At 33.8% G+C, this 72,089-nt stretch overlaps 1 protein-coding gene, 1 long non-coding RNA gene and 3 pseudogenes across 2 annotated transcripts; 2 read left to right on the top strand and 3 right to left on the bottom strand.

Moving 5' to 3' along the window:
* Positions 1–12,305: 12,305 nt before the first annotated feature.
* LOC120158280 (FCS-Like Zinc finger 8-like) lies at positions 12,306–16,529 on the bottom strand. The gene is made up of 4 exons (XM_039169157.1): positions 16,454–16,529; positions 15,830–15,919; positions 12,596–13,361; positions 12,306–12,507 (listed from the first exon to the last, which is right to left on the bottom strand). The coding sequence occupies exons 1-4, from the start codon at positions 16,527–16,529 to the stop codon at positions 12,414–12,416; spliced, it is 1,026 nt and encodes a 341-aa protein (XP_039025088.1). The 3' UTR covers positions 12,306–12,413.
* Positions 16,530–19,691: 3,162 nt separating this feature from the next.
* On the bottom strand, positions 19,692–30,500 carry LOC120158279 (annotated as a pseudogene).
* A 4,745-nt stretch (positions 30,501–35,245) lies between these two features.
* LOC120158272 lies at positions 35,246–36,203 on the top strand. Its single transcript, XR_005519214.1, has 3 exons — positions 35,246–35,515; positions 35,851–35,909; positions 36,022–36,203. It is a non-coding gene; the product is annotated as an uncharacterized LOC120158272 (long non-coding RNA).
* A 6-nt stretch (positions 36,204–36,209) lies between these two features.
* Positions 36,210–42,353, top strand: LOC120158278 (annotated as a pseudogene).
* A 365-nt stretch (positions 42,354–42,718) lies between these two features.
* LOC120158271 lies at positions 42,719–47,353 on the bottom strand (annotated as a pseudogene).
* Between the last annotated feature and the right edge of the window lie 24,736 nt (positions 47,354–72,089).

Raw genomic sequence — 72,089 nt, 5'->3', positions numbered from 1 at the left:
TTCTGATTCATCTGAACTTATTTGGAGTTGAACAGCATGCTCCCCCATCTTTTGTTGTAGCTTGTCTCCAAATTCTCTCGAATCTGGCAACACCTCATTCTCTGAGGACCACCAAGAAGATGCTTCATCAAATACCACATTTTGTGACGTGTAGCATCTTCCACTAATTGGATCACAACATTTCTACCTCTTTCTCTGGCTGTCATATCCCACAAAGATACATCTAACAGCTTTCTTGTCAAATTTGCTCCGTAAATGATCAGGAACAAACACATAACATACACAGCCAAATACTCGAAAGTAGCTAACTGTAGGTTTTATGTTCCATAGTTTCTCAAAGGGTGAAACAAATTCTAACCTTGGTTGAGGAATTCTGTTGATCACAAAGGCTGCAGTCATCATTGCTTCAGCCCAAAACCTTCCAGGTACATTCTTTGCATGTAGCATACTTCGACAAATTTCTGCAAGATGCCTGTTTTTCTTTCCGCTACACCATTCTGTTGTGGCGTGTTGGCACAAGTGTACTGATGACGTATTCGGCATTCCCTTAGGTATTGAGAGAACTCGTTTGATCTATATTCTCCTCCGTTGTCTGTGCGCAAGCAACATATCTTCTTTCCCACTTCTCCTTCAGCGGTGTCTCTGAACTCTTTAAACTTTGAGAAAGTATCAGATTTTTCTTTCATAAAGAAAACCCACACATACCTGGAGAAGTCATCAATGAATGTTACCATGTACCGCATACCGCTAATTGATTGTTGCTTAACCGGTCTAAACACATCAGAGTGAACCAACTCCAACGGTTCTTTTGCTTTAAACTTCGACTCGTCATATTGTAATTGGTGTGCTTTACCATATTGGCATCCCGCACAGACCGTGTCTGTTCTCACGTCTAGTTGAGGAAGCCCCTTAAGCATCGACTTTTTCACCATCACACTTAGCTTGGAATAGCTAACGTGACCTAACCGCATGTGCCATAGATCTGATGTCTCATTTTTCCTTGTCCTATCTACATATGCAGACTCTGTTGACATCACGTAAATTGATTCCAAACATCGTCCCTCCATTGTTGGTGTTTCTGAGATTTTGACGTCACGATAAACCTTCACGTCTTGGGGACCAAATAAGACATAATGGCCCGATGATGTTAGTTGAGCCACAGATAGCAAATTTTTCTTCATTCCTGGGACATGGTAAACATCTTGGAGTTACACCTGGTTAGTATTATATCGAGGCGTAACTATTGTCTTATCGATGTGAGTTATCGGTAACCTTGAGTTGTCAGCTGTCACCACCACACGACCTCCATTATACTCAGACAGGTTTTGCAACTTTTGTTTGTCACCCGTCATATGATTTGAGTAGCCAGAATCTACAATCCAATCATTCTTGTAGTCAATCCGTTCTGGTGTTGTTACCGTGAGAGCTAATTCTTCTTCCTCCGTAGCAAATAACGCTTCAGCATCCCAACCATCTTCACTATTCACCTTCGAACAAGAAGTAGCAGTATTACTTTCAACAGGCTTTTTCTTGGTCCAACAGTCTTTTGCCATGTGACCCATCTTCCCGCAGTTATAACACTTGCCATCAAACTTTCTACTATTACCGCGATTCTTGGATGCTCCCCCTGAATGAGGGCCTCCCTTTCCTTGGTAATTTTTCACCTTGTCACCATCCTTTTTAGATCCACTGCCAGTATACCGCTGAAAAGTGCCTCTGCTTTTGCTGGTGTAGAGCGCTTCCTCTTCACCCTTCAACGAGACTCTTCCCATTTGCTTGGCCATGGCTTCTTGACCTTCAAGCAAATTTTCGAACTCAACAAGCGATGGCTGTGTCGGCTCTAATTCTGGCTTCCCCAATAGCAGCTGTCAGATCTAATTCTGAAATTTCGCGACATATCGACTTCACCTTGTGAAAGTATTGGACAACCGCAATGTCGCGTTGCGCCATTGATAGAAGTTCATTCTCGAGAAGTTTCAATTTTGTATCGTTCCTCTTCGAAAAGAGTGTAACAAAAGTGTCCCATGTTTCCTTTGGTGTTTTAGCATCCCGAATGTGCTCCAATATTTCTTCTTCAATTGTGGTCTTTAAAGCAAACATTGCTTTGCCTACTTTAATTTTCCACTTCCGCAATATTCCATTGGCATCTTCTGTCGCCGGTTGTGTAACTTCACCACCACCGACAACCTCCCAAAGGTCTTGACCTTGTAAGTATGACTCCATACATGTTGCCCACGTGTTGTAGTTTTTGTTGTTGAGCTTCTTGATCCCTCCAACTACTTGAAGATCACCCATCTTAACGGCAAGGCTTTGACTACACCGAACAAGCTTGAGTAACAAACGTGCAGAGTACTAAATTACTCTAAACACACAGAAGCTCCACAAGGTTTGTAATAACCCCGACAATAACTCAAGAAATATTTTCTGATGTGGAAGATCAGTTAAAAACTGCAGCCACAGAGCATACTCAGAATTTCAAGAGACCTTAAAAACGTGGCTCGGATATCAATTGTTGAATCAAAATAGAGTAAAAACTCTAATTGATCGAGAAGAAGAAAAAACTCTTTAGAATAATCTCACAAAAATTGCAAAAGGGAAGAACTCTTAAGAAAGCTTTCAAATGCTTATAATTAAGCTTTGATTGTTGGATGATAAAACTCAAATACAAGTAGGGTATTTATAGGTTACAAGAAACAATCTAAACCACTCTTTAAAATAAGCAATAAATAATCTAAACCATTGAAATTAAAACATGAGAAAAAACTTAATTTCAACCAAACTAAATTGATGTAAGCAATGACATCAAAACTAAATTGATGTAAGCAATGACATCAAATTAATTTAGGTGTGAACTTATTTAGGCTAATATTGAATTTTCAACAGGTGGTACATTGAAATCAATAAAACTCAGGACAGAAGTCTTCGCATCCTTTGTCCACCGACTAAGAATCAATGACATCATCAGAGATGCATATCCTTGTTCTTTAGGATGTGCAGTTGATGTTGACATAGAATCCCAAATGTTTCAAATCTTCGACAGGAGCATGTTAGGCTTTCTGAAATATGGTCAAAACAAACTTGAACAATCTTCTTATTGTCCTTGTACTTTGACAATACAAAAGTCTCAGATTCATCTAATATTTTAACAGTGTCCCAAAGCCAGTACAATGTCCTATGTTATAGTTCTTCTTGGAAAAGAAGAAACGATGCTCGTGTATAAATTTCGACAGTATAGGTTTCTAGGTCAATGAGTTTAGTCATTTGGAAAGGTTTCGTCTATGAACATAAGAAATCCACATGTAACTCATTCATCCTCGTTTGGTTGATTCCTTCATCAATTTCACGAACAACATCTACATGTCTTCTTATTAGCTAACATTTTTGCGAACGAAGAATTCATCGACTCGCACCTTTGTGTCGACCAAATTCTGGCAAAGAAATGACCTTTTAGGTATGCATGTGCCCATAACTCACGAATATTTCCCTTCTCAATCACATATGGATGCTTTTCCACAATGAATTGAGAAACAAGTGATTATCATTCTATATTAAATTCAATAGTTGTCCACCAAGAAGATATACACTTGGAAAATGCAACTGTAAATTTCTTGTCACCTATGTTTGCTTGTGCATCCCAAGATATATGTCATTAATATAATTTGTGCTTAGCATAAGGGAGAACATATCTGATTGCCCTTTGCATGGCCCAATCTCCATCAGTGACAACCAAAACAAGTGTTTTATTTAACATGGCCTGATCAAAATTACTTAGAACCCATTCAAAAGTTTGAGTTGTTACATCGATGATGATAGCAGTAGTGAAAACTACTGTGGCATGATGATGATTTACACCGACAATAGACATTATTGGTCAACCATATAAATTATCCTTTTAAGTTATGTCGAAAGCAATTACGTCACCAAAGCAGGTATAGTCTAATCTTGATGTTGAATCAAACCAGATTATATTGTACAATACGCCCGATCCATCGACTGAGTAGGTCATAAAAAACCCAGGATCATCTTGCCTTTTGAAATCGAAGTAAGAGATCAGTGCGTTGACATCTCAATTGATAATTTCCTTCGCTTATCTCTTTCAAGTTCATTGTACATGTCTTTTTGTGTGAAGCCAACATTGTGATAACCCCTGCCTGATACGTGAAATAATTCATGACCTGTGATGTCCCCACATTAACGTCTTTCAAAGTTGTTACCTCATCCAAATCAGCTTTAGTGACAGCTCTATTTAAGCATAGAAAATGTGACATAATGTGTGGGCACAATTCGTGATTATGTTCGTCATTAGCCTTGCCCACTACCCATTGATCTTCATTTTCAGTTGAATACACTACTAACCTAGCATTGCATCCCATTCTTGTAACAGTCCGATGATCGCATTGGTGATCAACATTATTTATTTTAGATTTTTTAATCCCTTGTTTTGAACAAGAAAATTTGTGACTTCACGTTGCCATCCATATCCAGCCGTGTTGTTCTGCGATGTGCACTAAAATCACGTTTCTTTGCGAAAGCCCTATAAAATTCCCAAGCGTGATCACGGGATGAAAATACAACCCCTACCAACTTTTCAGAAATATCTCGATAGACTGGTTCACCACATTCTCTGTTAACTAAAACTATGTGCGATGCAGCGACTTCCATTTAACAATGGAAAAGTTAACCCAGAAAAGAACATCAGATTTTGAAAGTATTCACTTTAGGATACAACAGTCAGTGGTTCCTGTTAACCTAAACCACAAGGTGTGCTCCTGAATTTGGTAAAGGTATTAATGCGAGGTTGTTGAAGTTGAATTACAACATTTATTTCTGCGTACAATGTTAGGTGTGTCTGTGCATTTAATGGGACATACAGTAATGTTGTCCATAATGTATCGATAAAATTTCATAAAATATCGATACTAACAGTTGCTTAATCAAACCTTATGAAAATAATTTGATATTTTTTTATTTGGACTATCATTGCAATGTACGGGTGTCGATACTTTCCTACAGGGAGTCTGAAACCAGTATAACATGATACATCAAGTTATGAAGTATTCCACATTTCATATCGGAACTTACGTTAGAAGTATCGATTTTCTTAATATCGAAACTATTATTGGTAATTTAAATATTTTAAGGGCATCGATATTATTGTTTAAAGATCGAAGGTATTGTTAAATTACTTACACTAAAATAAATTAGTATCAAAATTATTCTCATGAGTATCGATTATTTTTATTTTTAATCATTAAATAAGTATGCGTAATTTCTTAGATATCGATACTTGTGGCATAAAGTCTGAAATTGTAACTGGCAGTGCAAATCTTACTGTCCGATATGTACTGAATCTAGTAAAGTCCGTCTTGATATTTTTCATTTCGAAATATTTTTGCAATGGGAGTTAAAGTGAAAAATCGAAACTTTACTGAAATAGACCGATATATTAAGCGTGGATTGTTTATTTTTTTTAATAATGTCCTATACATGTATCGATGATGTTGGTAGTGTGTTTCGATAATTTTAAATTCGAAAAGGAATCCGAAGAAAATTAACTCGAAATACTCATTCATTATATATAAGTTCCGATGAAAATTTGTATTTCTACGTAAAAATGTATATCCATGTTGAACGCACTTCACAAAAAAATCGTGGTCAACTGTAATGTTGACCAGATCTGGCTATAAACGAAGACTGGAGTTTTGAAACATTGCTGAACCACACAACTAAAATGGAAGAAATTAAAGTAATAACCCAAAATACTATCTCGTTCTTAGTTCGTCTATCGTTAACCTTGATTCTTTTCAGTAGCCCATTAATAACAATTTTTTAACGTGGAGTTACGGGCTCATCGTACCAAGAAAAATACATGCAATAACGACAAAACGAGCTCTCATTGTTCTTGCATCCAAAAAAACCTTCTTCTTGGATTGTCAGTTAACCACAATGAATACAAATCCATAGGATATCCACAAGCACAGACCGAAAATGATGTTGTTTGATCCATGAAAACGTTGTTGGTTTAGGGGTTTTTCATCTCAGATTTGGGAGGTGAATGATGAAGCTATGGCCACTGATTATTTTCTTTAAGAAGTTATAGTAAACCTTGTTACACAATAACAATATAGGTACCTCTGTCCTTAATTGTCTTTCTTTTTCCTGTATTATAATTATAAAACAGATTGTATTATAGTAAGATAATAGTAATACAATATCTGATGTAAGCGTATTAGGTTATGAAGTTATTTCATTATCAACCGTTAAGATTATATGATCCCAACCTATTTTAACATTAACATTATCATGTAAAATGCTTATATGAATTGTTGAGTATGCATCATGGTGTGGCTGAAGGTTTTGCATCTCGGAGCACACACCTCTCTAGCCTTCTTAAAATACCTCCGGGTATCTGGGATGAGATCTGAAACTGCATCAAAAACGTACAAGCTATCAACTTACTCCATCGAGTCTAGGGGCATCGACGCTTAGGTTGCTATTGAAGTTCCTTGGCACTGACTATGATATCCAACTGAGGCAATCATATTATGCTAAAGAAACTTAGTTGTCCTGGTTATTTTTTGAGCATCAAACAAGGCTAGTTTCATGTAATCCTAGTTGTTATTGTTTCTATGTATATTGCATTATTTACTATTCTCATTTTTAGTTTTATATGTTAGCATTATGTTGTCATTGGGCCCATCAAATACCACTTAACGATTGGATATATATCCAGCACTATAGCAAAACAGGTTTATAGCAGCGCATGTAGCGGCAGCAACCATCACTAATTTTATACATATCGCGAAGAATGCCACAAAATTGCAATATTCGCGACATTTTTACTAAATACGCCGGTATATTCTGTTATATTGTGACATTTTTTTAGGAAAAAAGCCGCTATAAACATGTACTTTAGTGATGTTTGTGTAACAAACACCACATTATGTTTCATATATAGTGGCGTTTTGATATATATATCGCGATTGTATAGTACTTTAATGGCGTTTGTTATAACAAATGCCACAATTGTTCAGTTCCAAAAACATTTAACCCCTTTTCATCTATTCTGCCCTTACCCATTTTTCTCAAAGGTTTCTTTCCCTTTCACGAAGATGTAGTAGGCTGCCACCATTTGACACTATCGTGGCCTTCACCGTCATGCCCATCAAAATCTCCACATTGTTTCGAGTCAGCCCAACCATTACCGTCATAGTTTCTATGATTCAAGGGTAAAAACATTCGATCTCCTTTTTTTAATTTTTCTACCATCCCCATCGAGGTAAATGTTCTAATTCTTCCTTTGCTTCTCGGAGTTGTTCCTTTTGCTTCAAATTTTCTTCTGGATATATAATTTTTCACACTTATTTTTAAGAAAAGAACACTTAGATTTCTTATTTTTATTAAAAAATAACACTTTTAGATTGATGAGGGTTTTATTTGGTTAATATTTTATTATTAATTAATCCATGTTACCTCCTTTTATATTGCTAATTTGGGATGTTTTATTCGAATATGTGCATGACTCTATTTTTCGAGAAATAACAATTGAAAGGAAAATTAAACATATTTTCCTATTTATTTGGGAAAAGTCGGCGCCAATCAAATTCAAAAATCGAACCAAGTACAAACTCTAATTAAATAATCCAAGTAGCAATATCAAAGGAGGAAAGCAAGGAAAATCATAATTCTTTAGGAATTAAAAACTTGTAATTAAATTCAAACATCTTAGATTTTATTATTTATTTTATTAGGAATTTATTTTTCTTAGAATTTTAGTTTACTATTGTTAGAATTTTTAATATTTATTAATTAGTATTTTTAGTTTGTTAGAAATTGAGAGTTTGAATATTTTAAGAGTTAGTATTTTATTTTCATTAGGTTAACTCAAGACTATAAATACCCTAGAGGTGAAGCTTGAGAGATGTACAAGTACACATTTAGAATTTAGTATATAACTGGTTCTGGCTTTTATTTTTGTTTCAGTTTATTTTAATAAAATTATTTTTCTTCTTCATCTTCTTTCTTTCTACTCGCCAAGCATGATCTCTACTATGCTTGGTTAAACTTTTCGTTAGCTGATAATTGAACGACCACTCAATCCAATCTTGTGAGAATCGAAAAGGTATGTAACATCTTAAGATTTCTTTCTTGATTTTTCTACAAACAAAGAGAGGCAATCTACCCTTCAACATATCAATATCTTCAATCCAATGAGTGTATAGAGCACGTTGGTTTAATCGACGTTTAGATCTACAGTTGGGAAGGAGAATCGACTTGTAGCAAGTTCAATTCCCTAAGAACAAACTTAGCGGTGGTCTGCTAAGGGAAATCAAGATCAGGTTTGATTCTCATTGAGACACCATAATCCGAGCATAGGTTTTTCCAGTTCCAAACCAATATTGGTGTTAATATCGATAGCCGATATTAGTCCAAACAAGGGTTAATTTTCAAAGATTGGCTTTGAAAATCAATTACCAAGAGAGAAGAGCAAGTTACAAGGATTGGGCCTTATAGACTGTAACTGGTAAGTATCCAAAGTAAAATCTATTTCAGTGATCGAGATGGATTGAGGCGAAGCGAAGCACGATGATATTTCTCATCTTTATTATTCCTTTTACAATTTACTTTTCTTAATTTTTGTTGTTGCTTGCATCTTAGTTTTACTTTAATTTTATTTTATTTACTTGATTATTCAAAAAAATCCTATCTTTTTAATTTTATCTTTTTACAAATTTATTGGTTAAAGACGAATTCAGATTGATATTAGAAATTTTCGAATCCATGTGGACTGACACCCTTATTCTCTACACTACGTTCTTAGCATGATTATCTGAGAAAAATGATTAATTATTTGACAATTACGACGTTTGTCGTAGATTTGTTCAAAATATTTGCCTTTCTTTACGCTATCCCCATATATTCAAAAGTTAATGGCTTCTATGCCTATCGAAACTAAGAGTAAAAAAAGAAGAAAAGCATAACACTCCCCAGGCTTTAGCAAAGAGAAATGGGTTGCGCTTCAAAACTAGAGGAAGAAAAAGAGGTGTGGATTTTTAGAGAAAGGAAACGACTTATAAAGTTAGCTTCAAAAAACTTATGTAATATTTTTGTAGGTAGAGCATGTTGTCAAAAGAATGGAAGAAAAGAAACAAGACGATCTTGAAGTTTTTTAAGTGGTTTAAAGTGCAAGTTATTGAGTCCAAGTTGGAACCTAAAATCTATTTCAAGAACTTGTGAATAGTCAAAGTATTTTTGTATGTTCATAGAGAAAAGTTAATCATGTACTTCTTTTATCATTTGATTTTGTTGTAGATATTCTAGAACTAATTAGCACATTTCCTTTTGTAGGTTGCTAATTTACATTCCCCAATTTAATACTCGAACTCAATGGAGTATTAATCAACTGAATTTGCAGATTAATGCTCAGAATTGCCACTAGAAGAATTTTTATTTATTTTAGTGAATATTTTTTTTAATTGAAAGAGAAATAACCTAGACTAATTCTAGTGAACATTGTTAAACTACATTACATTTAAATTTAATGTTAATAAATTTTAATTTATTTTGTTGTTAAATACTTTTTACATAATTTGTGTCCTAATTAAATTTTAGTCTTATTGTTAATTACATAATGGTACATGATGTTATATTTAGGTAATACATAGTAGAAAACAATATATGCAACCAGAACTTTCTTTTGTGGCATTTTTTAAAGAAACGCCATTAAAAATGTACAAATTTGCGACCTTTTTTCCCCAAAAATGTTGCTATTTATATCATAACATATAACGAAGCTTGAGAAAACAAAAACCACTACAGACAAGGTAATTAACGGCGTTTGTTTCCAAAACGCCGCTATAGATCTTGACCTTTTGCGACATTTCTGTTCACAAACGCCGCTAACTGTTGTGGCATTTAATTTACAGTCGCCTTTTGTGGTGATTTTACTAGTTTCGGGAAAATTTTTAGCGGCGCTTAAAAATGCCCTATAGATCTAAAAAAATGCCGTTAAAAACCTATTTTGTTATAGTGCAAAAATGTCCATTGGTAACGATACTAAACCCTTCAGTATCGATATTAACCCTAAAGTATCAATACCCACCCTTTGGTATCGATATCTAATGATTGATACATGCTGATAGGAGAAGGTAGTATCGATAGTTCTAGATCAAGTATCGATACTTTGGTGTTAGGGTATCGATAGTGTCCCGAGTATCGATACTAAAATATGTTTAGATGTTTTAAAAAATACCTCAGTATCGATACCCCTACTGGGAGTATCGATACCAATTGGTTACTGGAATCTTCTAAATGCACTGGTATCAATACCACCCAACGAGTATCAAGATTGGACTAACAGTATCGATACTCCATGAATGAGTATCCATACTCCCTTCCCGAAAATCCCTTATTTTATACTAGCTTATGAACAATATCGATATTATTTTACCAATACCGATACTCATGCCCAAAAATACCCTATTTTGGACACGAAAAGTGCTTTTTACCCCAATGAACCTAATGAGGTTCCCAACTATTATTAAAGTCTTATGAAGATTAAAATGGGTCATAATAGGTCTTTTAACATGCGGAAAAACATCAAAAGATGCAACTACCATAGACGTGCTTCATAAGTCATTCAACATAACAAAAACTTATCTAATGACCTACATGTGGTAGAGTTGAGTTAGAAGCGTGTTTCCTTGATCTAGTTTCTGAAAATAACACCTCAATGTCACTCAAGCACAAGCTTCTCCTTGTTCTTGCCCTTGGAGCTTTCTCCTACTTCTCTCACTAAACAAAGAATCAACCACAAGAGTTACTAGCTTGCTTAGGTTTTAGGAAGAGATTATAAAATATTTCTAAGGTTTGAATCCATTGAAAACGGGCTAAGACACTTTGGGTTCCTAAACCCTCCCCCACTAAACCCATATTTGGTTATTATGGTGAAATGAAGAGATTGAGGATTCAATTTGAAGCTATGGAGATAGAGGTTATGAAACTTACCTTTAGGATCCCAAACTACGATTGCAAGGCCACCAAGTTATCACCTTTTGTCAGTTGAGAGAAAAATAAGAGGGGTGGAGGAGGAAGATGACAAAGTGAATGGGGAAAAAAGCGGAGAGCAGGACGAGATATCATCAACCATTAAAGGATTTTAGCTTTTGAATTTTGTAATGGTATAGTCACTCTTTTAGTCCATTTTTCATCCTAACATTAAAAATGCTTCCTTTTAGTATCCAGTGGGCCTCAAACCAAGCCCAACTAAAATTCCAAATGGACCAAGCTCTCCTACAAGATAATTAAATGGACTCACCTAAACTCTTTCAGGTTAACCCAAACTACTAACCCGAGATTTTTGATGTTACACGACTACACAACCTTAGAAAGATGCCAGATCTCGCGTATAATGAGCTGAGAGATAAAAGATTTAACAACAACAATCTTTTACATCAGAAGCAAATATATATGGGTACGGTTGGCGATACAATAGTGAACCTGAAACAAGAATTAAGCCAACGACAAACTATCAGAGTTAATTCTAGAAGGGCATTAAAAACTATTCGAAAATTATATGACACTCACAACTGGTGTGACAATATTAGAAATGAGGCTGGACCACAGATCAAGAAACATTTTGGGATATCCATCAATGGGCACATGAAACTCAGGGAGTGCATCTTATTAATTAGTTTATTTATGTTTTTAGAGATTTATATTTCTTGTGATTCTTTTTATTTGATGTAGTCATATTTTTATTATCTTAGACTGAACTACTTACTCTAAGCTATTTATCATTGTTTATTTGATATGTTTCAGGTGCTAAAGATTTCCCAACAGAAGTAAGAAGATGGTGTGGAAATGCAGTTGTATTGAATCCACTTATTTTTCTTGGTAATCGTTTTCTTAGTTTAGAAGGCCAAAAATCAAATCTTTATGTTGTGAAAATTTTCTGATAGTGAGCACTGTAAACTAGAGTTTTGGTCAATTTTATATTATCAAAACTAGATAGATGATTAAGATACACTTTTTGAACTAAGAATTAAGATACTTTAAGATCGTATAAACATAAAGGCTCTACTCATGAAGTTTTTATATATGTTTCTCAACCAAGATAAGCATAGTTGGGTTGTGGTATAATCACCTGAAAGTGATGAGTAAAGTAATTGACTTTTAAATTATATATGATGATTGATGTGATTGTGGGGAAATAGAAAAGGAAAAACGAAGGCAGAGTTTAATTTTCAATCATGCATCATTACGTATTGAACAAAAATTAATCTAAAGTCTAATATTATCTCATCCTCTCGTATGTCTTATCTGCAGGGAAAGGGTAAAACAAAAGCAAAAGAGAAACAAAACGAGATACCACAATATTTGGTTTACATAATCAATGACTTTGGTTGCAATATTCAGAAATAATTTCTTGAAGCAGTAGTGAACTCTTCTCCATCCAGGAGCATCTCTTGATATCGACACTCCGAACTGCAAAAAGCCTTCTCACCTCTGCATTACAAACACATTTATCAGATCATACATTAAGCCTAATGGAATGGAGTTATTAGTTTATGTAAAAGAAATTTGGGGTTTTCACCTGTAAATGTAAATGTCAATTTTCTGTTCAAGATTCTTCTTGCATGTGTGACAAAAGCTAAGGAAACTCTCGGATGTTGTCTTCACTTTATTATCTGGCACTGGCACACTGCAGTAGTTTTCGACCACGCAGTTATCGAATATATCTGTGGTTCTGGGATTCCGACCGTGAGATATCACGCATGTATAATCCTCAGACAGCTCCATTTCAGTAACCGGAATGCAAGGAGAATCCTTCGTATGGATACCTGATGAATTCCTGGTCTTTGTTCCAAAATGAGTATGTGGGAGTGGTGGAATCTGAACTCTGAGCTCCGTCCCGAGCAAGACCTTTTTCTTGTTATTAGACTCGCGACAACTGTTATCTTCACCTCGGTTATCATTGATGGATGTATCGAGTATAGCAAGCCCGATGCCTTTCGGTTCTGAATTTTCAGGTGAGAAAACTTCTGGGGATTTTGGTAGGTTTAACGCAAAGGGATTACAAAATGGAAATAGTAGTTTGTTGTCGAGGATTGAAGCAGGGCTCTTGATAGCTTCAGTTTCAGGGATGGCTTTTGAAGTGAAAGCTTTGAATCTTGGAGAACCAAAGAAGGATGGGATTGGTTTAGCGTAATTCTGGGCAGCTGGGGATTTTTTGGAGCTTTGATCAGCCATTAAAGCTTGCTTGCCGCTCACTGCCCTGGTCCTTTTCCTCAGCGAAACTAAGAACAAGAAACTGAAAGGAAAGAGATATGAAGAAGAAGAAAAAGAAAGCTTGAACTCACCTGGAAATGATTAATGCACACAACCATGAGCAGTAAAAAAAGCTTTTTATTTTTAATAAAGGGTAAAGTACACCATTCTTCAATTCATTTTATTCTCTCTACTATTTTATTCATTGTACTTTCAATCTTTCTAATTTATTCATTGAATTTTTGAATTGCTTTTATTTTAATCCCTCTGAATTATTTTATTATTATTTTTGTATGATGTACTATTTTTTATTATTTAATATTTTTTATTATTTATTTTAAATTATTTTTATATTAAATAAAAATTATCACATCATAAAAAATAAAAAATAATAATTAAAAATTATCATAATAAAAATAATTTGAAAGTTTAATAAGTAAATTAAAAAATTAAAAATACAATTAATAAAATAAGAGAGAATAAAATTTAATGAGAAAATATATATTTTACCCTTTTTAATAATTATTTAAAGATTCTGGGAACACATAATATGAGAAATTGGAATGCTTTCTAAATCTTTGTAGCCTCCATGACAGAACACTTTGTTTCCCTAATTCTGCTGTTTTTTTCTTCTCATTTTCTTCTATTCGACTGCCTCAACAAGTACAAGACTCGATACCCATCATAATAACTCGCATGCAAAGCACATGATCAAGACCAGTCAGAAACAACAACTGCTCTGCCATTTCAGACAAATATGGTATAAATTTTTGCTACTCCCGAAACATCATCACTCCTCTCAAAGTAACATGAAATATTGGAAGTCGAAAGATAAAAGCTTTGAGTACTCTTTTCTCTCTCTCTGATGTGAGACTTTCACTTTCTGACAGTGGTGATTTTAACTAAACCACTGTCAATCTCTTAAAAATCAAGTTTTTTTTGTCAGTAAAAGCATTCACAAACGTACACCAATAATTTCGTTTTTTTCATTTACTTTTTTTTCTTCAAAAAAGAGTGTTGATGTGAGTTTTGTCGCATTGTGGAATGAATTTGGAGGTGAAGATTTTAATGGTAATTTGTCCAGGCTTTGTTGTAGTGTTGTCAGTCACTCACTGCTGTCTCATTCAGAAATAAACGCTGGAACTCTTAAGGGAATCATCACTATATTACAACTGACCACAAAATAGCTTTGCTGTCTTCAGCATTTACAGGCTTTCCCCACCTATTCTTTCACTCTCTAATACTAATTTTGGATTTGATTTGGTTTTAATTTTCAAATTGTTATTGTTAGTAGCTGTGTCAAGTTTAATCTCTGATTTTGTCGCTTCTACCTCGACTTTCTCTCATCCAAAATTGTCCTCTTTGTCCAATTAAAACTGAGCAGTGTTACTGCGGAAGAACATGAAATGGGACCTACTGTAAATGAGTGACGTCTAGTAAAAGTTAAAATTTGAGTTTTACTCAATTCAAAAGTTTGTGTGTAACCCTAGATCCGACATAGACTCATTTAGGCGATCACATATTATATATAAAGATTACTTCATATTCGAAACACACTTGAAACCTATTCCGGTAAATAAAATATGAATAACGATGAAATACGAATAACGATAAAATACGAAAATACATAACTATAAATAAATATACATATCATTAGAAGTCTGTATGGAAACATGTTCAGATCAAAATATCGGTATACAGATACATACTGATGACACTAAAAACATGTGTTACCAAAATATAACAAAGATGGGCGAAAGAAAATATACAATAGTACAAAATGGAGTATAGTCGGTCCTCCTGATGTCAAGTCTGCTAGCCTACTGTCGGATAGTATCTGAAAAGTTAAAAAAATAAAGAATGGGCTAAAAAGCTCATTGTGCTCCTTACGGTGTATAAAATATTCGGAAAAAAACTTCAGTAAAATTTATTTTATAAAAACATATTCTTTAAAACATGAACACTGGATCCATCCGAACTCTCGAATGTATAGGTTTCCCTGAACCATACACCTTATTGTACACCCGGTAAAGACTTTAAAGTGATATCATAAGGGCCTGTGGTAAGGTCTTAGCCAATGCACAAAGCAGAGGAGTATGCGTTAAGGTCTTACAAGTCAGAGACTATGCCTAATATACTTTCTCCAATCATACCCCCGATGATAGTAATATGTATGAGTTTGACTGAAAACAACAATTTAGTTTAATAAAACATTAAAACGTCATTTTTCATAATCAGATATAGAAATACGGTAATCAGAGATCATGCTAGAATATACGATAAATCATATATCATAAATCAGAGTATGCAGTAAAACATATGTCGTGTTGTCATAATATTTATATTTCCAAAATAATTCAGACATATAGTTTCAAACAGTATTGTAACACCAATAGGAACACACATGTACCGATATGAGAAGTCTGGGACGGTATCATATTATTGAGTCTGCCTATCACGATCCGCGGCAGGACTAGATCATACGAATCAGAAAAAGTATCTCAAAATACTAATGGAAAATAAATAATAAGCTTTAATTAACCAATTTACGAAAACCTACGAGTAACACTCGAAGAACGTGCAACGTGCTGATCTGTCGGATGAGAAGTATCAGATATGGTCGACCCTCGGTTAGGTGAATCATGAGCACCTTCACAAAAATACAATACTAGATAAATTTCATAATCAAATCCCAAATAAATAAGCAAAAATGCTAAAAATACTAAGAATTTTTTAGTTAACAAGCTCAATTAAGGGCTTTCGGGTCATAATTTGATGAAACGAACCATAAAATAGGACTCAGGACGTCAAAAAACCACAGGTTAGGTGGTCCCGAAAAAAGTCAATGGTCGATCCATGGTCAACAATGACGATCACTGATGGCAGTCAGTAGCGGTCAGTGCGGTGCAGCTCGACCAGTTCAAGTTGACACGGTTTGGCTCCGCATGACCGGTTCGGGTGGGTCAGTTTGACTGGGTTGGTTCGGTATTTGGGTCGTTCAACAGGTCGATTTGACCCGTTTCTAGAAACCCACCAAGCGGTGAACTTGCAGTGTCTTCGGGCGTCGGAAAAATTAAAAAATTAAAATATTCTAAAGTGTTTTGAATGACTTACAAGGTTCGATTCACCTCGATTAACGGTGGATAAGTCGATTACACTTTGTCAGAAAGTTGATGATGCTCACCCATCCACACGATGACAATGACAATAGCAAGAAGACCGCCACTGGACTCAAGATGATGCAATGATTCTGATGGCATGAGCGATGTCGATAACAGAGAATGGTTGGAGGTGAAACAACGATTGAAGATCCTCGGCTTAAATTTTTTAAAAAGGGAAAGTAGAAAAAGAGAGAGAAAGTGTTGGTTTCCTGAAATGGAAAATCTGGAGAGAAATTAGGTTTTAAACCATCCAGACAAAGAAAATGAGTAAATTACGCATAGAGTCTCTAGGCTTTTAAAATTTTCTGATTTGGGTACAATTTAACTAAAATTTCATTTTGGTCCTTAAAATTTTCCAATATTTTAATTTAGTCCTCAAAATAAAATTAAGAAAATTTAACCCCAAAATTAGGGTTTGACATTACGAGATTAAATTTTCAAGTTCAACTTGAATTTGAAATAAAACATTGAAGATTGAATTAAGCTCGAAAAAATTTGAATTCGAAATATTCTCAGATTTAGTTCAACAAAAATTCGAGCTTGATTCAAGGTTGAACACTAACTCAAACTTGAACCTTTAATACATGCAAACCATATACTATGTTTTAAAAAATAACATATAAATATAAATATTAATATTATTAATAATTTAATTTTAAAAAATATAATATATTATTTTACGAGTTTCTCGTGAGCTTTTCAAGTCGGATATCAAGTAGCTAGTTTTGACTCGTTAAGAGCTCGAGTCAAGTTACAACTTGAGTCGACTCTGTTTGGTTCAAGTATTGATCAAATTGAATTTGAATAACTCGCAATCTGCCTCGTCTCATTTACAACCCTACAATCTACATGTAATATTTGTTATGTAAAAAAACATATGTCAGTTGAACTTATTGAGTGAGATCGTAAAAGGAAATATAGTTATTTCTAAAAGTTTCAATTTTAAACAATTATATTTGTAGAATATATATTATTAATATGTACTATTAATGATTAATTTTTTTAAAACAAATATAATCGTAATCCTCTCGTATTATATATATATATATATATATATTAATATGAGAAAACTTTTTTTATTACCAATCAACAAAGTTGGGTCCACGCTTATGTATGTTCTTAGTCTCATTGTGTGTTGTTCGACAAGAAATTTTAAGATTTTTTTTCAAATATTAGCATTTAGTTCAATAAGTTATGATAGTTTGTTAATAAAATCTATTATTTTGATTAACATTAAATTTCAGACTTGCTCAATAATGATTCGTCTCTTCCCCTTACTAAAGATATATATTAGTATTTGCTATTATTTTTTTTCAGTTAATTTTTATAAAATATATATTAGAATTTTATGAATTAAAAATCAATTACTAACAAATGATAATAACTTTTGAAATATATATATATCTTTAATATTATAAAAATATTAAAATAAAATTTTAAAATTTTAAAATTTTAATTTTAATAAGACCATATATATATATATATTAGATGAAATATATTGTGAGGTATAAAGGAAAAAATAATATTTTTAAATAAAATTTGAAGAACTTTGAGTTACATAAAATTTATAATAAATTTCGTAATGACAGAAAATATTCTATCTTAATGTTTAATTAAATGGTTATTTTAGTTTTATTCTTTTTTTGAAATATTTTAATCTTAACATTTTATTTTTTTGCAAAAATATTCATCCGTAAAATAAACCGTTAGTTAACAAACAAACAATACTCTCAAATATGAGCTTTTACTCCAAATAAATTATTAGAGGTAAAAATACTCCCAAAAGTATAAAATAAAAATTAAAATAGTTATTTAATCAAATTCCATAGACTTCTTTACCCTAACATGAAATCTTATGGACAAAACGTTCAAAATTAGATTGATAAAAATAACTATTTAATCAAATGTAATGGGATTTTTTAATACAATGTATATTTTTAAATGCCTTGATAATAATTTGATCAAGTCAATCAATTGAATAGAAAAGTGGGCCCTATCTCGCGAATGCTGACTCAGACTGTGGGCCAATTATTTGTGGGTTAATAATAGAAGAAGTCATCCAAGAAAATGATGAGCAGATGGGTATAGCCCAATAACTATCCTTTTCACCATATTAATAATCAAAGCAAGCAATTACGTACACAATTGTTTATCTAAGTTAGAATTGCGTACGTAATCATTTCCATAAAGAATGATATAATAGGTAATACTAGTTACGTTCACATATAATTCATTATTAAACACCTTTTTTAGCATAAATTATGCCTAATATTGACAAACTTATATCATAGTTATCAAAATTTGTAAAATATTTTCAAAGTTTAACAGTATATTTTGTGTTGTCAAAATTATATATATAAGAATTACTAAAATTATTCAAATGATATAAAATACACAAAAAGTTGGAAAAAGGTTATATCAAAAGCTACCTGACTGTTTAAAGGATTTGACAAATTATAGAGAAAAAAGAAAAAGGAAAAAAGGTGTCATTATATTTGATTTATATAAAATAAAATTTAAATAACACAGCTATTATATGACAAGACATGGGTTACTATCATGTGTTAGGTATCATGCATTAATGTAAACTTCATCAACTTGTGACAGTACTCACCCATGGGTAAAATGATATAACTAAAGCTAATTTACCGTTCTAAAACTGTAAAATATACAAAGACACTTGTAATTTATACTTACTATTAAAATTGTTCCAAAATTAAATGTGGTTGCAGAAATTTATATTTGCAAGATTATTATTATATAAAGTGAAAACAAAATTGTTAGAAGCTTCAATAATTTATCAAGTGTGGTTAAAAGTTTGGGATAAATTTGAAAGATTCTTATATGAAATGAAAATTTGATATTAAGCTTCATTTTATTTAATATATCTTAATATTAATATAAATATTGCTTAATAATTTAATCAAATTTCTCAAAAGCATAACAATGAACATATTCTAGTTATACTAAAAAAAATCCGAAATCGTTTCAGGCTTGGATCATCAACTAATGCATTATGGTAATTAAGATTAATTAGCAAGGTGCAGCCGCAGTTCAGCTCATCGTCTCACGGCCTTGAGTCAAAAGATACGTATTTTAAAGGGTAAGGACATTGATATTAATACAAACACTTTTCAGTTTCCTAATTTTCTTCATATTGTATATATATATATATTCTACGGTTGGCTTCGTGTCACCAGGAAAACCTAGTACATGTCCCTTTCAATACAGACATAGGTGGCATGACGAAGGAGAGTAAGATTAGAGCCAGGACTGAGCAAGATTCTAGTTCAAGGGGTAAAATAAAATTAACAATAAAAATTGAGAGACAAAATCAAAATAAATTAAAACTTGAAGGTCTAAATAGTTATTTTTACATATATATTTTTAATAATAAAAAAGTTTTTTTTGGGGGGGGGGGGGGTGGGGGTGGGTGCAGTGACCCAATTACAGCGATCAGGGCCAATTACCCCTCCAATCACGTAAATTTCATCTCTTAGTCCTGTCATTGCAAATCCGATTCTCCTACGGAACTCTGAAGAAGATGTCACGACCTTTCTCACTTCCTTTACCTGCTTGAAAATAAGTCCATGACTCATGACGTAGAGTGCTCCCTGTACAACTGCCATCGAACCCTGGAGCCAACCGTAATCCTCCACCATCCATCCAGAGCCAACATTGTCCAGAACTTGAACTTTAGATAACCCCTTGTGCAAGACATGCACCTTTCCTGCTATAACTAACCCTGTGCATGCTGAATTGTGGGTACGGTGGAGATCGGGTATTGGAATCCAGACGTCCTTCTCAGGATCATACATTTCTGCTTGAGATATAGATTTTCTGCAGCTGGTGAAACCTCCAGCCACAATGATCTTTCCCTTAAAAACGCAACATGCAAACATAGCTCGGGGTAAGATCATGGATGCACGTTGAGCCCACCGGCGGACTACAGGGTCGTAGGACCAGACTTCATCGGTTGCAAAACTCCCATCTTGATCACCGGTTAATGGGTCAACGTCATCGCTTCCACCAACAAGCACATACAGCTTCCCACCAGTAGAGACCACACCAAAGTAAGCAAGGTTCCTGACCTTTGAGGGAAGCACAGGAAGAGTAATCCAAAGGCCACGTAAAGGATCATACATCTGCCATAAGTTCTCTGGATCAAAGGCACACACACACACACACACAGAAGCTCCTCCGCTGAGCCAATTTCCTGTCTAGCTTTAAACAGCTTAGGGCTACGAATGGCAGCTCTCCAGTAATGGGAAACAAGCTCCAACTTAGGATAAAGGTAGAAGGGAACCCGTGCTAGGCACCTTAGGGCAACGGCATCTGAAGACTTTCAATTATTAATCCAGACATACTAACCAAGGTTTCATTGATTCAATGACTCTTCACCAACAAACTGTTGCTATGTCAATCACAGCAGTGGAACATGCAATCTGAAAAAGAAGGTTTGCATTTGTAGGTAAGAACCGAATCAACAGTTATAAAATTTTCAAACCAACATAGCTCACAAACAAAACATTGAACTGCTTTCCTTATGTTAAATAAAAAACCTAGCTCCATTCAATTTTTTTCTTTATAGCAATGAAAACTAATTTTCAAGGGGGCATTGGAAACAGCATGGCTAGGGATGGTTTATCGGTAAAAATTTTCTATCAAGAGTTCAATCGCAAGAAATCATCTCATTAACAATTTTCAAGTTCCTGAAGAAGCAAAAAGACTTCGTGGTTTAAGACGGGAAGGACAAACCAACTGATAAACCAAAACACAAATGAGCCTTAATGTCAACCATGAGCAAATAACCTAGTTATTTATAAGGTTAAAAATCTAATTAGCTTCTAGTTCTTCAGTTGAGACTTTGCAACATGTTTGGAAATAAGAAATAAACATGAAACACAAATGGGCTATGATGGTAATTATCTGCACACAAACTAGTTACTTACTAATACGACAAAATAGAATGTAATAAACTTCTAAGATTCCATTTTCCATGTTTGAGACTGCTGCATTTGCAACATGCAAATAAGAAAAAAATAGGTTCAAAAGATGTTCTAGTTATCATGCTTTCAATCAAACAAAACAAATACGAAAGGACAGTAAGATACCATCAATGAAGTTAGTTTATGGGGAAAAACTGGAGCTCTATTAATTCAGAAGATTGATTTAAACAATCTACACAGATCTAAAATTTCATACAACAGTTTTGAATTAAATTATTATTTATTGACCTACCTACAGACAAATTTCCTGACTCTGCCCTGAATAACAAGCACATTTACAAGCAAACGTGACAGCAAAATATACTTCATTGCCCCGAATCGATTGAATTTCAACATCAAAGACACACTTGGTTCCCTTCATCAACTTGTTAATCCAAAACCCAGAAAAAAATTGATGAATCGGAGAGATTGGTGAAATTGAGAACAGAACCCTAAAATTTCAGCACAAGAAAATTAATAGTTTTCTTGAAAACAACCACCGTTCATTCAGTTTCACATCAAACAAAGACTTTATTTGGCAGGGAAAAAATTAAATTAATAGTTCATGTCTCCATGATGTATACTAAATAAAATAATTATGTATTGTAGTAAAATTTTAAAGTTTATATTTATTTAATTTAATTTAACAATATATCATTAAATAATTTGTCGACTAATATATAATATGTTAAAAAATATCTTTGTTTCCCAATTAGTGGATATTTTAAAATCTAAAACAAGTGGGAAAGTGCGGCGGATATTCCACGCAGGATGCTGTTTAATTTACTCCACTCTTCCCTGACACGTAAACTGAGGGTTATAGTTATATTATTAAATAAAGTTGAAATTTCCTAGAGAGAGTAAAATTAGGGGAAGTAAAATAAATAGTTGGGCATGACGTCATTAAATTTACGACAATGCCACATTTACTGTTTGATGTACATTTTACAATACTCAGGGATGTACCACCAATGACTACTTAGGTATAGGTATCAACTTTCCAATGACAATGCCATATTTATTTTAAAATTAATTTAAATAAATATTTTAAATTTATATTTAATTAACTTTATAAACATTAGGTATAGATATATTTAATTAAAATAATGTTAATATAAGTCTCAATTAAGACAAATTTACGACGTATAAATATGTATTTACAATCACAAGTGTTGATTTACTTTTTTTCCCCCAATTATCTTAAGTAAGGTCGCAAGTATTAGCATAACCAAGATTTATATGTTTGATGAGATTGTTAGAACACTTAATATTATTTCTTCTTCCGTGTTAGGTAATGACACTACTAGTAAAAATGTCTTAATTGAGTCAAACAAAAAAATTGTATTAAACAAAAGAATCATAGACATTACGATTTTGAAGTGCAGAAAAGAATTCAATTTATGATCATAACAAATCTAAAAGAATAGGAGAGTCTAATTCGCCAAAAAGAAAAATAACAAAAAAGATAAAATTATCATTGATGATCGAGATCGCGTTATACATAATATTATTAGTAGTGATATAGTTGTTAGCAAAATTGATCTTACAATAGATGAGCTTAAGATGTGAAGGTGAGTTATTACATACATCTAAACTTGAGTATATTTTAGATTCAATTGACAATCATTGTTAATTAATATTTTTTAAAATAATTTTGTATAAAATGTATAAAAAAAAAATCATTCGTCAAAATAAAGAAATTAATTAATTGTTGAATTCGAATTTTTAATCAAATTTAAAATTTCATCTTGGATTCTTTTGCGCTTCAAAATTTCGTATCAATGTAGAACTTATTAAAGTGGAAAACTCACCTTCAGAAGATTTTTAACAACGCAAGTTTTTAGTAATAAAATATTCTTCGCATAGATATAGAGATTAGAGTTAGAGAATAAATAAAGTTAAACAAAACAGTAATACTCTTGTATTCTTTTTAATTTCGAGACTAATAAAAACATTTTTTTCATTTGTTTTATTTTCTTGCTTATATAACAAATACTTAAAGTATTTAAATATCTAAAATATTTTTATCAAAAGAAATATTTAAAGTTATATCTTTTAGTTAAAATAAGTAATTAAAGTATTCATTTTTTTAATTTAAGTACGTAAAACATTCTTTAATTAATGTCAATGTCAACTTTTTAGAATTTAGATGAAAATGTTTGAATAGTTTAGGAACCTAGTTTGACACGAAATATTTTAGATACCTATTTTGACCAAAAAGATAATTTTATGTATTTATTTTGACCAAAAAATACTTTAGGTACTTAAATGAAAAAATATATATACTTTAGGTACTTATTTGTGATATAAACATATTTTTTATTAAATTTTTTAAATAAAAATCTTAATATTCAATTTTTGTGTGAAATCATTATACTTCTAGGTATATTATACCATTTTGGAACACATACCATAATTTTATTCCTGTCACATGCACATCAAATTTGTTACAAATATTGTTGCCTTGAATTTGAAGTTCTTCCTCGGATTCGGTCTAAAAGCAAGGAATAGTAGTTGTTTTGACTTTGTCTTAAAATTGGGTAATGTAAAGTCTAAATTAACCCTCTAAACTATTAGTTTTAATGTTTTAATATTTAATTTTTTAAAATCATACCTAATATTTAGTTTTTGTTTCATTTTAGTACATCATTGTTAAAAACTTAACGGATAATTTGCACGTGACACTTTTTTTATGGGTAAATTGTATCATTCATCACTCAACTATCTTGTCACTCCTATCTTGGTCACTAATGTTTATTTTTTTAATTTAATTACTAAATTTTCAAATTACTCCTAATTTAATATATCTGATTTTTAATTTTTAATTTTTAATTATATATTAATAAACAATAATAAAAATGTCATGTCATAAAAATTATTAATAAAATAAATCAGAGTAAAATATTAGCAATTTGAAAGTTGAGTAGTTAAATTAAAAAAAATTAAACTTTAGTATCAAAATAAGAGTGAGAAGATAGGTGAGTGATAAATGATACAATTTATCCATAAAAAAATACAATGCCACTATGTTTTTAACAATGTTTTTAACAGTGAAGTACTAAAATGAAACAAATACTAAATGTTAGACATGATTTTAAAAAAAGGAAGTTTATATACTAAAAGGGATCAAAACTTATAGTTAGGTACTAAACACATAATTTACCTAAAAACATTTTGAATGTCAACAATCGACGTGCTCTGAAATCCATGTTCCAAGTTATTTTATGTTATTTCAGTCGTTTATCAGCGTTAGCATACGAACATACTTTAGCATGAACTAAAATAATTTTAATAGTAAAGGAATTGTTGTTATTTCTTGAAGATCTAGGTTCGAGCATCATAAATGTCTGGAGTGTGAGCGATCAATGTCGAAAGGTTGATAGATATCTTTAAACAAAAATTATCATGTACTTACTTCAGATTATATAAAAAAAATTACATACATACTTTAAGGGGACGTTTGGTTAAGCAAATTAAATTTATAACTTTTTTAATTATCAGGAAGGTTTTTAAAGTTATTGCATTTGCTTTGGCTGTTGCATCAGATGAGAGCTTTAGTTAAGCAAATAGTTTGAAATAACCGAAGGTTCCTCAAATAATTTATAATTAAATAAATATCATTCCAATAAACTAATATAATAAACACTCCCACTGAAAACAAATTCTATAAAAAATAAGTAAAAATAATCATTATAACCTTATAACGGACAACGATTTTACCACTAAAATTCCTTAACATACGGATCACAACGTAAAATAAATGATGTGTGCATCTATAAATATCTAGTTACATTTGACACATTTCATAAAAAAAGGGTAAAAGATACATAGATAAATTGAAGGAGAAGAAGAAAGAGAAATGAGCAACAAATTTGTGGTAATATTTTTGGTGGTGAGCATTGTAGTGGGAGTGACAATGCGTGTGAGAGCCGGGAAAGAAGAAGAACAAGGGAAAGGAGAAGAAGAAGGACTATTCGACAAATGCACCAAGAAGTGCAAGGAGGAATGCGAGGATGATGGGGGAAATGAGACAATTTGCGATATGAAGTGCGATGCCAAGTGCGGGGCCAAGGCAGTTCAATACGCCTTCAGAATCTAACTCATATCTCACGCTATTACGTGTCCTATTTACTTTTGTCATATGGTCATCTAAATAAATAATAATAATCTTTCCCAATTCATTCTTGTATTATCGTCTTTAAATTTGAGGTACATGTATACCCTTTTTTTGTGATAAAACATTGTTTTTTAATTTTATTAAGATTTGTATCCCTAATATGACGTTGAAAAGAAATCAGAAAAATATATAAGAGATTTTTTAAGGAAAAAACACAATCTAATAGTTTGCGAAGTCAACCACAGTCAAGGATGATTTTACTTTTAATTTAAGATAAATTTACGCGTACAATACCTAACTATCAGTTTTGATCCGTTTTTATAACACCCCAAATCACAATTTAGAAGTTTCAGACTAATATGAGAGAGTCTTAGATTAGATTAATAAATTTGTGAGAAGGCATGTTCCAAGTTGGGCTTGGTTTGAGCCCAATATGAGATAATGAGATGAAAAGACCATTTTTAATCCTAGGATAAAAGAGTACTTGTAACTTTTTTTTTGAAACAAAAGTTTAAAACACATTAATTTGAGTGATCTCATGTCCGAAACAAACCCCATTTTCTCACACTCCATTTTGTCTTTTTCCTTTCTTCTTCATCTCTTCCTCTCCTCCCCAAGAATTTAGCAAATGTCAAAACTTTGTGGTTCTACAAGCCTTGACCGGATTTACAAAGGTAAGAGTTGCCACCCATCTTTAAATCTTCAATTTAAGCCCTCAAATATAAGTTTTGAGCCACGGTAGCCATAGATGGGTTATAGTGGGGATTTAGAGACCCAACGACGTAGTAATTTATTTCCTTGATTTGTGTATAGTGAAAGAAGTAAGAGAAAACTCAAAGGCTAGAGGAAAGGAAATTTGGTTATTGATTGACTTGAGGACATTTCCAACAGCTAGGAATATAAAGTAACACATTCACAACTCATTCATACCATTTGTGAGTCATTAGAATGCACATAGCTAGTGAGCATTGAGTTTATGAAGCATAAATGAGCATCTATGGTAGATTAAGCATTTGGTGTTTTTCAACATGTTTAAAGACCTATTATGACCCCTTCTATCATACATAAAACTTTAATAACGTTTGGAAACCTCAACAGTGCACTTGGGTAGTATGGGAAGACATTTTCATGCGTAAACAATGCATTTTTATGTTTGAGTATCAGTACTGGAAGAACAATATTGATACCATTCATCTGATGGTCAAAATAAGGGGGTTTGGGCTAGAAGTATCGATACTCATTCATTGAGTATCAGTACTACGGGTTGGGTATCGATACTCGCAGGATGGGTATCGAAACCGAGTGCACTTAAGACATTCCATTTTTTATATCGGTACTCATAAGAGTATCGATACTGATGATAGAGTATGTATCTATACCCCTAGTAGAAGTGTCGATATTGGGGTATTTTTAAAAATATCGAAGTAAAATTTGGTATCGATACCCTAGTTCAGGAGTATTAATAATTCTCTTTTTTTAGCATAAAAACAATCTTATAGTATCGATACCCAAGGGTGAATATCGATAGTCATGGGTAAGTTCTGATGCTAATGGACTCGGTATCGGTACTATCGTACATCTTTGGACAAGAAACCCAAAGGATTTAGAATTAATATTAAGGGGCCAAGAATCTTAAAAATCAACATATGAAACTTAATATATGAGATGTTAATTATTTAATATAAAATCTAGTGGGCCTTAAATATATTTTAGGCTTGTTGGATATTTGGGTAAGTAACTTGGCACTTTGTGATTGGGACATTAAATAGTCAAGTGCCATATCTTTTCCCCTTTCAAGGAAATGAATGCATGTGGCTAAGAAATGCAGCATCAAACAGGGGTTTAGTTAGAATTACGTTATGTATGTAATCATGCAGTGAGTGAAGGGAAATTTGCCAAGGTGGCCCCCATTCAACCTTATTTCATTAAAAACTTTTTGCAACTCCAATATCATTTCCCCATGATGTTAACATAGAGGACACTAAAATATACAATCGGAAAAAGTTGCTGTCAAAACATAAAAGTCTATTTCGGGACTCGACTTCCGGCCATGCGGAGGAAGCTTCACCTTTCGTGCACTCCACCAACTTTTCTATAAAATTCTTGTTCATCTGAATATTATGTAATTATTTCGATTTGGGGTTAAGATTTTGTACTGTACCAGTATCTTTGGTATTTTATTTTTTCGACTAAAATTAATTTATTGATGAACGTACAATATGTAATTTTAATCATTTCGACTAAAAATAGGGTTTAAAATTTTAATTTTTTTTAAATAATGGTCATGCAAAATTTTTATTTTTTTTCTTTTTTCCTTAATACGTTAAGTTAAATTTAATCATTTTCTTAAAATAATGGGATGCACTTGACACCTACCGGAGCTTAGTGCATCCGCCCTTAATTCCAACCCAAATTTCCAAGGGTTCTTATCTTCGGCTTCAAACCTGTTTTAAAGTCTATATAATCAGGGATGAAGTCATGATTAAATATTAGAAGGGAAAGATATTTAATTTCAAAGTAATAAGTACTTATTATGTATTTAATCTAAAAATTGAGGGGTAAAAGTTTAATTTTACTTAAATTTAAACCGATAAGGACTTAAAAAATGCTATTAAACCAAAAAATTTGGGAGGTGCAAGAACCCTCCCACTCCCTATTAGAAATTATTTCATGGACCCGACTTACTACGTTATCTGTGATCCCAATGAATAATAACTACAAATTTTCAAATAATTTTCAAATAACTACTTATTTTTTATTTACATGTAGAAAAGCGGTGAAGATTCACATCAGAAAAAAAAATAACGTGAACAAATAGTCTTGATTGAAACCATCTAATAATTTCTTCACTCCCTATTTAGTTTGGTCCGTGCATAGAATCATAATTATAACCTCCCCGTAATTAGACTTTAGAAAGCAATGATCATAGAATTCAAATTATTTGATTGATCACTCCTCCCATAAAAATTAAAATAAACCCCAAACTCATTGATTTCTAACATACATTTCTTTCCCAAAAAATAAAATTTGATTTCGTATTTCTTGAATCATTTGACAATGGCTTTAGCATTATTTCTTCTCTCCTACGTTACTAAACGAATAGTCTTAACGTTATTAAAATCGACAAGGCCGCTGGAGCCTGTTGTTTGACGTAATTGGATGAGTTTGAGCAAACTTCATAATTCCCTGCACTTCTTGACCCTTTCGTAAATCCCAGTGATCATTCCCAATCTCCATCTCCAAGGGTCAAGCTCAAAGGTTCTGCTTCCATCCAATTGTTTGCACAGCTGGAATTTCTCAAACCACCCATTCGTTCCTGCAATTTTCTTTTGGGTAAACTACATATTTAATACCTAAACTATCATTTTTGTTCCATTATAGTACCTAAACTTCCATTTGTTTCAAAATCATACATAACGTTTGCACATGACATATTTATGGGTAAATTACATCATTCAACACTCAACAATCTTCTCACTCATATTTTGGTCACTAAAATTTAAAAAAAAATTCAATTCAATTACTCATCTTTCAAATTACTCTTGTTTTAAAAAATAAATTTATTTTATTGATGTTTTTTATGATATGACATTTTTATTATTATTTTATTAATATATAATTAAAATAGAAAATTAAATTTAAAATTATACCCAATTATTAATATATAATTAAAATCAAAAAGTAAATTTAAAATTATACCCAAATCCAAAGATTATACCACAAACCCTAAATCACAAACTACTCACTCCACCCTCATAGCCTCACTCTTATTGGCCTCTCCAATTCATCCCTTTCTTTTTTTATTTTAAGCATATATTAATAAAATAATAATTAAAAGATGTCATATCATAGAAAACATTAATAAAATAAGTTAGAGTGGTTAAAATATGAGTAATTTGAAAGTTAAGTGATTCAATTAAAAAATTAAATTTCAACGAGTAAAATAAGAGTGGAAGATAATTGAGTGATGGATGACGTAATTTACTCATAAAAAGCCACATGTAAATCACTTTCGTTAAGTTTTTAATGGTGATGTATTTGTCGACAGTCATTTTCGTCCGAGTTTATGTACTAATATAATTATATATTATTATTATTATTATTATTAAATTGTTACAAACCCAGGGCCCATTTATAAATCCAAACCCGAAGGCCCAAACCCGAATACCAATTGAAGGTCCATACCCGCGAAGATAAACCAGAGGTCCAGACCCGAGATGAAGCAGATCTGACCTATATTCAACCCGGAAGCTCAATAAGCAGATCCATGCCCAGACGATTCAGGACTAATAAACCCAGCTAGGGTTTCCTCATTTTCTCCAGCCGCCACAGATCACCACCATCCGATAAAAAGAAAAATGAACGGACCAGATACATCCAGCAGAAACCCTAGGGTTTCATTACAACCCTTGGGGCTATTCCGGTCGCCGCCTCCAAGTGTTCCAGTTAACAGTTGCCACGCCACTGCCGCCTCAACAGAAGAATCCAAAAGAAGCAAATCGACCGCATACCTCACTGCCTTATGGTAACCACCGTAGATCCGGTGACTCACCGGGTAGGTTTTATCATTATGAACGGTGTCCAAGGCCTATAAAAGGCCATTTATCCTGCACAATGAGAGACAACGAGAGACGAAAATAGAAACACGGAGAGATCGAGAGCAACAAAAGATACAAAGAAAAGAGGGCAACCAACCAGCAGTAGCAAGCTGAAAGCAAAAAGAAGAGATCGATAGAACTTACTCAACCGCCAGAGCCTCCACACGGCTTCGGAGAGTCAAATCGTCGAAGGTATAACCTCAGATCTAGGCCGATTGGGGAGTTTTTAGGATAAACGGTTCTCAATTTTGGTTTTAGGGTAAACAAGGGATTATTTTGGCGTATTTTTATAAATTTCGACCACCGTGAACAGTGGTTGGCGATGGCTGTCGGTGACAGCAAACGACGCCAGACCGATGACCGGCATCCCTCCGACGAGGGAGTTTAGAGAGAATTGAGAGCTTTATACCCTTAATGGTCGGTTAAAGGGCATTTATACCCTTCCCCGGACGGCGTCGTTTTAGGGAGGGGTTTTTGTGTAATTCTAAGATGGACAAACCTCGTCTGTGGTCTCTGTAATTTGTAAGCTTTGCATTTTGGTCACGAAATCATGTTTCTGTGCATTTTAATTTTATCTTCTCATTTTATTTTATTATATTTTAGTCACTGCCATGTTTATATATATTTTAGGTAAAATAGTTTATTTTGTCCCTTATATTTTAATCCCGATTAGTATTTATGGTTAAATTACACTGTTAGTATATATATTACATAATATTTTGAATTAGGGCCATTAATTTAGATATTTTGCAATTTAATCCCTATAAGTTTATTATAATTATTACATGTATTTGGGTTATATTATTTTATACAATGAATTATAAAAATATTTCCTTAACTTATTAGGAATGTATTTTAAATGATTTATTGGTATAAAATAATATCCTTGATATTCATTAAAGGGATCATAAAATTAAATTAAATTCAGATTTGTAAATTTTTACTGTAAAGACATTAATTAATAAACAAATGTACTAATTTTGGGCGTTGTGGGGGGTACTAATCCTTCCCCACATGTAACCGACTCCCGAACTCATTTTCTGGTAAGCAGACCCTTTTTGTGTCATTTTAATATTATTTTTATAAATTTTATTAAAATAACATATCATTTTTGGTGACCAATCACACCTCGAAAAATGATTGGTGGTGACTCCTCAAAATTGTGTTTTATCTTATGCAAGAAGAAAAACACTTACTTTTTCGAAACAAGATTTAGAAAATAACGACTTTTGTTTTCGCCTGGCAAATACTGTCTCGACAGTATTAAAATGAAACAAAAAGTAAATGTTAGTTATGATTATGAGGCAAATAAAAGTTTAGATACTAAAATAAAATAAAAGTAATAATTTAAGTACTAAACAGATAATTTACCATATCTTTTATTGTATTTCCAACTACTTATATCCGGGCGATTCGTGATATGTACTGTAGATCTACTACATACGTTAGGACTACAGTTGGCGACACCCAGGCACTCCCGATGGAAATCGAACTCCACCAGGGGTCGGCTCTTAGCCCTTACATCTTTGCCTTGATTATGGACGACATCTATTGTGCGACACCAGACGGTGTTCCATGGTGTATGCTTTTCGCTGATGACATTGTCTTAGTTGCTGAAACAAAAACTGAGCTGAATAATAGACTGGCTACTTGGAAGACTGCTTTGGAAGAAAAAGGTCTAAGGATCAATATTGAAAAGACAAAGTATTTATGTTCAAACTTCAGTGGGAAACAAAATGATGAAGATGTAGAAGTTTTCATAGAAGGACACATTCTCCCCTCAAAAGATTATTTCAAGTACCTAGGGTCTATGATACATAAATATGGGGGTGTTGATGATGACGTGACACACCGTATAAAGGCGGGATGGCTAAAGTCGAGGGTTGTTACTGGAGTTTTGTGTGACAAGAAGGTGCCTCTAAAACTTAAGGGAAAATTTTATAGAATGGCAATAAGACCATCACTGTTGTATGGATTAGAATGTTGGGCAATCAAGAAGGATCACGTAAGGAGGATGGAGGCCGCAGAAATGAGAATGCTTCGATGGGCATATGGTAGGACTCTGTGGGACATGACACCAAACTCTGCTATTAGGACATCCTTAGGGGTGGTGCCTGTATCCGAAAAAATGAGGGAGGGAAGACTACGGTGGTTTGGGCATGTCCTTAGGCGACAACCATCGGATACGATCAGGAGGGTAGAGTTGATTACAGTCGACGGTGCTAGAAGGAGAGGACGACCAAGGAGGAAGTGGGAAGACTGCTTGAGATCTGATTTGAAGGATTTAGCCCTTACCAAGGACATGACCTCTGATAGGAAAGTATAGAGACTTAAGACCAGGGTAGCCGAGTAGTGCGAGTCACAGTCATAGGTTATAACATATATGTCCTCTTTTTAATGCATTTGTAGTAATTTCCCTAACTTCTACTTTCTTCACGTTTTTGTCATTGGAATTTATGAAGGTTAGATCTAGGGTAGCGGAGTAGTGTTGCCTTAGTTTAGGTTTTAACACATTTGACTTTACTCCTTCTCGTAGCTTGCTATCGTTGACTTCTGTGTATCATTCTCTTCATGTTTCCTCTTTTTAAATTTAGTCGGATTTTACATTTCTGTCTATATTGCAGAGATTTTTATGCAGGTATTTATTTGCAGGGATTACTTCCCATTACAGATGCGCATAAGAAGACTGCTTATAAAAATAAAAAAAACGGTCAACTATGTATTTATTTATTTATACATGCATTGCATTTTATCTTTATTTGTAATTTTTATGATTGCCGGAGGTCTTCCACGGAAGTTGCTCTCAACCAGGCATTGGGGGCAGCCTACTACCCTACCTCCCTCTTACCCCATTGCATATGTGAATAGGGTTTCGTTGTTGTTGTTGTTGTTTATTGTATTTCTATGAAGGCGTAATCAGAACTAAAAGTTGGTTCCTTTAACCCTGGTGCAGCTACTAGTACTTGAACCAATGATCTCTAAGAGAAACAACGATTTCTTTAACTATTGAAGTAAGTTGGTTCATACTAAATTGTAGAATTTTTAACTCTTTAATTTCATTTTCTGAATTAGAATAAAATATTAAAACGTGAAACTGCTCAACTATAATAATTGGGAACTCCATTTTGATTCGATTATATCTTATTAAGGTCTTTTTTGATATATTTAAAGAATTATTTTAAATACCAACAACATGTTGTCTTTGAATTTTAGATCAGATACCGATGATTATATATATATATATAATTATTTTAAATTTTACATTCCATTTTAATTTGGAATATGAACTGCCATATTACAAGATGAAATTAACGATTGTAACTTATCTAACGATTTTATTACGTCGGAAAGGGATTTTAATATCATAATAACACATGATAATTTTTTAAAAGTGAAAGTGGAATCATTTTTCCCCAAATACATAACATGTATCCAATTCAACTTTGTTATACGATGGGCTTGTAATTCAAAAAAATCATAACGTAATTTTTTAAGCATTTGAAAAGGGTACGTATATTTTTTAAAATTATATTTCGGAAACATTAAATGTTGTAAAAAAACACATGATAATATAGTAACTCAAGCGTGCCTTTTTCCTTCAGATGCGTATCCTGTGTTGTCATAATGGAGTCGTCTGCACCGTCAAATAATCCATCTCCATAGAATAAAAGTGGGCCAATGCCACCGCTGGCAGCGGCCGTCAAACACTGGGTTTGTACACGTGGTCATAATTGTCCGGTGGAATTTTTTTAGTGTTGGTTACGAAAGCCACCGCCCAAAGAATACAAGGACTTCCCACACCAGCCTACCGTTCAAGACTCTCACTCATTTCATTTACCGAAACTACCCTTTAGCGGACCAGCTACTCTTCGCAGGCTTGAAAATTTGTAGATGCCATTAATGAACCATTTGATTTCTTGATTAAAAAGGTATAATATTATTATGTGATTTATGGTTTTTATTATTATAAATTTGTAAAAATGAAATGAAGAAAGGTGGAAAACCATATTTGAAATGAAGAAAACTAAATGAAGATTTTTGCTTTTTTAAAAAATGATTATTCCTATAAAATTTCAAATAATTTTAGTCAGCAGATTTTAGTCATAATCAGTCTCGATAAAACCAAAGAATCAAAGTGGTTTTGACTGATATGGTTCTCAATTTCCTAAAATCCATGCAAACCGCAAATATAATTAAAACAAATGAGTAAATCACATCATATGCCACTCGATTATTAGAGAGATCATATGATCTTTTAATTTAAAAACATTAAAAATTATTTACTCAATTTATTACAAACATACCACTTGAGCGCTAAATATTATACGACTTTGTGATGTAAACTATTTTATACATTTAAATATATTATATTTCAGGGAGTTACAACCAATTCACTTAATTAATTGATTGTAATAGTCATGATGTGTTAATGGGATAATCCATGCTCGTCATTGTATAAAGTGGCCAATGAACCCTAATTTTACTTCAATCTTCTTAGTCAATTAACGAGATTAAATTCTCGAGAATCTCTCTTAAAAGCCATCAAATCATCTAATAGTTTTGAAAATTTAAACATCAATCTACATTGTCAATTGTTAGATGTCCTTTGACTTGAGATATGTTTTTTCCTTTCACTAATGATATTTTTTTCACTATTCGAATACTCGAATGGATCTTTTTGTCTTTGGAAATTAAAAACCCGAAACGATTTTCTGATTAATTTAAAATTAGGCAAACTGTTTGTAGTTTTACTAAAAATTGGATGACGTGTACTTCAATCAATAAGGAAATCATTAAAAATGTTTCCTAACGATGTCTTCTAGAATTCATTCCAGTTTAAGGGTATGATCCGTTTTATGACAATTGATTAATTAAGTGACTTTTTGTAATTTTTAACAATTAGGTGACCCATTTGTAATCATACTAAGAAATGAGTGCTTGTGAAGGTAATTTACACTTAATAATTAAGAAACCTTAAACGCAAAAGGGTATAATCGTCATTTCACCACTAAAACAGTCGATTCTTTCTAGCCTGTTAATTCTTCCTTCTTCAAAGCTGCAAAGTGAACAAGTACCAACTCCTTTTTTCCTTTTTATTTATTTGCTTAATATTTTACTGTTTCTTTATAATGTCTGTGTCCTTCGCCATCCTTTTTTGTCTTTCTTTTCTTTCCTTTTCCTTATTGGCAACCTTCTCATATAGCACCAAAAACCCAGATAATAAACCAGCCAGAAAAGAAGCTTGAGTCGTAACAGAGGAGTATCACTCGGTAAATGGGCTGAAACTTGAAACAGGGAAAAAAGTTGTTCTTTTGTTCATTAATAGATGCTTATAATCAAAACCCGGAAACCAGTTTTTGGTCACAGAGAATAAAATTGATCGTAAGCTTTTTTATTCTATTCTACATTTCCTGTCTGCTGTATTTAATGGTTTTGCATACCAATTGTTCTTTTTTTATGGTCGATGATTTTTGTTAGTCTTTATTGTTCTTATAGTTCTTTTTCAGGTAATTTAGCTGTTGAATTATGCTTAAGTTGATAAAATTTAACTAGTTTCATGATGATCAGATGGTTGTCGATGATCTCTATGTTATGCAGTTGATTCTATATCTGAAATTTACGTTTAAGCCTTTCTTTTATTTATCAGATTCTACCTTACCTTTTTCAAGCCACCTGTTTTAATTATGCATTATTTTTATCACGTAACTTTGTGGCAGTTTTGTACGGTTACTAGGCTGCTCCTTGACGTATTGGACCGTTGGATTATTATGATCAGGTTATTTTTCGTGCCATTTTTTTATCTATTTAACTTCCTGATCATGTGATCAAGTAATGTTTTTCCTTCATGCCAAAACTGTATTGTTTTGGTTTTTGTTTGTCGATATCAGGAAATAAGCACAAAGGGCTGAGAGATTTCAAGACTTCTAATTTTTCAATCTTAAAGTGAGTAGTTTGTAGTAGAAGAAACTGTTTCGGGCGATCCATCACCGAGTTATCCGAATTAAGAATTCTTATCCGTGGCCGGAGTCAGGAAGTTGTATTGTAGAGGCTAAAGTCATGGCAACTGTGAAGCGTACATTCCAAGGGAATGTACTCATGGTGGTGGAACAGCCACATAAGCCGGAAAATTCGAAATGGCTCCAGGAGAATCTCACAGGTAATCCGATCATTGTCTTTAGAAGCTTGATAGGTAACGGTATGATCTATAAACAGTTGAGTAGTAACAGTTGAAAGGTTTGTTAAAATGCGTATAGGAACTTGGTTTAGAAGCTTGAATTGATAAAGTATGTGATTCTGTAATGAGTTTGCTTGGTGGCTTTCATTAATGAACCGAGTTTGAAAGAGCTAAATTGATTATGGAATCCGATAAGATTTTGCCTGGGTGGTAATGATATTCCCCTTTCTCTGGTTTCATAATCTTTTTGTTGCTGCATTGGAATTTTCATTCTTTCTCTGTATATCTGTTTTTTGACCAGTCGAAATCTTATGCTTGAACAGATATGGATTCAAAGGTCAAGCAAATGATCAAGCTCATTGAAGAAGATGCTGATTCCTTTGCTAGGCGAGCAGAAATGTATTACAAGAAGCGCCCGGAGTTAATGAAATTGGTAGAAGAGTTTTATCGGGCATACCGTGCATTGGCTGAAAGATTGATCATGCAACGGGGTGCTTCGTCAGGCTCATCGTACCATGGCAGAAGTGTTCCGAACCAAGTTCCCATGGCATTTGCAGACGACACACGGGAGTTTCTGCTACTGATGTAGATACCCCTACAGCTGAGATAAGACCACTTGTTCGAGCATTTTTGGAGCCTGACGAGTTGCAGAAGGATGCTGTGGGAATCTCTTCACTTTCTACCAAGAGGATTGCGGCAATCACAGAAGAATCTGACCCTCCAATGGTCAGAAAAAGTTCGAAACATTTCTTTCATGATGTAGAGGAGAAAGAAAGAGTCCGCAAGACAGCGAGGATTCTGACATCAGGGTTCGAATCCCATCTGAGTCCGAACGAGTGAGTAAAGCTGAGATGGAGATTTTAACCTTGAAGAATGCTCTTGCGAGATTAGAAGCTGAAAAAGAAGCTGGCCTATTTGAGTACCAACAGAGCTTGGAGAGATTGTCCAGTCTGAGAAAGAATTCTCTCTCGTGCAAAAGAAGAATCCAAGGGGCTTAATGAACGAGCAAGTCAAGCTGAAGCTGAAGTTCAGACTTTGAAGGATGCCCTCATCAAATTAGAAGCGAAAGAGAAGCTAATCTTGCTCAATACCAGCTGTGCTTGGAGAAGATCAATAATCTTCAGAATAGCATTTCTCATGCTCAAAAAGATGCTGGAGAACTGAGTGAGCGAGCTAGTAAATCCGAGACAGAAGCTCAAGCTTTAAAGGAGGACCTTGCTAGAGTAGAAGCTGAAAAGGAGGATGCTCTCTCTCGATACAAGCAGTGTTCAGGTACAATAAGGAATCTGGAAGAAAAATTATTGAATGCTCAAGAAAGTGTCAGCAGGATGGCAGAAAGAACAGAGAAGGCTGAAAGTGAAGTTGAAACTTTAAAGCAGTAGTTCTTGAGCTGACCAAAGATAAGGATAGCAGCAGCTCTTCAGTACAGCAGTGCTTGGAGACAATTGCAATCCTGGAAAAAAAGACTTAAATGCGCCGAGGAGGAGGCTCAAAAGCTCAAAAGCGAGTTGGATGATGGGGCTGCTAAGTTAAAAGGTGCTGAAGTAGGTGTAGTCTGTTGGAGAGAACCAATCAGAGTCTGCATACCGAGGTGGAGTCTCTGGTGCAGAAGATGGGAGATCAAAGCAAGAATTAAGAGAGAAACAGAAGGAGTTGGGGAGACTTTGGACCTCCATACAAGAAGACGCATGAGATTTATGGAGGCTGAAACAGCATTTCAAACTCTGCAGCATTTGCACTCCCAATCTCAGGAAGAACTCAGATCTCTCGCCATGGAGCTTCAGAACAGGACTCAAATTTTACAGGACTTTGAACTCGTAATCAGGGTTTAGAGGATGAACTACAGAAGGTCAAAGAGGATAACACGAGCTAAAAACTCAATTTAAGTTCAGCTGTGTCCATCAAGAATTGGCAAGATGAGATTTTAAGCTTAAGGGAGACTATAGCAAAACTTGAAGCTGAAGTTGAACTTAGAGTGGACCAAAGAAACGCTCTTCAGCAAAATTTATTGTTTGAAAGAAAAGCACAATGACTTAAACAAGAGACACCAGATATGACAGTGCAGCTGGAGTCGGTTTGCTTAAATCCAGAAAACTTTGCATCTCTGTGAAGGAATTGCAGGATGAGAACACAGAGCTTAAAGATGTCTGCGGAAAAGAAAGAGATGAAAAGCTGACCCTCCTCGAGAAGTTGAAAATCATGGAGAAACTTTTGAGAAGAATGCCCTTTTGGAGAATTCACTCTCAGATTTGAATGTCGAGTTAGAAGGTGTACAGGGGAGAGTAAAGACGTTTGGAAGAATATGTCAATCACTTTTGAGAGAGAAAACCACCTTGCTGCCGAGAAGGATACACTCATTTGTCAGCTACAGACTGCAACCGAGAATCTGGAGAAGCTTTTCTGAGAAGAATAACTTTCTGAAGAATACCTTCTGATGCTAATGCCGAACTTGATGGGTCGAGGGAAAAAATTAAGGAGCTTAGAAAACTCATGCATGTTGCTTGGTGACGAGAAGTCTGGCCTGATAACACAGAGAGAAGGTTTGGTCTCTCAGTTGGATGTAAGCAGAAAAGGCTGGAAGATTTAGAGGAAAGATACAAGGGTACTAGAAGAAAAATATGTGTTCTTCTGAGAAAGAGAGAGAATCAACACTTCGTGAAGTAGAAGAGCTGCAAAAGTCAATAGGGCTGAATGCAACAACATGCTAGTTTTGTGCAATTGAGTAAAACCAGAGAAACTGCTATGGAATCTCAGATCCATTTTCTGCAAGGGGAAGTCTATCAGGAAGAAAGAATCTGAAGAGCAGCAAGACAAGGCCATGAATGCTCAAGTAGAAGTTTTCATCTTGCAGAAATGTGCACAAGATCTGGAACAGAAAATTTGTCCTTATTTGATCAAATTACCATACAGAGAGTGGGCTTTATCAGGTGCTGAGGACTCTTGATGCTAATGATATCCTTGGTTACGATGATAAGATCAGTCAAGACCAATTAGTTCTTGAACGTGTATTTGGCAGACTCCAAGAGATGCAAAATTCACTCCTAAAGTCTGGAAGAAAAATCAGCAATTCATAATTGAGAATTCTGTTCTTATTGCACTGCTCGGGCAACTGAAACTAGAGGCTGAAAATCTTGTGCCGTGAAGAATTCACTGCATAAGGAGTTGAATGTTCAGTCTAAGCAGTTTTTGAAGCTGCAGATCAGAGCTGAAAAATTTGCGGATATGAACGAAGTACTGAGATCAAAAGTGGTAGAGAGGCAAAAGAGAAGAAAGTTTGCAGACTGAATTGATAAGTGTTCGTGGGCAACTGTTAGCCTTGCAAAGGCAATATCAGACGTCACTGGAAGACAACTGCAAGGTGCTAAATGTGAAAAGATCTTTGATGAAGGAAGTTTTAGACTTGGACAAGCAGAAACATGATCTAGAAGAGGAAACTCTGCTGTAATTTCTGAAGCGATATCTCAAAGTAACATTTCTCTTATTTTGAAGGATATTATTGTTGATAATTGAAGATATAAAGTATCTCAGTGACAATCTGAGTAAACTCAAATGTGTCACTGCATAAAGTTTTGGAGGATCTGCAGGTTAAATATGAGGAGGTCAAGCTGATAGGAGAAGATCAAAAGAAGCAAATTATGAAACTCTCCGGGGACTATGATCATCAAAGTAAGGAGACTGAAAGCATTCATCAAGGTAATCGAAACTTGAGGTTGAATTGTCGATATTGAACGAGGAACTTGAAGAAAGCAGACATAGGGAGGAGAGTTTGAGCGTTGAACTGAAAAAGGGAAGAAATGAAGTTGAAATTTGGGAAACTCAGGCTGCTGCATGGTATGGTGAGCTACAGACTTCAGCTGTCCGTGAAGCAATTTTTGAAGAGAAGGCTCATGAGCTCATTAAGGAATGTGACGGCCATGAAAGTAGAAGAATTTCCAAAGCTATGGAGGTAGAAGATCTGGAAAGAAGTGTTAGAATCTTGGAAGGTGAGAATGAAGGACTTAAAGCTCAGTTGGCAGCATATGTTCCTGTAGTTTCTTTCATGGATAGCGTGACATCTTTGGAAAGTCGGACTCTCTTGCACCCTAAACTTCCCTCAGATCATAATGAGTAAAGGTAAAGTTTGTTTGCTTAAGACTTCATATTTTCTTTTTAATTTTAATAAACCAAAGCAATATGGACTTCATTCTATTTGGTTGAATATACAACTTAAGTTTTAAGCCAACCTTTATCTCTTTGACCTGTACGAGCATCCAGTGGTTTCTTTCACAAGCAAATTTATGCCCCTAGTTCTCCGAGTTTGCACCAGTATATGTTTACTAACATGATACTTTTGAAACTTCTTGTTACCATGAGAAAGTTGTTTAGGATTTTTATTGAATTAATGTTTGGCACTTTACAAGTTTTCATTACTGAAAGTATGTCAGAACTTTGTCAAAGTGTAAGCTTCTGTTAGAAAATAGATCTTAATAAGTTGGACATAAAAGTGACTTTGTCGGTAAATTATCATATATGTTGTGCCATGTATCTCAAATGGTTATGAGATTGGATTCTTTTCCTTAGAATTGTCTTGTTTTCCAGGATGCCAATCTGGGAGCTGAATTGCATGCTGAAAACTCTCAACAAACAAGTGAAGGTCAAATTGCCTCGGTTCCCGATGATTTCTCCGACTTGCAGGGTATCCATATGAGAATAAAGCTATTGAAGAAGCAGTTCTGGAAATGGAAAAGCTTGCAATGCTAGAAAACTTAAATCTCAATTCCAAACTAGAGAGTGCTACAAGACAGATTGAAGAGTTAAAATTTGGAAGCAGCTCTAGTCGAGAAAGTGTTAGAGCAAAGAGGCAGATAAATGCTAAACAAGAAAGGGAGGAACTTGTCAATCGGCTCAGTAACAATGTCAACGTACAAAGACCAACTCCTGAAATATCTGAAGAAAATGAGATGATGACAAAGATATCATACTTGACCAGATATCTGAGTGCTCATCCTATAATTTAAGTAGGAGAGGAACTGCAGCAGAGATTGATGCTCAGATGTTTGAGTCATGGGAGACTACCAACTGTGATGCTACCGTTGATTTGGAAGCCAGCAAGGCCCAAAAAATGACCACTGCACCAACTGACTACCAAAAGATTGGAACAGTGAAGGCACGCAAAGGCCGAACTCCGTCTACAGAATCTCTTGTGAAGGAGTTGGGTGTAGATCAAGAAAGTTCTAACAGATTTTCAGAGCCCAACCAAGAAGGAAGCAAGAGAAGATTCTACAAGACTTGATTCCGATGCACAAAAGTTGGCTAACCTTCAAATAACTGTGCAGGACCTGAAGAAGAAGGTAGACATAACCGGAGAAGCAATAACGGGAAAGGAATTGAATATGGTACAGTGAAAGAGCAGCTAGAAGAAGCTGAGGAGGCCATCATGAAGCTATTTGATGTGAATCGCAATTTGATAACACATGTTGAAGATGGTTCCTGGTCTTTCGATGGGAATCTGCACTAGAACCAGTCGATAATTTGAATGTAAGGAGACGGAGAATATCGGAACAAGCTCGAAGGGGATCTGAAAAGATTGGCCGGTTGCAGTTGGAGGTGCAGAAGATACAGTTTCTCTTATTGAATATTGATGATAAGCCAAAAAGCAAAGCGCAAACCAGAATCTCTGAGTACAAAAGAAGAGTTTTATTGCGGGACTATTTTTATGGTGGGGTAAAAACCAGCCAGAAGAAGAAGAAATCGCACTTCTGCTCATGCGTGCAACCCCCAATTAAGAAAACTGAGGCACTTACTCATCATCGGCACAATACATTTCAGTAATTTGCCTAAGTTACATTGTCTATAAATCTGTCTTACTAGTTTTGTGTTTTACTTATATTTATTTTCTTATACAAGCCTTATTCTTCTTCTACTTTGAAGAGATTTCCTGCTGTATATTACAGGCACTATCTCATGGAAGAAGCTGCACTTTTATAGCCTAAAAGTTTCCTTCTCTATACGTTTGTTTTCTGTGACTTAAATATGGATTTCAATGCCAATTATTTCTTCAAAGTCGATATAGTTGTTTTCGTTTGCTTTAATCTTTTTGTATTTCATTAAGAGCTGTTTAAGTAATTCATTGTGGAGTGGTGTTTGCTGATTTGCAATAAAATTTGGGAATAACCATCCTCGGGAATTGGTACAAAATTACAAGCGGTCATACAGATTGGGTTTTAGTTTCCAAGCATTCACAGGATACAGATTTACAGTGTCAAGAACAATATCATTTGATTAGTTGCCAAATGGTTCTAATCTTTGCTCGAGTTGAGAAACTTATTCAGAAAACAAAATACTGATTGTTTACGCTGCAGCATTGTTGTCAACAGCATTCGTTGATGCTCTTTTTTTCTTGAAACTTCATTGCCATTATATGTATCACTCTACAACTTATTTTTGGATCCAATTGAAGCATCTAAAGCTTAATTTGGCCATGCATCCTGATTCTTGGATGCAGAAGTGAATTCTAATCAATACATAAAAAGAAAAATTTTCCTATTAAGCTTCAGACCTTGTTCCATGGCTGCGGTTCCTCACTGGTGGAGTCTGGTTTGCATGTATGAAGCTTGTAATGGCAGGCTTCCACAGCTTCTCCTACTGTCAAATATATCCACTCTTGCCCTATCGTTTCTATGAACTTAGATTTGTTCAGTTTCTTCATTACTTCGGATCCAGGGTTGGCAAAAACAAGCTACACAAGTAGAATGATGAATTTGGTTAGTTTTTTTCCCATTAATTTTACACATGTTGCCAAGTAAATTGTTGGAGAAAATACCTTGAGCCCCCTTCTGTCGGTAGTTTTCTTTACTTCTTCAAGCATGCTTATTCCACTAGTATCAATGTTACCAACAGCTGTGAAACCAACGATGTAAAATCCTTGAGAGATCTCTATAAACTTCTTTAATGTTGCAAATAATATGCTGCAATTCTTTCTGGATGGATAAATCACTCACCGGTCATATGAAGTATAACATACTGTAGGCTAGTTTCCCCTGCAGATTTCAGCCTGTTTCTTCATCAATCCACCTTGAAATCCTGAAGATCAACAATACATTTGATATAATTAAGATATCTGATAACCCTGAAATGGATTCAATCCTGTTTTAAGATAGCTTTTAAGATGTGTACCTTTCTCTTAAGTAGCTTGCATTAGCAAAGTAAATTGGGGCATCAATCTCAAGTATAAGAATCCCAGGAACACTGTCTGTAGTTGGATATTGCTCAACGTTTCTGTAGATGGTGGAGTTCGGAATATTTCCGAGAACAAATGTCCTCGGTCTTGCAACGAACAGCAGCAATCTCAGCACAGATATTGCAACCTGCATTTTATTACACATAGAATCATTAGAAGATTTTGTTCTTGGTGAAGGAAATAAGTTTATCTTCAGTTGTGTGTTGGTTGATATATGCATCATCGTACCGCTATGACTAATCCAACCTCCACGCTTGCGAAAACGACACCGAGGTATGCGCCCATACACACCATGAAATCGAACTTATCAACCTTCCAAAGATGAATCGTGGCCTCGTAATCGATGAGGCCAAACATTGCAGCTATTATAATTGCAGACAACACCACGATGGGAGTGTAATGGAACAGTGGTGTTAGGAACAGCAATGCGAACATAACTGCAAGGGCCATGACAACGTTCGACATTGCCGTTTTACATCCTGCATTGACGTTAACAGCCGACCGAGAAAATGGCCCTGAAAATCATACCAACACACGAATTCCACAATTAGCACATTATTAAAAAAAAAGAGAATAATTTAGTTAGGATTTAAAGAAAAACAAGCAGCAAGATTCACCTGTTGTGAGATAGCAAGAAAAACAAGAACCAACAATGTTCATGGTCCCAATAGCTACCATTTCTTTGTTCCCATCGATGTGGTACTGCTTCAGCATGGCGAAACTTCTCCCACTGCTATTCCTTCCTGTATTCACACCAAATAATAAATACAATTAATTTACGTTCGAGGACGTTATATTTAATGGTACCGAAATCGAGAAAGATAACTTACGGCGAGGGCAATGACGCCGGTGACCATGCCGGTCTGCACGGCTGTTGAAAAATACGAAGAGGTGAATACAAAATCCCCAAACGACGGTGGATTCAGCCCTTTCTTCAAGTTCCCTATCTGCCATTGTCACATCAATGAGGTTGCAACAAAGTCAGAAGCTCTTCATACTTTCACGAAAAAAAGGAAAACATAAATTTTATGACAAGAAATATATACTATTTTTAGTTTATTATATTTTTCACATCCATTTATGAATCTTCAACAGAAAAAGGGAAAAAGACAAGAATCTACCACTTGAACACCGTGTTTTTCGGCATGTGTGAGATAAACGAAAAGACTTCCAAAAATGACTGATGTCAAAGGTGCCATTGCTGATATCCAAAATAGCACGGGTCGTCGTTTGCTCTGTTTGCCATTGAAGAGTCCAAAGATTATGTGTGTTATCTTAGAACATATAGTACATTCTAAGTTATTAAGAAATGAACATACTTTTCTTGCAAGCTTCATTTGTTTTTCATTGTTTTTGTTTTAATAATAACATTAAGATTTACTTACGAAGTATCTGGTGAGGAGGAGGAAGAAGAGGAAAACAATGCCAACACAGCACTCTCCCATCTCCACTGTCAAATATTAGATATACGACTGTCAGACAATTATATTTATCACCAAACAAAACTATTATGAGTGAATTGTCAGACAATTATATCTCAAAATTTAAACATATTCCTTCTCTTACGAATAAGAGAATATATAAGAAATTTGGTCACACGTTCTATTGTATTTAAATGGACCTTAAAAACCAAAAACATCAGCCTGTGGATGCGAACATGCATATACAAAAAATAATAATAATCATTTGTCTATAATTATTATAGGTTTCAGAAGAGGATAAGAGTAGCGCTGTAAATGAGCCGAGTCGATCTCAAGTATTGTTGAGTTCGACTAGACTTGAAAATTTATGAACCTAAAATTTTTAATCTCGACACGAATTCGAAATCATGAATTAAAGCTTGAAAAGGCTTGAAATGAAAAAAATCTTAAACTTAACTTGATTGAAACATCAAACTCGAACCTTAAATATATGAAGACCTTATACTGCATTTTTAAAAAAAAAATCAACACATAAATGTTAGTATTATTAATAATTTATTTAAAAAAATAAAATCTTAATATATTATATTTTTGAAATGCACACGAGCTTTTTGAGTCAAGTATCAAGTAGTCCGCTTCGGCTTGTTAAGAACTCGAGTCGAGCTCGAATTCGAGTTGAGTCCATTTGAATCGAGTATTTATCGAGTTGATCTCGAATAGCTCGCGATCTGTCTCGTCTCATTTACGACCGCACTCCATTTAAGGAGAATGTTAACACATATTTCCATACACATAAATTATACATATATATGCACTATTTTCATTTTCAAAACTTATTTGTTTATAAATTAAAATAAAAAAATAATTGATAACATAGTATAGGGTGAAATAAGATAAGGAAAATTATTTAATAATTTTTTTTATAATCAGTGATAGAATTATAACAAGTGTTTTTATTAATAATTTTCTTTTTACTGCCCCTACACTTTATTATAATTTATAAAATAAAGACAGACCTCGTGAATTTGGGAGAAGACGGAGCGCAGGACGGAGATAATATCGGTAGAACGAGTGAAGTGGTCAAGTCCTAGAACTCCCTTCAGCTGTTGCAATATCACCACGGTGGCTGCTCCAGCCATGAACCCTACTATCGTCGCATGCGAAAGAAAGTCCACTATAAACCCTAGCCTACAAAAACAAAACAACACCAACAATTAAACTAAATTTTCATTTTACCATCAAGAATATCTGCTGTTTTAAATATTCTACCGTGTCAAAAATATAACATCCTATATATGAAAAGGTTTTTTTTCTCTTTTATTTTATTTTTTATATGTTCATAAATTTTATCACTCTTGGTGTCCTATCCGACAATACATGATGATTGCCATAGGGAAAGCAATGGTTCAGTCGTATTCTGTGTAGATTCTCGCTGCTTATGTATAGTCATATTTTCTTTCTTTTTAAACTCTTACTGGTATAGTAATGTTGGATTCATGAAGTTTTATTTTAAAATCATATCCATCCAGACAGACAGCAGCAAAGGACTAGAGATCCAGCAGCGAGAAGACAAAGTACAACATGTTCTCCTGTTATCCCTTTTCCCCCGTCAAATTAAGACCTTGCAACCAAATATATCGTCTCTCTAACTGTGGGTGATCAGTTTATTATGTACCTTAAGAGGCCTAACGAAGCTTGAAGAATGCCGGCGAAAAAAGTTGCAGTGAAAGCAAGGTGAAGATAAAGCGTGGGATTCTCGGCAGCATTCACTTCATCCCCCAACATAGAACCCATGAGAAGTGATGCAACTGCAACTGTGCCTACCGCCAGATCTCTCGAACTCCCCATCATCGCATAAATCAGTGGCGGAATAAAGCTTGAATCTTCATTTTCCAACACAGAAAAAAAAAAGTGTTGATCAGTACCTTTTTAAACCACTACGTAATCACTAAATTATCTTATTGATTGATTAAGTTGGTAGCAGTAATATTTTTGGTGCTTACAAAGGCCGAGAATGGGCGGCAAGTTAGCGAGCTTAGCATAGCTAATACCCTGAGGGATAGCAAGACTGGCAATGGTGATCCCAGATATGATGTCAGATTTCAAGAACTCGAAGCTGTATCGAGGACCCCATTCGAGGATCGGCATGAAATATTGAAGTCCGAGTAAAAACTTTCGGGAAGGTGGTTTGTTCTTGAATTGCCTGAGCGGGTCATCCGGGAAGAACGTCTCCTTGAGAGAGTTCTTGAATGACTTGAAAAAAGGTTGCGGTGGAGGAACGGCCACTTGGTGAGGAGACTGGCGGTCGGGGTAGACGTAATCGGAGTTCCCCATCAAAGTAATGCTTGTGTTTATTTATGTGGAGGAGATTCAAAGGAAGATAGATCGAGGAGATGGTGGAAGGATGGTACATGGGAAAGGGGGAGACCTTGAGGGTGGTTTTATAGGGGAATGATGCATATTCATTCACTCGGTTGAGTGGGATAAGGGAACTTTTTTTATAGGTTGGAGTGAATAAAATAATATTTTTAAAATACTTTTAATTGTTTAACAATTAATTTATATATACTCAACTGTCAATTCTAAATTAAACTTTAAGATAATAATAATCTTTCAACCACTTCACTTAATTTGTGTTTATCATAATTTTTAATAATGCGACAATATAATACTTAAATCATAATATTATCATCTTTAGTTTTGTTAAATAAAATTATAATAAAATATTAAAATAATAGGTAAAGTTAAATTTTAATAAAAACTCTTTAAATGTTAAATTGAATGAAAATATACAATCCATATATTAATTTGAAAATAAAAAAAATTAAATATTTATTTACGAGAAGTTAAATAATTCATGTATCATAAGTATATTTAGGGGTGAGTATTCGATCGAGTCCAGTCGAGTAAAAAAATTTCGAGTTATTCGAGTTGACGAGTCCTATTTACAACTCGAAGTTAACTTGAAATTTTTTTGAGTCGAGTAGAATGAAGTCAATTTTTGAGTTCTGTTTAAATTTAATTGTATATATTATAATTATTTGATTCTAATTTAAGTGACTTTTTATAACCATATATACAATACAAATATATTCTTCATTTTTCTTTATATGTGATATACATATATTATACAAAGTCCAAGGATTCGACTCAAACTTGAAAAATAAATCCACTAGTTACTAAAAATTTCAAGTTATTCGAGTTGAATTTTATAACTCAATTTGAACTTGAATTTTTTGAGTTGAGTCGAGTTTATAAAATTGTAACTCGAAGTCAAATTGATTCGAGTTTTTCGGGTTGAATCAAATCAAAATATTCGATTTTTGAGTCGAGTCAAGTTTTGCTCGGCCTAATTATATTATAACTATTTAATATAATAAATTCTTTGGCTGCTCACGTCGTGCAGGTTTTGTAAGGGGGAGGTTTTCAAAATTTTGTTAGGAAGACTCCGTCAACGAGCGACGTGGTTTATTATCCTACGTGTTGAACTGTCATTGGATAATACAGGAAAACAGCTTTTCCTTAACAGATAAATTAATGGCATTTACTTAAAACTTTCGGCGATTATGGTTTATGAAAACTACCTTTATAAGAAAGTTGTAAAAATATTTTTATTTTATTTTATTAATTATTGATCATCTGTTTATATTTATTTGTTTAATGAAAAATCATTTTTGTGTATCTTTTCAACCACAATATTTATTTATTTTTAGATCTATGAGGATTGTCTTTATAAATTTCTCAAAAACTAAAAAAAAAAATTGATGGTTAATTCAATAATATTTTATAAATTGAAGGGAAAATAATTTCATTTTTTTTAAAAAAAGGAAAACATTTTCTTGATCCAATATTCCAATTTGTGTTGGTATATAGGTGTGTATTTTTGTTCAATGACCCGACAGGACGTCTAACATAGACTGTAACTTATGATAGATAGTTTTGGGTGTGTGATTAAAGTGTTTAAGCAAAAATTTAATACCTGTAGAGGTGCTAATTTAGTTCTTACAAGACATTAATCCATTTTTGACCTGTGGTGTCGCATGCAATAAGCCGAAATCAATTTGTAGACATGAATGGATAGTATTGACCACATCGTTGGTTTCAAATTTGGTGGCTGAAATGACAATCAACAGCGTCGGGAATAGATAAGATGGATGGCCCGGCGCAGGAGTATTCTGTTTTGTCTAAACTTAATGAAAGGGGACAAAGCCAACACCATTTTTGAATAGTTTGACCTGATGCATTTAGGGTTCATCCAGAAATGACGTTCGCATTATTACGTCCGCAATGTTAGACCTTGCCATTTGATATATATATATATATATAATCATTGCCATTTGATCTGATCTACTTTTTTGTGTGTGTTTATTAGTGTGAATTGTTTGCTTTATATTTTTTAATAAATATTGATGTAGTACTGGTTTATAATTTTATATATTATTAATGAATTATATAATGAAAAATAGGAGAAATAAATTTAAAATTTTATAATTACACGTATCTTTGGTAGTGCATGTGATTATACATTATTAACGCATCAAATAATAATTTTTTTTTTTATATTGAATAACTATTAAATTGACAAAAATTAATGATTCATTAATATCATATATTGTTTAAAAATGTACATATGTTTTGAATTAATGAAATCAACTAGTTATTGGATAAATATAATAAAAGATATAACAAGTTCATAGTTAAAAAAAAGGGTCTACAAGAATAAGGCAAACTAGTTGCATTAATAGATTATTTCTTTAAAACCATCGAAATGTACAAACTAACCACTAAATGATAAAATAAGATCATAAAAGGAAATAGTTAAAACAAATATAATTAAATAAGCTAAAAAAATAACATATACAAGTACGATTCGACTTATATCAGTGGTTAAAGGAATCGTTGTTGTTCTTAGAGGTCACGAGTTCGAGCACCAACGGCTGCAGCAGGTGATTGAATTTAATTATCAAATGATTAAGAGTATTTAGAACATATATTATTTTATAATCACCTTAGTTTAATTAAAAAATAATAGATATATACAAAGAAACAACATAAGAAAAAGTTTAACTAAACAAAATAACGGTTAACGATTAGTTTAGGACTGATGTTGTCATTGATGTTGTCATTGCTGATGCAATAATTTAACAAAAATAGAATGAAGGACGCGAGAGAGAGAAAAAAAGAGAAACAACAAATTCTTTCTTTGAAACATAATTTTTTTGGGTAAAGAGTGAATATAAGCTAATTAAGCAGCAGCCCTACTACGTTAATCTTCATGTAGCACTGCATGCATCATCACAGGAGGTTCTATGCAAACTTCACGGAAATGCATACATTATTAATATAATAAAATATTGAAATAAGTTTTTGAAGTGTGATTAACCGTCAATATTAACAATATGATAAATGCATAATGTGTTAGACACTTTCTGTAACACCCCGAAACTCGGGTTAGTAGTTCGGGTTAACCCGAGACCCAAAGATGAGCCCAAAGGACCTTATAAATTAGTGGACCAAGTTTATTGTTTTTGGGCTTGAGTTAGGGCCCAAGAGTTGTGGTGGTTGGTTATGGGTGTTGAGTAAATTAGAAATTTGGGGGACTAAAAGTGTAATTTATCCATGGTTAATTTTGAAAGCTGAAAACCCTCCCATATATTATGTTTTTACATGAACCACTCCCCCTTATCTTCTCACCAAATGCTCTTTCTTTCTTCCATAATTTCTTTCTTCTCGCTTCCATTACAAGTGAGAGTTCAAGCATTTCAAGCCTAGTGTGGTGAAACTAAGGCGAGAATGTCAATCTTCATCCCCCAAGCTTTGTTTTAAGTTCCATTTCATTAGTTTTTATTCATAGAACCAAAAATGGGTCTTGAGAGATTTGTGAGGATATGTGGATTCTAGCTAAGTTTTGAGTTATAGGGAGTTTGTTTAAATGTTATTCAACCCCTAGAAGGATTGGTAATCCATTTTCTCATTTGTTTAGTGAATGAGATAGGAGAAATCTCAAGAACTAAGGAAAAGAAAGGTTAAATCTTGAGTGAGTTAAGAAAGTTTCTAGCCATCCAAGGAGCAAGGTAACACCTTTACAACTCTTCTATACTCTAAGTGAGTCATTACAAGTTCAAGATAGTTTAAATGTTTGAGTTGAGCATGATAAGCATTTTCATGGTGAAATTCTTGTTTGATAGTTATAAATGTGTTTAAAGCCTCTATTATGACCATTATTGATCAAATAAAACTTTAAGCATGTTTATAAACCTCACTAAGTTCTTTGAGGTTGAAAAATAGAGTTTTTCATACTTGTTTTATGACTTCTGCATGTAGAGTATCTATACTTCTTCATTTTTGGGTAAAATCGTGTTTTCTCGGTAGGGGTATCGAAACTCTTTCAAGAGTATCGAAACTTTGGTCATAGTTTTGAAACTGCCAAAAAATTTCAAACTGGGCAGAACAGAGTGTTTAAAAGTATCAGTACATATAAAGTATCAAAACTTTTACTGGAGTATAGTCTTGGGCTAGTATCGATAGTCTTGGGCTAGTATCGATACTTTCAGTATGTTTTGCGCAAAAATGTCAGTTTTTAAAGGAATTAGACTGAAGGTGCCCAACACTTCATTTTAAATAAGACTACAAGTGAGAATATTAATGATATTAATATTACACTTAGAAACAAGATCAATTAGGATGACATAAAATAGCCTTGGATGATGCTCGGGAAACGATCAGGACATCCGAGTTCCTTTAGAAAATGATAGCATTATCAAAAGTATAGATTCAGTCTGGATATATCCTTAGAAAGTGTGCGAGGCACTTAAAGCTAACTAGTTTGGGCGCAAGGTCCAACACTCAAGGAGTGGGCTAGTCGAGGGGTTGACCAATGCAGATATTCTGGGTAACTAGCTCGGTAGACTAGAGGGGTGTGAGTTTCGAGATACAAAACCCTCAGCTGCACCATGATGTCCACCATAGAGTAGAGAGTGTAGTATACGAGTATACTCACCATTGCAGTTATCAATTAGCTTGAGCATGCATGAACACTTTTAGTATGACTTAGTTGTTAGTGTGGCACTGGGCTAGTTAGCTTAGCGTTTGGAATTTGTTTCCTTACGTAAGTTAGTCAAGGAGCAGTCCGAGTACTTTTTAAAAGAAGTGATCCAGGCCTAAATAGTGCAGAGTATGTCTCAAGTTCATATTTAGAGGGCATGTATAATTGTAAACCCCGATTTATATATTTTTATATGAGTTATAACTCATTTTAAACTATGGTCTGTATGATTTAAATATTATTTTGGGAGATCCTAATGTAAACTATTTTATTTAAATTGTAGTTGATTTATTTTAGCACTAGAGGTTACAAATGGTCATTTTTAAAACAGAAATATTTAAAAGAAAATTTTGGTTAATCACTCCGGTGGTTTCGTGTAGCATTCTGATTGATCGACTGTGTGTAATAGTTTAGGGTGTTATTTAATGGTATCAGAGCATCAGGTTTATACATTCCTAGGACCTGCAGGTCAGAGTTAAAAGTTTATGAGTATACATGTCTTTAGAGATGTAAAAAGTATTTCTACTTTTGAAAGTGATAGTAACTCCTTTTATTGTTTAAATTTTCAAATTTTAGTTATGGATGAGAGCCCATTTATAGTTAGGAGGTAGGGACGAGAGTAGAGCTTGCCTTGTGGGCGATATCGATGATTATTTCATTACCGATATAGATTTTGAGGAGCTAGGGATGCGAGAGTTGAAGAGACAACCTTCTTTAGAGAGATGATTGCTACCATGAGGCACATAGGCAAAGCCTTACCCAGACCTCTAGTAGCCCCACATGTTGTAGCACTTCAAGAGTTCCTTGTTGAGAGACTCAGGAGGTATCGGACCATAAGTTTCATGGATCAGGAGACGACGACCTAGTATCATTATTAATGGTTGAGGGAGACTCATATAACCATTCGTCAGCTACACCTCATTCCTGAGGGTATACTCGAGTGTGTCACCTCCTTGCGGAAGTGTGACATAATATATTAGTGGGATACAGTCGAGATATCCATAGAGCCCGAGCGACCTACTTGGGAGCAGTATTTAACGGAGTTTCGCTAAAAGTATATAGGTGAAGCTCACATAGATGATCTTAAAGATTAGTTTTACATGATGCAAGGATAACGTTGTGTTTAAGTACGAGGTAGAGTTCCTTCGGCTCAGTAGATACGAACCAGAGCTAGTTTCGTCAGAGTACTTCCGATGTAGGAAGTCCGTGGAGGGCCTCTACCAAGATATCATCACTCATCTATCCACGAACCCCCTATAGTTTTTAATAAGTTGGTCCACCAGGCTAAGACCTTAGATATGGTACTGGCGAGAGGAGCTGTAGTTGCGAGTGCTACTCTCGAGCAGATCAGGGGAGCTACAGAGTCATCTGGACCATCACAGTCATCCAAGAGAGTGCAAGACTCTCAAGGTTCTTGGAGAGCTTCACAGGGCCAGTCTAGTAGACCAGCTCATGAGGCGAGTAGATGAGGTAGTAGATCTGATCAGCGCATGAGACCTTTGGTCTATACATAAGTAGTAAGCTTAAGAGGTTCATCGACAACATTTGCGCCATAGGCATGCATAGGCGTGTTGTCAGGGGTCTTGAGGCTGCTATAGATGTCTTATTTGGACAATTTTATCATAGAGTGACCAGATGCTAGAGATCCAATGTTAGTTTTGACGCAGAGGTCGACCCCACCAGTTCAAAGGGCTAGAGGTTTCTATAGGGGTGGTAGCTCAGCATCCAACCATACTGGTAGGGGTACGAGTCGATATGGAGCTAGTGCAGAGCCCAGAGTTATTACTCGTTAGTATGCAGTCTGAGCCCAGAAGGATTGCGACATCGTTGATTTGATTTTAGGTACCAAAATGTTTTCTCTTCCAGTTACTATATTAATTGACCCAGGATCCAACCATTCCTATATTTATTATGACCTAGCTCAAAAGTGAATATCCTAATTGAGAAGCTCAGGATAGGGTTCAAAGTATCTAGTCATTTAGGATTAGATGTCCTAGTGGATAAGGTCTACTGTAGATGTCCTATTGAGATTCAAGGTGAAACCTTTTCAGTTGTTATGAAGTTTCCATTCAGAGAGTTTGATTTGATTTTGGGTATGGACTGGCTGTTAGAGCACGATGTGAGTTTGAGGTATAAGGTTCGATGGCTTAAGCTCAAAAGAGGATGGGACTAGGATTGTAATGTTTGGCGAAATACCAAGGGGTGTAAGGGTTGTTTTGGCTCTTAAAGCTTAAAGGATGCTTAATCACGGTTGTGAAACCTTTTGGCTCATGTAGTTAACACCAGGGCACCATGTATCGAGGACATCCGAATCTTCATAGATTTTCTAAATGTTTTTCCTCAAGAGTTACCAGGGTTACCGTTGGATCGAGAGTTAGAGTTTGGCATTGGGGTAATGCTACCGCTCCAGTGTCTATTACCCCCTATAGTATGACACCAATGAAACTAAAAGAGTTAAAGGTTCAAACATAGGAGTTACTAGAAAAGGGTTTCATCCAGCCAAATATTTTTTCATGGGGAGCGTTAATTCTCTTCATTAAGAAGAATGACAGGTCGATGAGGTTATGCATCGATTATTGACAATTGAATAAATTAACCATCAAGAATCGTTATCCCTTACCCATAATCGATGACCTCTTTGACCAACTCAGGGGAGCGTGTGTATTCTATAAAATAGACCTAAGATCCATACTACATGTTGAAGAAAGAAGCGGACATAGCAAAATGACGTTCATGGTAATGTCGTTTGGACTCACCAACGCCCTGGTGGAATTCATGGATCTCATGAATCGAGTTTTCCACCCGTACTTGGATCAATTCATGGTGGTTTTCATAGACGATATTCTGGTGTATTCATGTTTAGAAGATGAGCATGATCAGTACCTTCGCATAGTTCTTCAAACTCGTCGAGACTGACAGTTGTTTGCCAAGTTCAGAAAGTAAGTGTTTTGGTTATCCGAGGTTTCATTTTTGGGGCATGTAGTGGCAGAGGTGGCATTAAAGTTGATCCTTAGATATTTGAAGCAATTCTTTAGTGAGAGCAACCCAAAAGCATAACCAAAGTACGTAGTTTCTTAGCGGGCTATTATCGTCACTTCATAAATGGTTTTTCGATGATAGCTGCCTCGGTTACAAAGTTACTTCAGAAAGGTGTACCATTTGTGTGGGGTGAGAAACAACAGTATAGTTTTGAGCAATTGAAGACCTTGTTGACCCAAGCCCTAGCCTTAACCTAGCCTAACTTAGGAAAATATTTTACCGTATATAGTGATGATTCGCTAAATGGTCTAGGATGCATTTTAATGCAAGATTGATAGGTAGTAGCGTATGCATCTCGTTAGCTCAAGCCTCACGAGCGGAGTTACCCTACCCCTATTTAGAGTTTGCAATGGTTATTTTTGCGCTCAAGATTTGGAGGTATTACTTGTTTGGGAAAAATACCACATCTTCATATATCATAAATGTTTAAAGTATTTACTTACCCAGAAGGATCTAAACTTGAGGCAGCGTAGGTGGGTGGAATTGCTTAAGGATTATAACTATGTTATCGATTATCACCCTGGAAAAGAAAACGTTATGGCTGATGTGCCAAGCCAAAAGTCAATGTCAAAGCTTAGAGCCTTGTTAGCGTGCTTGAGTATATCAAGAGATGAAGGCTTATTAGTCGAGCTTAGAGTATAAGCCGAGTTAGTAGGTGAAGTTAGGAGACTTCAAAGTTCTAATAGTTGCATAAGAGCTCGCATGGATCAAGTCCACTGAGGTGAGGCCCCAGGGTTTGAAGTGTGAGATAGTGATGTATTGTATTTTAGAGGTTAGTTGTGTGTTCCTGATGTTGAGCAGTTGTGTAGCAAGATCCTTCATGAAGCCTATTACAGTCCATTTTCTGTTCATCCTAGTAGAAATAAGATGTACTAAGAGCTTTGACCGTTTTACTTTTGTCCGCGTATAAAAAGAGAGGTTTATGAGTTCGCAAACTGTCTGGTGTGCCAACAGGTCAAGGTGAAACATCAGGTTCCCTCAGGGTTACTCCAGTCGATTCAGATACCGTAGTGGAAATGAGACTGATTAACTGTGGATTTTGTGACGGGATTACCGATGACGAGATGCAAGCATGAATAGATTGGTTGTCCAAGTCTGCTCACTTTTTACTGGTTAGAATGGACTTCACCTTAGAGAGGCTAGAACAACTCTATATTCGCGAGATAGTGAAGTTACATGGAGTCTCGACTTTGATCATCTCAAATAGAGGCCCTATATTCACTTCTTGGTTTTGGGAAGCTTTTCACAGTTCCCTAGGTACCAAGCTTTATTTCAGCACCACATTTCACCCTCAAACAGATGGTCAGTCATAGAGCATTATTCAAATTCTTGAGGATATTTTTAGGTGTGTTATTATGGATCTTGAATATAGTTGGGAAGATCACCTACCATTGGTGGAGTTCGCCTATAATAACAAGTATCAGTTGGGCATCCAGATGGCTCCATACGAAGATCTGCATATGTAGAACTCCTCTTAACTGAACTGAGCTTAATGAAGGGGAAATAATGAGACCATATATGATCCGAGAGACTGAAGAAAAAGGTCAAAGTAATTTAGAGCAGGCTTAAGGAGGATGATGGGGGAGCTCTCATTTTTCTTGGGACTCCAAATCAAGCAAAGAAAAGATGTCATCTTCATCAATCAAGCTAAGTACATCAAAGATATGCTCAAGAAGTTTGGACTGGAAAATGGGAAACCTCATGATACTCCAATGAGTTCTTCTACAAAGCTTGACTTGGATGAAGGAGGTAAATGTATAGATGTTAAATTATATAGGTCAATGATTGGATCTCTACTTTATCTAACTGCAAGTAGACCAGACATTATGTTTAGTGTTTGCTTATGTGCTAGATTTCAATCATTCCCTAAGGAGTCACATTTACTAGTTGTTAAGAGAATCTTTAGATACCTTAAGGACACTCCTAGTTTAGGACTTTGGTATCCTAGAGACTCTAGCTTTAGCTTGCATGCCTTTTCTGATGCGGATTATGGAGGATGCAAATTAGATAGGAAAAGAACCTTCGGTACTTGCCAATTCCTTGGAAATATGTTGATTTCTTGGTTTTCAAATAAACAAAATTGTGTTGCATTATCTACCACTGAAGCCGAATACATTTCAGCTGGTAGTTGTTGTGCACAAGTTTTATGGATGAAACAACAACTTTTTGATTATGGAATTGAAGTAGGTACCATTCCTATCAAGTGTGACAATACTAGTGCTATTTGTCTCACTAAAAATCCCATCCAACACTCTAGAACTAAGCACATTGAAATAATACATCACTTCATTAGAGATCATATCACTAAGAAAGATGTAGTTCTAGAATTTGTTAATACTTTGCATCAATTAGTGGATATCTTTACAAAACCTTTAGACAAGGAACGTTTTTGGACACTTAGGAGAGAATTAGATTTAACTGACCTATCTTCACTTAGTGTTTAAAAATAAATTTAGCACTTTTAAGAATAAATGAAAAATGCTTATATAATTTTTTATTGCATTCTTTGATATTAGTTAGGGGGAGTTTATGATTTTTGATAAAAAAATTAACTTTATGTTCAAATGTAGTTTAATGATTAATTTGATTGATTGAACATAATTCACTTTTGATATATGAGTTGCCAATACCACTAGAAAAGAGTAATTTATCATTTTGAGTATTTAAAATACATATTTATTTAATTATAGGGCAGAGGGAATCGATACCCCCTTAAAGTGGAACCGATTCCCCCGTTGAAGGGGAACCGATTCCCCCTAGGGGAATCGATACCCCCCATGGGGTTCTGGTTTTATCGGGTAGAACCCTTGTTTTTGGCTCAAACCCTATTTTCTTCTCTTCCTTGCCGCTGTTTTCCCTCTCTACTCTCCCTAACTCCGTTTTTGCCTCAAATCAACATTTTTAATTAGAATTCTCTTCAAATATCATCTCCTAAACCTGCTAGCATCATTAAAATCGTGCAAACAACATCAAAATCCACTCAATCTCATCTTTCAAGGTAAATTTTTATAAACTCTCTATTTCATTGATTTTGAACATATGACTAGTTTTAATTAGTTCTAAATAGAAATAGTGATCATGCATTGCTTATTAGTGTTTAAAAACTAAATTTTTACAACTAATTTCATCAAAAACACAAGATTTTTCCAAAATTTTTGAAATAAAAAAATGTTTTTCAAATTTATTGTGTTTTGATTGAATTACGTTGTTGTTATAAAAACTATACATATATTGATTTTCAAAACCTTATTTTTCAATAAGTTTTTCGAAAACTTTGCCCATTAGTATTGGTTTAGAGAACCTTGAAATATTGAGAACTCAATTGAGTTTTGGGATTAATTGAATTGCATACATGTGTTTTCTAAATTGCAGGTTATCCATTCTATTCCGATTTCCTAAACAATGTCCAATCCTAAACGTGCTAGGTCATCATCTAGTCGCTCAAACCGTCAACCAAATCCACCTCCAAATCCTCCTCCTATTCCTGAAATTCCAATTCCTAATCCTAATCCCATTGATCCTAATATGACTATCCAAAACTCGTGTTTCAATCATCCTGGTCCTAGAAATCATCGTTTTTGGTATTATCAATATTTTGACTCTTACAAAATTAGAGAAGAACGTATCCCTTCTCGTCAAGCTATGATAGATATCAATTTTAGATATATTCCTCTTTTACAAGAGTGGAAATTTGATAAACTTTGTGACCTTGAACCTATAGTTTACCATCAACTTGTTCGCATATTCTATTCAAATGCCGTGTGTGTTAAAAACCGAGCTCAAACCAAAACCATAGCAGTTCATTCCTATCTCCTAGGACAATTCATCCATCTTGACTCAGCTTACATAGCTAATGAATTAGGATTAGATAATGATGGTATATCAAATGAAAAATAGCTTTTAGGTTCTCGTTATAAAAGAAGGGATAGTGCGAGTATCTTAGATCTTCATGATCGTTTTCTTCATCTCATGATTTTTTGGTGGTTTCGACCATCCGGAGGTCGTTACTCTACTCTTCGTGCTTTAGATCTTTGGTGGTTACATTGTTTCCAAAACAGTATTAAAAATAAATCTTCCTGAGATTTTTTTTGCTGAAATCGTTGAAACCGTAAACTTAGTGCCAAATAAGAAACTTTGTTCCTCTCTAGTTTATAGTTACATTCTAAGTAATCTATTTTCTAAAGCCGGGCTTAGAGTAGGTCTAGATGCCGTCTTTCCTCTCAAGAAACAAATTAATCTTCTTTCCTTAACGAGAGCGGGATGGATAAAGAATAAGGACACCGGTGAATGGGTTCGATCTTCTGAAGATACTCCGGGAGCTAGTTCTTCACGAGCTCCTCCAGCAGATGACGACGATCCCGAACTTGAGCAATTAATGCAAGATATTGACGAAGCCGACAATGAACCGGAACAACACGAGGAACAAGCTCAGCAAGAATATCATGTGCCCCCATATTTTCAATCATTCATGGAGACATTTGATTTCCGTTATGCATCCTTGGATTCTCGCTTCACTTCCATAGAATCTCACTTCTCGACTATGGAAACTCAACAATTGGAAATTCTCCGGGAGATGCGTGCAAACAATGAGGCAACCAACGCTCGTATTAATGAGCTCACTCATGAAATGGAAGCTATGCGACTGATCCTCCTACGGATGCTTGAACTTTGATCTTTGCTTTTCTTGTTTAGAATGAACTTATTGTTAAAACATTTTGAGCGTTTTTTAAGAGGAGTAGTGTTAAAGTAAGGGGGAGTAGTATTAAAGTAAGGGGGAGTAGTATTTTTCAAAATCAAAATTCATTTTGAAATTAGAAAATCTTAAAATGTTTTGTTATATCAAAAAGGGGGAGATTGTTGAAAACATTTTGTTGTTTCGATATAACAAATTAAATTAAAAGAATTTTAATTTTGAAAATAAGTTTTCTAAGCATATTCGATATATTAAATCGAATATCAAAATATTACTCAAAGTATTTCAAAGCTCATTTTAAATCCTTACTCAAGTGTAAAATTAAGTTTTAATTTTAAAATAATTTCAAAACGATTTTACAAAATATTTCGAACCATTTTAAAGCCAAAAATTCCATATTGCTCAGAGGGAACTGATTCCCCCCAAGGGGGTACCGATTCCCCCTGAATGGTTTGGCTTTGAGAATTTCAGTATGCTCGGAGGGAACCGATTCCCCCCACTGTTTAACGGTCGAAATATTTGAATTTTACACTTAGGGAACCGATTCCCCATGAGGGGTACCGATTCCCCCCACGCTCCAAGCATAAACATTTATTGTTTTCACACTTAAACAGCTACAATAACTTCATTAATGATCCCCAACGTTCAGAAGTGATTCAAGGTGTATTTAAGCAAGCTTAGAAACCATTGATCAACAACAAGAAACATCAAGCAACTAGAATCAAGAGAGAATCAAAGAGAAAGCATCAAATCTCAAGTTTGAGCATTTCAAGCCTATCTTTCATTCAATATTCATTTTGCTTTCAAGAACACTTATTGTGCTCAATTGTATTCATTCTTGAGTGTTCTTTTTTTTTGTTCTAGAATTGTGCAAACAATCTACCTTGTGAGGATTTCTTTGTAAGTTTGCAAATTTGTATTGTTCTCTTTGGGAGAGAGTGTTCTCAAGAATTTGGGTATAATTCTTGAGGGTTTGTAAGGTTACTCTTTGTCCTCAAAAGAAAGACAAATTAGCGAATTTGTTGAAAATCCTTAGTGTGGATAGCTAAGGTAGTGGACGTAGACTTTGGTTGAGAAAGTCGAACCACTCTAAATCGCTATGCAAATTTCTTTCAATTTTCTGCAAAAGCTTCTACCAAAATTTTAATTGCCAATTCACCCCCCTCTTGGCCATATTCGTCAATCGATTAACTCAACAGCTTCAAATAGGTAGAGAACATATGCAGATTTGAAACTGTAATACCCCTAATTTTGAATAGTGACTAAAATTTAGAAAGTTTAGTGATAAAGTATAAACTAGAAATAGTTTAGGGACCTAAGTGGTAATTTTTCCAAAAAGAATTTCTACATGCTTTAGATTTTTTTATCGAATGTTTTAGGCATGTTAGCTATTGGCTTGTAAAATATGTATAAAAATCTTGTTTAAAGTACATAAATGGTCCCCAAATATAAGTTGTTACTTCGTTGAGTTTTTTTATTGTTAAAAGTTACAAAATGGTTTCTCAACTATTTATATATTCTAAACTCGTCCTTTCCGTTAAAAAAATTAGCTTTCGTATAAGCTAGACGTTAACTTGTTGATTTAGATATGATACAATCTGATTCTAGAATTGTTTGAGCTATATTTTGTGGATCGATCATCCGTTTACATTATTTCATCAAGTTAGTACTTGAAATATTATGTCATCGAGCTAGTGATTGAAAGCAATGACGGTGCTAATAGACATCATTAAAATATGGTTTTAGCATATTACAATCAGTAAGTTCACGACCAACTCATATTGTTGTTAATTTTTAACAGAAAAATATGTGTTTAAAACATATATATATATATAATTAAATGGTCATTTTATAACTATAGTTAGAACTTAGAAGACGTAACAAAACAGCATTAAGGTACCATTTTGGGGACCATATGTGTTAGTTACTCAAAAATCTTAGACAAAGATGACTTATGACCAAATTTTTAAAACCTGACCTGACCTTAAACCGATGAAGGTATTGGTTCACTAGTTCAACCGGGTTGAACCGGTTTATATAAAATAATATATTTTTTAAAAATTTACATAATATTCAAAGCAATATTAATATATATATATATAATACTTTTTTTAAGTTTACAATATTAAAAAGGTATAAAAATATCACAAGTAGGGATAGGCATGGGTTGGGTTAGGTCGGGTTTTTGGACCACCCGACCCCACCCGAGAAGAAATGGTACTCCACTCGTAACCTGACCTGACGAAATTATAATTTCACTCGACCCGACCCGATAGACAATTAAAAAAACCCAACCCGACCCGGTCCGATTTAATTTTTTATTTATTAAAACCCACAAATTTTTTATTTTAAAATATAAAAAATACCTAAAATAATTGTTGGAACTCACACCCTAATATCACGGTTGTCTCGCATTTTGCATAGTTTGGTTTCTTCACCGGCCCTCGAAGCTCGAACCATGTCAGATCTTTTAGACGCAAGCACTAGTGTACCACTGACCAACAAGGTCCTAAAGAGACCAGTGGTCCTACATTTTGATTAAAATAAAAAAGAGAGGGAAAAAGCGTGAAAAAATAATTAAAAGGAGTTAAAAAATAGTTAAAACGGAACCGACGGTTCAAACTGGTTTTGTCGATTTTGCTGGTTCTCAATAGGTTCACACCGATTCATTGCAGAACTGGTTTTGGAAGCTGACGGACAGGACATGCAACTGGTTCTCGGTTCAACCGGTCGAACCGACCGATCTGATCCGGTTTTGATAACCATGCTTATGACAAAGATAAGTTGGGGTCAAATGTTGAAATTTGAAACAAATTGTATTTTATGTTTTAAGCAAGGTGGAGGCCTAAATTCAACGCTGACTTCTAGTTGTTGATGCTGCGGCACACGTGCGGTTGCTTTGCTATCCGTCCTACTCAAAGGTCATAACCCAAGGAGTCATTCCACGTGTCAACAGTTTGAGGACTATGGTGGGACCAACTAAACTTCATTTATCATTTGTGAGTTGAGATTAGGGGCATAATTAAAATTGACACGGGCATTCTTTTCTTTAAGGGTAAACTATATCAATAACCACTTAATTATTGTCTTTATTTTGACAATTATTTTTTAAATTTTGTCAATTGGGTCACTCAATTATTTAAATGCATTCAATTAAGCTACTTACTGTTAACATTTGACGTAATTGTTGATGTGGTAGTTAATAAAACTGGTATAATTACATATTTGGTCACACTTATACGTTCTATCAATTTGATCCTAGTTTTAATAAATTAAAATAAATTTAACTGTTAAATCAGATTGTGCCATGTGTTACTAGTACCAAGTATCACAACTTGTTCTACCATTTGATTGAAGAATTTAATTTAATTTAGTCTAATAAATTTATTTTTCACCAATCAGTGGGTGACACATTTCACCCCCTGTTGGAAAAAAATTAAATGCTAAAGTGAGGGGAAGATGAGACTCCAACCAAAGACCTTGGGCAAGAATGGAAAATATATTTTAATCTTATTAACTTAAAAATATTTACTCTTACATCAACTTAAAAACATATTTTATTCTTATCTTAACTTTTAAAAAAATATTTTATTTTTATTGTAACTTATTACGTATATTATATTAATTGTCACATCCAATTCAAGAGTTAAATTGATTTTAATTTATTAAAATTATGACCAAATTTATAGAGTATATAAGTAAGACTGACCAAATATGCAATTATACCAATTTTATTAACAGTCATATTAGTATTTTCGTCAAATATTAACAAATAATTTAATTGAATGCATTTAAATAGTTGAGTGAATCGATTGGCAAAATTTCAAAAATAGTAATAAAATGAAAAGGGACTATAGTTAGATAGTCACTCGTATAATTTACACTTTCTTTAAAATTTCTTAGATTAGCTTTTCCAAGAAGAAAAAAAGGAAAATTTTGTCTATTTTCCAAGTTTGATACGGTTATTGGTGGGCCTAAATGAAGGCTTATTAATACTAATTTAGAGAAATAGGTAATGCCTACCTCTCCGTCCATATGGACTTAGTGGGCTAAATCTACGAGATAATGTGTTGGGAAAGTTTATTTCACGAGATAATGCTCTCTCCATATTATTTGTTAAAATAGGGCGAATTCTACAGTGCAAGCGTAGGTCACCAGGAGCTCCGGGCGAGCTTAGGGTCGCCATGGCATCCGGGCGACCTGTGTGGTGCTCTGCATGGCTCGTGCAACCTGTGTGGTGTTGTGCATGGCTCATGCAACGTTCGGTGCCTGTGTGGTATTGTGCATGGCTCATGCAACGTTGAATGGGCAGGTCGCCAGGGCATCCCAGCGACATTATAGGTCGCCAGGGCATCCCAGTGACATTGTAAGTCGCCAGGGCATCCGAGCGACATGTATGCTTGCATGGCCCACGCGAACCAAGCTTTCACGTGCTCTGCTCTCGCTGCGCCTCTGCAGCATGAATTCAGCTGCATTATTGCATCACTTATTGTTGCATTATTACAACACTTATTGTTGCATTATTGCAACACTTATTGTTGCATTATTGCAGCGCTTCAGCTCAACTCACCTGAATGACAATAGGGTGACTAATTGAAGCAGACGAGACGGTGGTTGTATTATATATTGGATGGATGGGGTTAATGAGTGAAACATAAAAGAAAGAAAGGGAGAAGATAACAAGGGAAAAGAGGAAGAAGAAGAAAGGGAGAGCACAACATCGAGGTAAGGTTTTTTAATTATTTTAATTATTTTATTATTTTAAATTATTAGTTTGTTAGTTTATGGTTTAAGGTAAAATTTTTTTAGTTAATTAGTTGGTTAGTTTAAGGTAAAACAAAATTTTAGTTAATTAGTTAGTTAGTTTAAGTTATATTATTGTTAGTTTAAGTTATATCATACATAAATATAAAATTATTTAATTAGTTTGTTTGATGGTTATATATTAAAAAACAATTAATTAGTGTGTTAGTTAGTCTAATATGTAATTAGTTTGTAGTTAGTTAAATAGTTAAGTTATATTTTGGTTGTTGAATTTATATTATATAAAAAATTAGTTAATTAGTTTATTAGTAGTTTAAGTTTTATTATAATAAAAAATAGTTTATTAGTTTAAGTTATATAAAAGAATAATTATTTAAATTAGTTTATTGTTATAAATTATTAGTTAATTAGTTTATTATTATAAATTAGGGTAAAACAAAAAAAATTAGTTAATTAGTTTGTTAGTTTAAGTTATATTATTGTTAGTTTAAGTTATATCATATAGAAATAAAAAATTATTTAATTAGTATGTTTGATAGTTACATATTAATAAAAATAATTAGTTAGTTTGTTAGTCGTTAGTTATATATAAAAAAAATATGTATTTAGTTTGTGTTATTTAAATAGTTAAGTTATATTTGTTTGTTGAATTTATATTATATAAAAAAAATTAGTTAATTAGTTTTTTAGTACTAAATTATATTAAAGAATAGTTTATTAGTTAAAGTTATATTAAAGAATAGTTAAAGTTATATTAAAGAATAGTTAAAGCTATATTAAAGAATAGTTTATTAGTTGTTTAAGGGAAAATTTACATTTAACTTATGTTTTAAAAAGTTTAGTTTGTTAGTTTATTAGTTTAATATATTATAAGTTATTATATTAAATTTTTTTGTTGTGTTGTAAATTAGTTAGTTAGTTAGTTTATATTAGATTATATTAAATGATTTTTTAAATATTGTTGTTTAATATTTTTATAGATTCATTCCAATTGCTGACCAAATTCCACTGCTGAGACTTGACAATGAACATATTTCAAGTCATTTGGGAATAATGGTGAATAAAATATTTGTTTAATGAATTATAATTAATAAATAATTGAATATTATTTTATGATTGTGATAAATTTTTTGAAATATTTAATTGCAGGAGGACGAGCAGCGAGTCCTTCGTCTTCGGCTACATAAAGTGCCCAAACCACACCCATTGATAGAAGAAAACTTGCAAGAGGCTGGATTTTGGTATGTAACATTTGTGCGAGATTACAAGTTGGTCTCAGGTTTGATCAGTGCATTAATTGAACGTTGGAGACCAGAAACGCACACATTTCATTTGTCGTGTGGCGAATGTATGATAACTCTAGAGGATGTGGCAATGCAAGTCGGGGTCCAAACAAATGGGATGTCGGTGGTAATGTCACATGAGTTAAATAATGTGGCACAACTTTGCAGCTTGTTTCTTGGGAAAGCGCCCATACCACCAGAGTATAGAGGGTGGCGTGTGAGGTTGTCATGGTTGAAGAATGAATTTCAGCTTCAACCAAATAGTACGGAGCACGAAATTATATATGCAACATGAGCATATATATTACAGTTGATTGGGGGAATTTTGATGCTTGATAAATCTGGTAGTTATGTTCACACTCAGTATCCTTTTTTTAAGAAATTTTGAGAATAGTAGGCAATATAGCTGGGGATCGGCGATATTGGTGTTCTTGTATCGTGAGATGTGCAAGGTGTCATTAGTCATGAATGATAATAATACAACAGAAATCGGTGGATGTCAGTTGCTGCTACAATCATGGGCTTGGCATAGACTTCCATTTTTGACACCGATTAGTCGGACTGCGGTTAACTTTCCACTTGTCGGAATGTAATATGAATCCTCTATTTTAATATAAAATATTAATTAGAAAATATTTCTTTGATTAAAATTATTGAACAAAATGGTCATATTTTTGTTTTGATTGATATACAGATGGAGGCATAAAATTGAAGGCACGGGATTGGTGCACAACAACATTAAAGAGTTCAGGCTGAAGATCGACATTAATGCCAAAAAGGAGGTATGGATATAATATGTTATTTTTAATTATTATTTAAATTAACTATATTATTTGATTTAAATCAATTTTTGTTTTTTTTTGTAATTTTACAGTTTAATTGGAGACCATACATTAATGAAGAAATTTTTGCGTTGGAGCCGCTCGATATTTTAGATGGGTTTCAATATTGGTGTGCTGTTACACCATTGATCAATTTTACTTTTGTTGAGATCCAATTTGGGGATAGAGTACTGAGGCAATTCCACTTCCACCAACATATTCCGTGGAGTCCATGGGATCATGACCTCCTCTAAAACTTAGATGGTCGTCGTCATGTGAATTGGGATGAGACGCATGACGACCTGCACATATTTGATGGTCGCCGTAAAGAAAATGTTAATTGGGTTGAGAAGCATGCAACCTACATTAATGCTTGGAACAATAGGGCTTCATTCATGCCAACTCTTGATGACATTCAGGACCTTAATTTTGAGACTTCGGCTTACCTTGCTTATTTTTTGGATAATGGAAAGCCGTTCCTAACAACAATGGTAGAGAGGCGACAATTTTTGAGGTTTAAGAAAAGATTTGGTAAAGCTGAATACTCTCTACCGAGTGGGAGTGGGAGTTCATCTCAACAACCTGAAGCGGAAATGACCGATGTTGATAATAGCGCACCACAACATTTCAGTGATGCGGGATCGTTGCATCACGCATTTGATGATTCTACTGTCCCGACATACATACTAGAGTTTGTGCAGCCTGGGGCACCTATCTACTCTCCTATGTTTTCGTCGACGTATGACTTTGAACACATGGCAGTTCAAATGCCCACAATGAATGAGGAGGATGGGTACCATACTCCTAAGCAACCACAACGACCACAACGCATCAGACGTCGTCTGTCCCGACATTATCATTCAACAATACCCCGACATCGACAACAATTGTAAACTCGTTTGCTATTTATTACAAATTATATATTGAAATTAGACTAGTTTTTTTAACCTTAACAAATTCGACATATTATAATGATTTTTAGTATCAAATCATTATCATTTCATTACTAGTGATTAGTATTATAATAATTAATAATAAATAATTATTAATAATAATTACTAAATCATTAGTATCAAATCATTAATATTAAAAATCATTAATAAATTCGACTATGTATAAATTAAATTCGAGTAGTCCACACTTGTATACTCATTTGTTATTATTTAATTATTAGTAATAATTAAATCATTAGTAATAAATCATTATTAATCATTGTTAAATCATTATTATTAAATCTTATTATAATGATTATATTAAATCATTATTATAATGATTATTATTAAATTATTATCGTTATTATTAAATCATTATTATAATATTACTAAATCATTATTATAATGATTATCAAATCATTACTAAATCATCAAATCATTAAATATTAAATCATTATTAATCATTATATAATGATTATTACTAAATATTATCAAATCATTACTAAATCAAATCATTAAATATTAAAATCATTATAATTTAAATATTAATAATTACTAAATCATTACTAAATCATTAAATATTAATAATAATTTTATTTACAAATCATTACTACTAAATCATTAAATATTAATAATAATTTCATTATTAATCATTACTACCAAATCATTAAATAATAATAATTTCATTATTACTAATCATTACTAAATAATTATGAATTTTAAATATAAATTCATTATTAAATCATGATTATCAAATCATTACTAAATCAAATCATATCATTATTACAAATCAAACAAGTGTTCCATGGATTAATATTAGTTATGTAACGAAAATTGCGTTAATTGAACCACACGTCTATTCAAATCTGTTTAAGTCCTCGAATTATAAATCATTACAAAATTAAATCCGGATAAATACATAGAAATACATATATGATTACTAATGATGAGGCCTATATCTTGGTAAATTAGGACAATTGTTTTTTGAATGGCCTTCACCCCTACATAATCTGCATCTCTTTTTTTGACCTCTCTCTTTAGCATGTAAATCCATACTGGTATGAATACGAGTGGACTTAGGTCGACCCTTTGGACTTCTGCGAAGCATTAGATTTGGCATCCATTCATCATGATCCTTTTTGGGCCAATACGATTCATTCGAGATTTGTCTGAACGCATAGCTGTAGACATTTAATATCCTACGTAGGTGAAAGCATTCATCAACATAAGTGTATGCACTTACACCAGCATACATACATGCAGCGACTGCATGAGCACATGGATATTTCCATGCCTGAAAACAACCACAATCACACCATTTGTGTCGTAAATCAACTCTAAATGTTTGGTCTTCTCCTCCGACGTTACGGCGTATGCATGACATGACAAAAATATGACAAACTTTGTCGAAATTATGAACAACCATTGATGTTGCCAATCACTCATTTGCTTCCATTGATTCCACCACTGTAGGAGCCCAAGTTTTACCTCTATTTATGAGACTCTCAATTTCCTTGCCTTTATCCGACCAAACTTTAGCCAATCTAAAGTACGTCTCTTTCACCACACTCGCTGTTGGGAGATGGCGTGTACCTTTTAGTACCGAATTAATGGTCTCAACAAGGTTTATGGTCATATGTCCGTATCTCTGACCTTCAACGTATGCTTGCGACCATTTCCCACGGTATTTTTGAAACCCACTTCCAAACACGTTGATCATCGTAAAATACCTTCAAATTCTCCAATATATTGTCAAAATTTGGTCGACGTAGTTCGTATCCTATTTTAATATATTGTGTTAAACCACAATTAAAAACCACGTAAAAAATGCACAAATATTGAAAAAAACTTACCCATGCTGACTATCTCACTACGAATGTGTGCGTTATGAAACTGGTCGATACTATTCTTGCCAATATGACAGATACAAAATGTCGGATATGCATACGGAGGTATCCAATGACTTCCTGGTCGTTAAATTACCGCCAAAATACCCGTTCCTCTATCGGATATCAAGCAAACTCCATCTTCACGAACGACATATTAACGTAGATTGGTCAGAAAGAAATCCCAAGACTTTGTTGTCTCTCCCTCAACAATGGCGAATGCAATTGGGAAGATATTTCGCTCACCATCTTGAGCAACTGCCATCAAAAGTACATGCCTATATTGACCATACAGTCACGTACCATCTACTTGGATCATACGTTTGCAAAATGGAAAGCCTTCAATACATGCCTTGAATGCCCAAAATAGTCTATGAAATATTTTCTTCCCTGGAAGAAGTTGACCTTCTTCATCATATGCGGGCATGGTTTAAGACTTCAATATGGTTCCTGGGATAAATCACTTCATTGCTTGTAGCAAATGTGGTAGCTCATTGTACGATGTATCCCAATCTCCATACGTCAGCTTCACTGCCTTCATCTTCGCATTCCACACCTTGCCATATTTTACTTGATATCCAAATTGGCTTCGAATAGATGCAACTAACACTGAACAAGATATCCTTGGATCCTTTTCAATCATCGCCTTCACGTATTCGCGTATTACATCGGAGTCCAATAGTCGGTGGTCTTGTTCGATAGAGTTTCGCAAACATGTGTGCGGACCATTGTACCTCGTGATGACTCAAACATCGTGCCTTTGATTTTTCGACACTCTGATCTTCCACTTGCACTCTGGGTCATATTTTACACACTTCGCGTATAGGGTTTTCTGGTTGGACTCTGCAACATGGACATCAACATGGCATTTGATGCAGTACTCTTTAATCGCCAGCATAGCTTCATTTTTTCCTCTGAATTACACCCCAACTAAAAATTCACCAGAATTATCGAATGATTCAGTCATTTGGTACGAAGGTAAATGTGACATATCTGGGAATTTAGGTGCTCTCATCGCATCATAGTTTATCTTGTACATGTGAGGAGTAGTTTCATACGGTGCCGGAACTTCATCAATTGCACCTTCACCAAAAATATTTTCATCGTCGCCCAAAACGGGTTCTTCGGTTTCTTCATCTTCGCTTGAATCATCATGAATTTCTCCCCATCGATTTTCAGCATCAATATCAACAGCCAATTCCGGTATGTTTCTCATCTCATACTCTGTTGCTACAGATATCCCTCCGACTTCATTTACACTTTCCAATAGTGCCATAAAACTATTCGGGAACCTGTATGTCGGCTCCTCAAACTAACTATATAAAGTCATTTCAGATGGATTTTGAGCTACACCTCTTGATGACCCAGGAACATCATATATGTTATGCACATCAACAAATAACTCATAACTGTTATATTGGTTTCATGTAATCCAACCATGGTTCCAATATCATCATCTTCTTCAAGTGGAACTGCATCATATCTGACTAGGTTGGGGCATATCATAAACCTATACCTCAAACCATCAACTGCAGCTCGAACTTTTCTTTCTATCTTATGCTTCATTTCTATAAATGTGATGCTTTTTTAACATCATATTTATTGGTTTTTCAGACTGAAAAACTACTCCGACCTCATTTTCCATAATCTGTCCATTATAATGGATAATTGTGAAAAAATTGTTGCTCATTTTCTCTACAAATAAAAAAATAAAATAAATTTAGATTAAAAAATTAGATAAGTTAATTTCATAAATCATTTAGTAATGATTACTAATAATAATGATTAGTTTGATAATATTTTTATTCTTTTAAATATCAAAAAATTTGTTAATAATTGTTATAAAATTTAAGATTATATAATCTAATAAATTAAACAAAATATTTTTTTAAAACAATACTAAATATTTTTAAACACAATATTTTTTTAAACTGGAACAAATTAAACAAATTAATTTTATATAATCTAATATAAAATAAACACTAAATAATTTTAAACACAATATTTTTTAAAGGGGAATAAATTAAACAAATTAATTTTATATACTCTAATATAAACTAACTAACTAACTAATTTACACATACACAACAACAAAAAATGAACAACAAAAAATAATAAATTACCCCGTATTTATGCCTTCTTCCTTTCCTTTCTTGTTTTTTCTTCGAATCAATCTGTACGTGGGAAAATGTTGTGGAATAATGCCCTGTACGTGTAAAAGAAATTATTTCTTTAAACAATAATAAATTAAACAAATTTAATTTATATAATCTAATATATTATAATATAACTTAAACTAATAAACTATTTCTTTATTATAATATAATTTAGTTAAAATAACAAACTAACAAACTAATTAAGCACTAATTAACTTTTTAATATTTAACTTAAACTTCAAAAAACAACCTAATATACGTTTAAACACACTAACAAATTAATTAAATATTTTTTTACATTTAATAACTTAAACTAAGAAACTAATTAACTATTTTTTTATATAATCTAATATATAACTTAAACTAACAAATTGATATAATATAACTTAAACTAACAAACTAATAATTTATACTAACAAACTCATTAACTAAATTTCTGTTTTACCCTAAACTAACAAACTAATTATTTCATATAATAAACTAAATTAAACAATTAAAAATTACCTCACGAACGATGTTTGA

The sequence above is a fragment of the Hibiscus syriacus genome, unplaced genomic scaffold (assembly GCF_006381635.1).
Source record: "Hibiscus syriacus cultivar Baekdansim isolate YM2019G1 unplaced genomic scaffold, ASM638163v2 tig00111310_pilon, whole genome shotgun sequence".
NCBI lineage: Eukaryota > Viridiplantae > Streptophyta > Magnoliopsida > Malvales > Malvaceae > Hibiscus > Hibiscus syriacus.
The sequence above is the reverse complement of the archived record's forward strand: the minus strand, read 5'-3'. Positions and strand labels throughout refer to the sequence as shown.

Excerpts from the sequence above, each read along its gene's own strand:
- LOC120158280 (XM_039169157.1), bottom strand. The coding sequence starts at position 16,529 with ATGCCATCAGAATCATTGCATCATCTTGAGTCCAGTGGCGGTCTTCTT. Across the intron at positions 15,920-16,453 it reads CATTGTCATCGTGTGGATGG|GTGCTCATGATTCACCTAAC; the intron begins GTGAGCATCATC and ends ATTTTTGTGAAG. Across the intron at positions 12,508-12,595 it reads ATTGACATTTACATTTACAG|AGGTGAGAAGGCTTTTTGCA; the intron begins GTGAAAACCCCA and ends TTTGTAATGCAG.